General features: G+C 33.7%; 3 protein-coding genes and 1 pseudogene across 6 annotated transcripts; 2 read left to right on the top strand and 2 right to left on the bottom strand.

Moving 5' to 3' along the window:
* Nucleotides 1–1,022: 1,022 nt before the first annotated feature.
* On the bottom strand, nt 1,023–2,742 carry LOC129889350 (protein STAY-GREEN homolog, chloroplastic-like). The gene is made up of 4 exons (XM_055964622.1): nt 2,531–2,742; nt 2,230–2,403; nt 1,646–1,813; nt 1,023–1,554 (listed from the first exon to the last, which is right to left on the bottom strand). The coding sequence occupies exons 1-4, from the start codon at nt 2,606–2,608 to the stop codon at nt 1,267–1,269; spliced, it is 708 nt and encodes a 235-aa protein (XP_055820597.1). The 5' UTR covers nt 2,609–2,742; the 3' UTR covers nt 1,023–1,266.
* A 12,781-nt stretch (nt 2,743–15,523) lies between these two features.
* Nucleotides 15,524–18,333, top strand: LOC129894649 (L10-interacting MYB domain-containing protein-like; annotated as a pseudogene).
* A 1,559-nt stretch (nt 18,334–19,892) lies between these two features.
* LOC129894641 (uncharacterized) lies at nt 19,893–20,336 on the top strand. The gene has a single exon (XM_055970318.1). It carries the CDS (start codon nt 19,893–19,895, stop codon nt 20,334–20,336), a length of 444 nt encoding a protein of 147 aa, XP_055826293.1.
* Nucleotides 20,337–21,269: 933 nt separating this feature from the next.
* Nucleotides 21,270–62,890, bottom strand: LOC129879847 (MADS-box protein SOC1-like). 4 transcript variants are annotated; one of them, XM_055953573.1, is made up of 8 exons: nt 62,084–62,890; nt 52,806–52,884; nt 44,933–44,994; nt 44,406–44,505; nt 25,688–25,729; nt 25,512–25,553; nt 21,880–22,010; nt 21,270–21,666 (listed from the first exon to the last, which is right to left on the bottom strand). In XM_055953573.1, exons 1-7 carry the CDS (start codon nt 62,263–62,265, stop codon nt 21,903–21,905), a joined length of 615 nt encoding a protein of 204 aa, XP_055809548.1. In that variant the 5' UTR covers nt 62,266–62,890; the 3' UTR covers nt 21,270–21,666; nt 21,880–21,902. The 4 variants fall into 4 exon arrangements, with proteins under 4 accessions (XP_055809548.1, XP_055809557.1, XP_055809564.1 ...); XM_055953582.1 differs by having other exon boundaries at nt 21,271–21,653; XM_055953589.1 differs by lacking the exons at nt 21,270–21,666; nt 21,880–22,010 and adding an exon at nt 24,637–24,916 and having other exon boundaries at nt 44,406–44,502; nt 62,084–62,881.
* Between the last annotated feature and the right edge of the window lie 9,199 nt (nt 62,891–72,089).

The following is a 72,089-nucleotide window of genomic DNA, read 5'->3' as shown; positions in this document are numbered from 1 at the left end:
ATTTTTGAAAATTTTTAATGGGTTAGGGCAGGGCAAGGTCTGAAAATGGGGATGAGATAGCTATATGAACAGAATTCTTGAAGAAAATTGAGAAATATGCTAATAATTATTACTGGTACTTGTCGATTCTAAGATAAAATTATCAACTTTAGTATTGTTGTGATTACCTGTGATTTAACTTTTTAAGGACTACTTTTTAATCGATTGTTGGTGTTATTTTCTGTTTAATCGATTAATTATGAAACTTTTGCTATGACTTTCACTTTGATTTTTGTTTTGTGATTTCATTATTATTTGAGTTAGTGGTAAAAAAACACGCATAAACTATCACCTTCAAATTAAATTATGGAAGTCGCAGATGATAACATCAAAGAAATTAAACAGTCAGGTGACATAAATATGGCGCGCTCTTTCACTCTTGAAGAATGTTACAGCAACAACACAATTTTCTCATTGTTGCAGTTAGCAACTATTTGCTTTCATCACTTCAAATATATTTGCTCTGATTCAAAAAAAATAAAATAATAAATTAACAGGAATAAGAAAAATCACTTTTGTGATGAGGATCGTTTTGAAATCAACCTAGCAATTACCAACCCATCAATATTTCCTAGATTTAGGAAGATTGAGTACAACTAAAAAATATTGTAACTTGACAGGTTTGGGTTTAGCTTGGTCTCACATTGTTGTTGTAATTGGGGCGGGGTGGGGTGGGGTAGGGCTTAATGGGGCGGGGCGGGGCGGAGCAGGATATTTTTTTTGAAAAATGCTAAACGGGGTAGGGTAGGGCAGGTCAAAATGCCAATAGGTCAAGACTTGCCCCGCCCCACTCCGCCCTAACCCACCCTATTTACATCCCTACCCGAGAGACCTGTCATGGACAAAGCTTAGTATTTAAGTTGGGAGGGTAAAGGAGAAAATCTATATACCCCGAGTCTCGAACTTGTATGCCAATTGTGTCAACTTGACTTGGGTCAGAAGCCCACATTGAATTTCTACGATATATTTATAAATAAAAAAAATTAAGAAAAAAAATGTATCCACTATCTTTATCCCCAAATGGCTATTTTTTGTTCTTAACCAAGGGACAATTGAATCATTTATATTTAGAATAAAGAATTAAGTCCTACATACAATGACAGTAAAATACATCAATTCTGTCAAGTTTGTAGACGAATACAGAATCATTTCAATCTATTCACTAAGCTCGTTAAAAGCGTTATTACTTAATTCCATCATTGTGTAACACATCCAACATTCTCAATACTAAACGCTCTTTAGATTTTTGTTTGAAGGGAAGCAACATTTGCAAGACCCTTGACATGGCTGTGGTAAATCCAAATTGCAATTTCTTGTATTATCCATTTGGGATTCACTAGATGAAGTAGTAGTAGTAGTAAAAGAAAGTGAAGATGCTTGTTTTAATGGACCCCAACAATCCACTTTGTTGAATTTTGGTATGGTTGAGTGAAAATAAACCCAAACCAAAGCTTCTTGCAACTCTGGATAATTCTTTAGTAAAATCCCATCTCCATGAACAAATGCCTTCAAAACCTAGTACATATTCAAAAAAGAATAATTTTAAGTTATAGTATGTATTTTATTTTATTAGTTTATCGTATCAGACTTGCTATAAAAAACTTACGACGGGGAGTTCCTTGCAGAAGATATAGTATCTGAGCCTAGCAATAAAGTCTAATAAGAAATGTTCTCCACTAATGTGACAATGAACATGAAGGGACATCTTCCCTTTAACTTTCTTCCATTCTGCAACCACTTCATCCCTTTGCAATCTATTATACCATCCTTCTAACTGCACACCACACATTCAAATTGAGTACTAACAAGAGAAAAAATAAAATTGACAAGGGTCACTATAGGTTACATATCAGTCCAATTTTAAAATGTGCTGAATTGGATGGGTTAAAGTGGACTGACCCAACAAGCGAGCGAATTATGTTTTCATATGCTAATTTTGTCACTTCTGAGTTTTGAATATGATATAAGAAGTCTATCTTGAAACAAATATCAGTGATTTATAGATAAACACAAAAATAATTTTACTATTACTTCAAGGTTCCGTTTACTGAATCTATTCCAATTTAAGAAAAAAACAATATTATAGAAACTAGTAAGAAGTAAATCTTGCCCTGCTTTCCTCTGTTCTGCTTAAAAGGGAATTTACTATATAGTATATATATTTATTCATCATGTTCATGGAATAATTACCTGAGAATTATTGATGGTTTGAGAGACAGCAAGAGTAAGTTTACATGTAATATCACTATGTGTAAGTGTATATATTCTTGGAAGCTTTCCTGGATGTTTTTTCTCATCTACACCTAAGAATAGCACCTTCAAATTTGATGCTTCAAATGTTGATGGTCCAAATAACCTTGCCACCTGAGAGATCATCAATCACATTAACAACGGACAACTTATGTAGCTAAACAACAAAATCTATCGCTAGTCCTATTTAACGAACAAACTAGATCATAAAAAAGAAATTCTGTTAGCTACGAGCGATTACCGGAAGTATGGATTGGCTCTTTTTGGAGTGTCCTCTTGTTGTTGTTGTGTAAACAAAAGAAGTTGCCAAAGTACTCATATTTGGAAATCAAGAAACAATGATGGACTAAAATTATACGATATTTCTTTAAGCTCCAAAGTTGTAGGGGAAATCTAAAAGTTGAGATGAAGTTATATATTATATAGTTTTATAGCAGTTAGGTGTATAGGAATTTTGGTTTCTCACTTACGTAGTCGCCTTTGCTTTTTAAGTTTTTATATTGACTTTCTAAAATCTAATTGCAAGATTAGTATTCATACGTGTATCGATGTAGAAAATGATTAAAAAGATAAAAAGATAAAAAGATAAATGGAGGGATACCTCATTACATGCTAACATCCTGCCTATGGCAAAGGCCCACGAGGGGCTAGGATGACCCGAGTCAGAATCATAATCAAACATGACACTTATGTGGTGGACTTAGTTAAGAAATAAAATTGTACATTTGCTATCAGTTATAGTTTTTTGCATAATGATAAGCGTTTGATCCTAACAAGTGGTATCAAAGCTAAGATCATAATTTCGATCCCCAAGAGCACCATGCTGCATGAGGCAGGTGATGGGAGGGGGATTGTTGGATAATGCCAACATCCTTCCTATGGCGAGGCCACAAGGGGCTAGGGTGGCACGGGTCGGAGTCATGATCGAACATGACACTTGCGTGGATTTAGTTAAAAAATAAAATTGCGTCTTTGCTATCAACTATAGTTTTTGGCATAATGGTAAGTGTTTGATCCTAACACATTATATTTAATCCAAAAAAATAGAATTATATCTCAAAAAGTCACTCAACTTTGAAAATTTATCTAACAAAGTCATTTTTATTTTGTATCAATAAAATCACTCCACTTAATAAGTTTTTGTATCGATAAAATCACTCAACTACATTTGTTTTTTAAAAAAAAAAAATTGACCTAGCGATTTTTTTTTTATGTCATGTAAATATAAACTCTACAAATAAATAAAGTTAAATTCATAATTTGAAAATTCAAATAAAAAATTCTCGATTTTGCCCGGATATATCAGCCCTATTTACAGAAGATAATGCTCTTATAAAGCCTCTATTAATTAATGTTAATTTGCCCAAATCCCCAAACTATGCCAGCCCTATTCACTGCAACTAACGCTCTATTAATTAATGTTGATGTGATGTTGGAATTCGATTTATCTACTTATTTTAGAAACTTTTTTTAAAAAAAATAATATTGAATGATATTTGACTAATTAATTCTTTTATAAAAAAAATAATCTTGCCGATGTTAATATGGCAAAAATTTATGCTTGGTCAAATCTCAAAAAAAAAAATCTTTCAAAAGAAAACTATTTTTTTATGCTTCTTGAAATAATATCTACTACTATTTGAAAATACTTATTTATTTTTAAAATGCTTGATCAAATATCTCAATATTTCTCTAAAATAAGTAATATTAAAAAAACTGTTTTGAAAATTGGCTAAGCAGAATATAAATCTACCAAACATTAATCTATACTCTGTACTGCCAAAAAAAAAAAAACCATAAGTTAAATGTGGATATTGATCAGACGACAAAGCTTGATGATTCAGTGGTATCCCATTCAAATGTGTCCTCTTTATCACATGCATAACAGGCACAAAAATCGTGAATTGTATTATTTGAAATTTGATTTTATTTGTTTGTGGGGACTATATTCACGTAGCATGAAAAACATTGTTTTGTCATGTCAAATTCTTTTTAATGATAAATTTAGTTAAATAATTTTAGGCAGAACGCATGCCTCCTTAAAGTTGGCATCAATTTTCACTTAGATATCTTAACTAAATTTTGTTTATTTTAGACACTTCAAGTAAGGTCTCGATATATTATTTTGACATTTTTTTGATAATCATCCAAATATATAAAGTGTGTGTAATGCACTCGTCGATGATGTGTTAAAGTGACAAATTAAATAAAGACATGAGGCATATATATATCAAAAATTATTCTCAAATAATAACTTTTAAGTAGAAAAAAAGGATAATAACTTTATGACATTTGACATTTTTTATCCAAATAATAATTTTAAAAAAAAATTAACAACTTCTATTAACCCCCCACCCTCCCAGTCGTCTCTCCAGCCCCACTCACCCCTCCCGTCGCCTTCTCCAACCCCATCCACCTCAATCCCACTCATACCATCTTCAAAAACACTTTAAAAAGAATTTAACTATTTTGAAAAAATTATTTTATAAAAGCACATTTTTTTCTTCTTTACTTCTAAAAATTAGTTATTAATAAACAGTGGAAGAAAAATAAATAAATTCTCATATGTGCAGAGGAATCAGAATACATGAAGAATGATTTGTGGATCTATAAGTTATTGAATCTTCTAAAAACTTGAATATATGAAGATGACTTTAAAATGATTTGGAGAATTTTAAAAATCTTTGTCGATGTTTTTCAAATTATTTTGAGGAGGAAGAACGCAACAAAACAAGAAAAGGTGTTTAAGCTTGAGAAATGGTAGCTAAAAATGGAGAAGAAGAAGAATAAGAAAAAAAATACAATAAAAATATTTTTTTTGAAAAAAACGCTCCTCACGCGCTCAAAATGTGCCAAGTCAGCATAAAGTATCAAAATGACACATCGAGATCTTATTTGAGCTGTCTAAAATAAACAAAGCCTAGTTAAGGTATCTAAATAAAAATTGGTGTCAACTTTAAGGGGTCATCGATGAGTTCCGCCATAATTTTACTAATACAAAAGTTTAAGTTGAGTGATTTTATTAATATAAAATAAAATTTAATAACTTTGCTAGATAAATTGTCACGATCCCGAACTTTCGTGACTGGCACCAACAATAACCCCACAACGGGAGAACCATTTCCTTCGGCCCAGCTTATCAAACTTACGAGATAAATAGTTAAAGACTTGCAGAAGCATGAACAAAAACCAGAATAAGACTGAATTCTCATAAACTCAGCTAGCAAATTAAATATCATAAGAAATGGGGAAACATCCTACGAACTGAAAGTCATTCGTACTAAAGCTCTAATAAAATATCTAAATAAAAAAAGGGAAACACTCCCAAAAGAAGTCATAATATTAAAACAGTATCTGAACATCTGAGTCCCGAAAGAAGGACTGAGAATAATGAGAAAGTCTACGGCAGCACGACAGAATAGATCACTCTTAGACTTTGAACAAGCTTTCAATCTTCCAACCGAGGTCTCTCTGCAGCTGGCTGAACATGTCTTGTACTCAACACAATGACAGAGCAAGAGTAGTATCAGTACACAAAAACAACGATGTACTAGTAGGATCACGCGGTTAGCCAGTAAGCGGATCATAGACAAGTAAATTACACACAATAGGCATATACATATACAAAATAAGTCAACTAATCTCAAGTTCAACTATATTCAGCAATATCACAACTCAATATCTTCCATATGCTATAATTTCACACAAGGGTCCTCTCAAGGGACCTACAAACGATTAACTTTGTGTCGAAATGTGATACCCAATCTAAATACGTGTCGAAACGTGACACTTGATCCAAGCATATCACAATCACAAATATATTCAGTATTTACAGTATTTATATCACAAAGAAAAGGTTCATCACAAAAACAGGCCAGGAAGTGATCATTTCACACATAATCTAGCATGTTTCCTTATTCATATACACACATGCATATCATGAAACAATTTAACAAGTATATGAGACACATATGGAAAACTAGGTCATCACCTACCTCAAATTCACACTTTAACAACCTTATAATGCAAGAGTCTTTCCTTTCCGAGTTCGTTCTTCTCACTCTTGGTCTAGAAAACAGTAAATACATATAAAAGATCAACATAATGGCCTAACTATCATTAAATATAGAAAAATTCACACCCTAGGCCAAACCCCTGATCTTAACCCCACCCTAGGCTATTTCTCACCATTAGTTTTTAGTTCAAACCCTTCCCCAATGATTACCAACCACACTTTCTAGGTTCTAGGAATCAAAGTATGAATTTAGGGAGTAAAATCCTTACAGAGTGGAAATCCGTGGGAAATTGATAGAATTCTCCCTAGGTCGTCTTTCAAAGTCCTAGAAACTGATTTTGCAGAAAAAGATCATTTTTGAAGTTTTTCACGACTTAAGTTGTGACTGCCCCACTCTGGCAAAATTAATCCCGCTCTTGCAAGATATGCGAAAATAGTGAGCTCAGAGTTTGTGCTCCAAGCCCCCATTTCACAATAAACTCCCTTCCAAAGATGTATTAAAATATACTCTTCACACCAATTTCAATTCCGGGAGTTTTACTCACATGAATGCAATTTCGCGAAGCCGTAAATGCTCTGTATCGTCATGGCTATCAGACTATCTAATCAAATTAGGCATTTGACCTCTCATCATTCACATGATCACCCTAAACTTCATATGACTCAAAAATCGTCCAAGTCTGGCCTATGCTAAATTTTTTCGAAATTACGACCCGAAGTTTTCTAGCCCGAAATCTTTCCTCCTTGGCCTATTCCTAATGACGGGGACAGGTGGTTACATACATTTTCAAATTTGAGTGGCTTTTTGAGATATTAACTTAAAAAATAGAAAGAGTGTGTCCATATTTGTATTTGAAATATAATATGTGCATGACATGAATGAAGATTATCATAAATATTTTAATATTTTATTTTTATGCATATTATATTTCTTACAAAATATTATTACATAATATTTAATAATGATTATTTCTAGAGATAATTTTACAAAGTGTACTATTATAATAGTGTCATTACTGTTATAAAAAAGTAAAATATACATAAAAAAGTAATTGTAGAGAAAATGAAATTATTATAGGAAAATGTTATTACAAATAAAAGATGTTATCACAAGATGTAACTGTATTCCATTCATTTCTACCTCATTTTCAGCGATGAGTACATATAGTGTGAAGGATGGTCAATTCAATATGAAAAATTATATTATATGTATAGAAAATTATAATATTATTATTTATATTGATTAAAATTTACTTTTTATAGATACATAACATTTTTTTTGGAAAATACATTGTGAAATGATTATAACTGATAATAAAGGTAAATTATGTATTACGAAATAAATTATCTTTTAATTTTTTTAAATTAGATAGGTAAAAATAAATATTTATTTTTAATATAATGCACGAGTAAAAGTGGATTGAGGAAGAAATTCAGTTCAATTTGTTTGTCTTACTTTTATTTTTAGTTTGTTTAAAAAAGAACGTTTCTTTCTTTTTGGGGGGCAACTTTATAATTCTAATTTTTCACATGAAATTAACTTTTCTTTTTTGGCAACTCTTTAATTACTCCCTCGATTATTATTTACATATCGTTTTTATTAAAAATAGATGTTCCTTAATATTTGTTATTTCACAAAATCAATGCATAAATGAAACTATTCTTTTTATTTTACACTTGAGAGTTATTAACCTTGAAAGTATGCATTTGATCAGCATAAAAAAACTAAGTAATCATTTCATATTCATTGATCAAATTAATTAATTAATTCATGTTCATTTATTGAAAATTTGACTTTAAAAAAATATTAAATAAGGGTACAATGTAAGCTTACCTAATTTTTTTAGGGACGTAAAACCTAAAATGATGACAAATAAATAGGAACAGAGAGAATATAACTTTTCATAGGACATATTTCATTCTTACTCTTTACATGACCTGTTTAATTCTAACTTTTCACATCACATACATCTATTTTAATATATTCTATATATTTTTAATTTAAGATCACCAAATTAAAATGTTATTTTATTAAATTTTATTTCAAATTAAAACAACACAAATAAATTAAATTAAAACGATGAGCGTGTGATTTAGTAAAAAAAATAAAATAAAAAAGTACACAATAATGTCTAAATTATTAGGAGTACCTGTTGCTTGTAAGCTTGTGGTCAGGGTTGGGTACACGGCTAATTATAAACACGTGGCGGTTTACTAGTCGACAACACTAGTTTCCTTATTTGACCTTACCACTTACGCATCAAGAAGGATTTTTTAAAATATTAATAGTTTAATTTAATTAAAATAATAAATTAATTTAAATTTAGAATAAACTTATAAAAATTTCACTAGTTTAGAAGTTAATTATTTAGATATACTCTAGTTTATAATACATTGCATTCAAGTAGATTCACATAAATCTGAGATATATAACAAATCTCGCTCGTCACTCTCCTATGTATCTGAAATATATGACTATTTCGCTCGCTTTCTTTCCCATCTCGCTCGTTTTTCTTCCTATTTTAGTGTATTTGGTATTAAAAATACATATAGTTAGGTGTATTTTTCTCAATACTATATGATAGAAAATTCTTAATTAATGATAGCATATATAATTCTTTTAAAATATAGTTAAAATTAATATTATGGTGTGATTGTATGTCTAATAAGATAGTTTTCCCTTAAATTTATCACTCATTCAACCGCCTAAATTTAAAATAGCCAATAAATATGTAATTTATGTATAAGTATATATTGTAAGTATATAATAATTTATGTACATCGGTTAAAAACAAGTGAACAGTAATTTGACTGACCATTTGGTAAAGGTTCCTTAACAAAAACTAGATATAATTCATGGTTTAAATATTAGATATTTCTTATTCAATTTTCTCTAGTCCTTTCCTTTTAAATGGGATGGAGATTCATATTGACCTTAAACCCAATTGCAAAAAAGGGCTAGTTATAATTGCTAGAGTTAATATATTAAAAGGTAGTTAAATTATGAGAATTTATCTAAAATCAGTAAATTTTATTTCATAAATCAATAAAATTAAGACTTAAAGATATCACTCAACTATATTTATTATTATAATAGATCTATATATAAATATAAGGCTGAATATAGAAAAAGTGATGTGGCACTTCTCTATGACTAGCATTTGCATTTATTTTTTTTAATTATTTTTTTGATATATATATATATATATTAGTTTTTGTTGCATTTTTTGATTCATTCTGCTACTAATTAAAGAATTATTGTAATAAAAAGGAAAAATTACTTGATTGTGTGCTTTTTAAAAATTAATTACTGATTTTAACTATATTTTTTATTTATTACCATTTGTAGCAATATTATGATAAATCTATACTTATATTAAAAGTGAATTATGTATACAATAACAACAACAACAACAACCCAGTGAAATCCCACAACGTGGGGTCTGGGGAGGGTAGAGTGTACGCAAACCTTACTCCTACCAAGGTAGGACGGTTGTTTCCGAGAAACCCTCGGCTCAAAAAAGGCATAAAAAAGGGGTCAGATAAGGTTAAGAAATTCAAAGCGCTATAGGAAAATAAATAACGAAGGCATCACAGATAAAATAGAGTAATCAAAAGTACAGAAAATAATAAATAGTAACAAAAATAGCAGAAATGAGAGCACAAGGAATTGTAATGTGCTAATGCGCCTACGAATAGGGAAGAATAACGAGACTATATACTAGCCTTCTACCCTAATGTGAGTCCTCCACACCCTCCTATCTAAGGTCATGTCTTCGGTAAGCTGTAACTGAGTCATGTCCTGTCTAATCACCTCTCCCCAATACTTCTTCGGCCTACCCCTACCTCTTCTGTAACCATCCATGGCCAACCTCTCACACCTCCTCACTGGGTCATCTGTATCTCTCCTCTTCACATGCCCAAACCATCTCAGTCGCATTTCTCGCATCTTGTCTTCCACCGAGGTCACTCCTACCTTGTCTCGAATAGCCTCATTTCTAATTCTGTCGCTCCTGGTGTGACCACACATCCATCTCAACATTCTCATCTCGGCAATTTTCATCTTTTGAATGTGAGAGATCTTAACTGGCCAACACTCTGCCCCATACAACATAGCCGGTCTAACCACCACTTTGTAGAACTTGTCCTTAAGTTGTGGTGGCACCTTCTTGTCGCATAGCACTCCGGAAGCGAGCCTCCATTTCATCCACCCTGCCCCAATACGATGTGTGACATCATCGTCAATCTCCCCGCTGCCTTGCATGATAGACCTAAGATACTTGAAACTACTTCTCTTTTGAATGGCTTGGGCACCAAGCTTAACTTCCACGCCAACCTCCTGAGGTGTCACACTGAACTTGCACTCTAAGTACTATGTCTTGGTCCTACTCAGCTTAAACCCTTTAGACTCCAAGGTATGTCTCCAATCCTCCAGCTTAGCATTAACTCCACTACGAGTCTCATCAATCAGGACTATGTATGCATATAATATAAATGTATTATAAGTGTTTTAAAATATATATTATGTTTGTGTAGTAAGAAACTAACATAATGTATTATAAGTCTATTAAAATATGTGATAAATGTATTATCCATCTATAAAACTTGTATTATATATGTTTTATAAATAGTTCTCTGCAATATGTATTAAAACTGTATTATAAATGTATTATAAGTGTTCAGTGAAATTATTTTTTTATTGCTATAAATGGTAAATATTTTCTTAATATTGTATATTTACGTAAGTTTCCCTAATAAAAAACTCATAAAGCCCAATTAAACATAGCAATTAAATGTAGAAAAAGCCCAATTAAATCTTAAACCCCACATTGCAATACCCCTTTGGGAGAAAGACAATTCTTAAAACTTAATTATATAAATAATTGTACTTTTTAAATATTACAGATATAAAAGTTTTTATTACATATGTTGCAGTTTTAAAGAAATAAAAAAGATAATTATAATCCTGTAATATTTTTTTTAAAAGTAGGCTAGTTATGATTTTTTCCCCAGTATCATTTATTACTAATTTAAGTTTATTTACTATAAAAACACTATTAGGCATGATTAAGGCACTTAATACTCATTTATTTATAAAACTCAACTCCATTAGTTTAGTTCATGTTATGTTACTATAAATACTAAAGAAAGTCATTTTCACTGCATAACATTCTTCCTTTTTTATTCCATAGCTTTCTTCTCAATTGTCACGATCCAAATTCACAAGTCGTGATGACACATATGTTCCCAATCAATAGGTAAGTCAATCTAAATATTTTATCAATTTAATAAAATAAATAAAGTAAGAAGACAAGCGATAAATAAAATATCCCACATATTAAATCTATCATAAGTATGAAATGCGGAAAGCCAAAATACCACTCAAGATTTGATGTCATAAGTACAAAAACTTCTAAATAAGATGCAACTATGAAACTAAAATGACAAGTCTAGACGTAATAAATATCCTGTCTGAATATTAAAACAACAGAATAAATAAAATATAGAGGGAGGTGTGGGCCGCAGAACAACCAAGCAGCTCACCACAACTCCAAGATAACCCAAGGTCGGACTCAAAAAGCTCAATGAGACGCGCTCAAATTTGGAACCGGATCTACACCACAAAAGAGTACAACAAATGTAGTATGAGTACGAAACCACGTGTACCCAGTATGTCTCATTGATCGACAACAAAGAAGTAGTGATAGGAGTATATATAAGCAACCATTCTCAAATTTTATAATTCTACATTATACTTATCAGTCAAGTCTCAACAAAATAGGGATAATCAAATGTCACAAAATATTCAACCATCAATTTAACACATACCAATTAAAAAGAATGAGATAATGAGATGCAATGCAACACCATGAGATGATATACCTCAATACTAAATAACCTCACAATCGTATATACACAATACTTCTCAAGAATTCTTCAAGACTTTGTGACCCATGAGGGACTCGCGAGGTCCATATACCGACACAGACGATCTCCACATGTCTGTGCAGACGATCTCAACGCACTATCATAAAATCAAACCATTCCTAGCACGGACGATCTCCACGTGCCCAATTTATAACCATAAAATGATTTCTCACAGACGGTCTCCACTTGTTAGACATTTACTCATGCTCAATCTCATGTCAATGCATGCGCACAATATAATATGAACAACATAACGGATGATGATGCATCTCAATAAATTAAACATCAGTATGACATGTACTCACCTCAAATATTATAAATATGCGGGTTCAAATAAGAAGCACAATCATACAAAATAAACCAAATCAATAATACATCAATTAATGCCATATGCTTTGGCATTCTCGAATTATAATCCTTCATTCTATAGTAATTAACTTTTCCTTTATAATACCGGTACTCATACCAATGCCTGTCACACCACTGGTACCAAACCCCCATCTCTTGCCCTTACTCGTTATCTATTTCAATTTTTGTCTTTAATTAGAGAAAGTGTCCCTCAATGGAGTCTATGAAGTCTTAACATACCTCGAATGTCGAACACGTGTCACGAATCCTCAAGATTTTGCCTTCCTTTCGTAAGGCTTCAGAAGTTTTTAAATCTATCAAAAATACATTATTCATGAGTAAATGAATTCGTAGACACTCATATTACTATATGTCTAACTTAGAACTAAAAGTTCACCTCCAAATCTATAATCAATTACCTAAATCTCAAGTCTAGGGTTAAGTCTCAATTTCTCCAAATAATCTAATGATATTCATATAATATAATACCTTAAATATTTAATATATACCAATATATCAAAACCAACCTAACTTTGAAATACTCACGAATTTTCAAAGAAGTTAACCAACAACATATAGAAAACTTTATATATTGTCAACCTACTATTTTGGATTATTATATAATTTTTTAAAACTCAAATTATAGTCTTCAAATTAATGATTATCCGTAAAAAAAATATTTTTTTTAAAAAAGGAACATAGAACTTGAATCACTAATCTTTGCAGATATGCAAAGCAATGAAAAGTCGACATAAATGGAACAAAATAATGTCACTTTTATTTTCTTGCCGATTATTGATCCTTATTTTGTCATTATTAGATTGCTCTTTTCAGCAACAAATATTTTTTCAATAATATGAAGGAAATTTTCTATTCTTAAAATATCCAATATATCATCAAGTTCAATGCTTACCTGAAGCACTGTTTGATCCACGCTGCAGCTGCAGGTAGTTCTCGTTTACTTTCCTACTTCTTTTATTTTCCCCTCAAAAATACAGATTATAAAATAACTATTCTCATTTTATTTAGAAAAAATTACCTATATACACTACTTTATTTATCATATTTTAAAATATTCCCTAACAATTTTAAAATATTTCAAAAATTCCTTCTTTTATACCTAAAATTTATTTTTTCGGATACATAATTGCTACTCTCTTTATCCAAATTAATGTATGCGGATACCATAGGATGTATCCGGATGGACTATTTTTTTGAATTAATGTATCCGAATTAATTTTTCCAGATACGTAATTGCTACTCTTTTTATCCAAATTAATATATCTGGATACCATAGAATGTATCCAGATGGACTATTTTTCGAATTAATGTATCTGAATTAATGCATTCGGATAATTGCTACTCTCTTTTTTCTTTTTAGCTCACTGATTTATTAATTAATGTATCCGAATGTATCATAATTTATGTATCCAGGTGACTATTATGTATCCGGATGTGATAAATTTTAAGATATTTTTGTAAATTGGTAAAGGGTAAGGATAAAATGCAATTTGCTCCTTACTCTATGTGATTTCTGTAAGTTATACTTTTATTTAACCTCGTTACATGGACTTTTAAGGGAGTAGTGGATATGACCCACTTCTAATTTAAAAGAATTATTGTCTTCCATTAATAATTAATTATAAAAAAAATACATTACCACATAAATTAATTATTTAAAAGAATATCCTTCAACTAAATAACCATAGTTAAATGGATAGTTCAAAATTCATATTTAAAATTTTATAGGAAGAGTCAAAATAGTTCTACTACTCAAAATGACCTAACGGGTCGTTACATCATCTACCACTTAAATAAACGTTCGTCCTCGAATGGTTAAGAATTAGAAAGTACCAGAATGCTCACAAAGCTGAGAATATCTAATCCTCATGTCTGACTCGGTCTCCCATGTAGCCTCCTCCACTGGATGATGCTTCCTTTGAACCTTTACTGAAGCAATCTCTTTCGACCTCAATTTCGAATTTGCCTATCTAATATTGTTACTGGCTCTTTCTCAAAGGTCAAATTTTGATCAAGTAACATCGAGTCCCGTTGAATCACATGAGCACCATCCTGATGATATATACTTCTTTAGCATCAAAATATGACATACAGAGTGTACACCGAACAATCCAAGTGATAAGGTTAACTGATAAGCAACCTCACCAACACACTCAACTATCTCGAAAGGACCAATATATCTCGAGCTCAACTTGCCCTTCCTTCCGATATATTTAATTGAATGTAATTATATATATGTATGATGGTTACTAATAGCTATAAGATGAAAATTATGAGATTTTAGTTGTTTTAACTTTTAACTTTACCCTTATTTTTAATATTCCTACAAAACATTCATAAACAAAAGTTCAAAATATAATAATATCTAATTCATCATTGAAAACTAGCAATCATTTCATAATTTCACTATTATGCTACTTTTTCAGTCTACGTGTTAATTGGTAACTTGGGAAAATTTAGATTTTCAATATTCTTTTTTTTTTGGATACATCTTAAAATCTAAGGGTGTTCATGATTATGGTTAAAAAATTAAACTGAATCGCAATATGAATTAAATCGATTAAAAAAATTGACTTTTTGGTTTGGTTTGAAAAAAATGAAGCCACATTGAGCCCGTTTGGATTGACTTTAAGTTGGTTTTGACCAACTTAAAGCCCCTTTTTAATTTTTAGACGTGTTTGCCTAATGCTAACTTTAAGCCATAAAGTTCTTAAAGTCAGCCAAAAATAAAAAGTTAGAATTCCTAACTTTTTTTTCTAAAGTGCTTAAAGCCATTTTCTTTGACCATGTAAATTACTTTTATATCCCATATATTTTAATTAAATTCCAAAACTATCCTTTTAATTATTTTAACCCTAACATTCAATCACTTTCCTCATTTTTTCTTCTGCTGAAGTCCACTAAGAACAGAGACGCATAGCTATGGCGATTCCGACAACGGAGACGAGTTTGATGCTCCCACAACTGCCATTGTTGAAGCTGCTGACATATTGTGAAATCTGATTTTACTTTAGTTTCTAACAATTTTCTCTTTTGTCGATCTTGAGATTTCTGCTTCTTCCTCTGTCACTCCACAGTCTCCATTGTAGATCTCAGAAATCCCCTTCTGAGGTAAGTTAAATCTCTGCATATCTTTATATTTGAGCTTCTTGTTCCCCTTTTTTTTTGTTGAATGGAATGAAAAAAAAATTTGGATGTAAAGAAATTATGTTAAAGTTTCTTCAATTTTTTGGTAATGGTAGCAGGAGGTGATCGGTGTAAGAACACCCCCCCCCAGCGCCAAAACCTCCCACATACCCACCTCAATAAACTACCATTTATCTATCAAATTTTTTCTCTGTATAATTTCCAAGATTCAATTTTTGTCAGATACAATTGTTATTATGTAAAGATACAATTTTTGTTATATAAAGAATGTTAAGGTTGTTTCATAAAATCTGTGTAAAAGGGTTCCTATTTATTTGAGTTGCTGGTGTGAAGATTGTATATTACACATATATATACACAATCTATGTACATGTAATTTTCTTAAGAGGTCTATAAAGTCCATGTTTTTCTATAGTTTTTAAAGTTGTTGAATGAAAGTGGTAATGGAATGTGCTTGCTTTGTTCCCCCTCTTGATAATTAAGCACTTGATTGAACTAAGTTAATATCCAACTAGTAAAAATAGTGTTCTGATCAAACATTGGAGGATCTGGATTACTATATGTAGTCTCTATTAATGATAACATTTCCCTTTTCTGGATCAATATCTAGATTAGGGACTTGAAAGTTTAAATTTTCATTAATATGCTTGATTTGACTTCTGATAGATTAGTTGTAGTTACAGTGGTGCAAAATATCATTTTTGATATCTTGTATGCTTGAAGAATTTTCTGTTTGGATGCTTATGGCGTGATATTGACTTGTACATCCTTACCCCCTTTTGATAAATACCTCTTTTGGCATCCTGCTAATTTTTTTCTCAATATTTTTTATTACTGAGTTTCATATTGTGATGTTCTTAGCAGTTGCTTCTAATGTGATGTTCTTAACAGTACTAGTAGCAGTTGCTTTTAATGGAGTGGTAATTCGTGCCAAATGTCTATCCAATTATTTAATGGCAATGATTTATTTAATGCCGAATCTCCTTTCTTCAGATTGTTTACATTCAATCATGCTGGAAACTAGTAAAGCACGAAGTAATTCTAAGTGGGATGATGATGCCAACATTAAATTTATAGATTTGTGTGAAAATGAGATTAGACAAGGATGTAGACCACACACTTATTTAAATAGAGATGGATGGAATAATGTTGTCGAAGGATTCAATAGAGCCACAGAAAAAAACTACGATAAAAAACAAATGAAAAATCATTGGGATAACATGAAAAAAGATTGAATTCTTTTTAAGAAATTGATTAGAGGGGAGACAGGTTTAGGATGGGATGCCACGAAAAATATAATTATGACAGATGATAATTGGTGGGAGCGAAAAATTAAGGTACATCTCTTATATTTTTCTATATGTCTTTCTTTTTGTTTGTTTGTTTGTATACATTAATGTTTGGTCTGATTTAGCTTTATATTAGGTCAAAGTCAATATATAATAGGAAACATTAAGCAAATGATTTGGCTTATATGTACATGAAAAATTGTCCAAATTTTCCTCCACTTTCTCAGCCTCATATCCCCTTATAAAAGGAAAGAGAACAAAACAACACTATAATTTCAGAGAACTACTATAATCAATCAATGGTCATTGGTGTAATCCTCTTTCTAGTGGCCTTTTTAGAAATTTGAGGGGTTGATATTGTTGATTCTTGTTTCACTTCTGTTTTCTCTTCTTCTTTTGCACTATCTATATCCATGCATTTATTACTGTCAATAATTTCTGAAACATTTTCCTCCTGTTTTTGCACATTTATTTTATCATCAATATTTTATTTTATCATCAACATTTATTTTGCACTATCTTTCTTTTTTCTTTCATTGTTAAATTGCTTGGTTAGTTTAAAGTGGTTTTTGATTTTTTTGTTACAGGAGGATGATCGATACAATAAGTTCAGAAAAGTAGATCTTTCACTTATATGGTATTGCTATGATAAGTTGTTTTCTGATATTGTTGCTACTGGAGAAAGAGCACGTGCAACGAATCAAGAACAAATGTCTGGCATCGGAGTAGATCTTGATGAAGAAGGAATAAATAATATTGGTGGCTATGACAAGAAACACTTGGTCAATCCTAGTGATGAAGGAAATGATGAAAGTGATGATATACAGAATGTGGAATCTATTATATTTCCTAAGCCGTCACTTAAAAGACGAGGTTCAATTGATGATACTGGCACTGGCAATCAAGTCAAACAAATAAAGCAAAATATGGTGCGGCATCATTCAGAGAGGATATACACTCTTTAGTGGAGTTTATGTCTAGTAAAAGCACTACTACATCCCCTTCGGTAGATGATCCCATCATCGATAAGTATATGAATATGTTGGCAAATTTTTCTGATATTCCTCTTGGGAGTGGAAAGTACAACTATGTTTGCAACATGTTTCTTAAGAAGGATGTACGTCAACTGTTTTTTAAGATGGAAATTGATGAAGCTCAGAAATCTTGGTTGGCGTATAACTATCAGTTACACCTTGAGAAAATGGGATGATTGCATTGCTATGGTTAAATATTTTTATTGTTTAATGTTCGAACATTATAGTTGTGCGTGTAAACTTTATGTATTGTTAATGTTGTGTTGACGTTATGGTTGTGTGTATAAATTTTATGTATTGTTAATGTTGTGTTAACGTTGTGGTTGTATCCTTAGACCTTATCATTATTGTTGTTGTGTTGGCTTTAATGATTGTGGGAACTTTATGTATTCTTGTGATTGTTTTTCTTTGATGGAATAGTAATTTGAGATTTACAATGTGATTTTTCAAAGATAGAAATGAGTGCATTGAAACGATGGAGTTTCTAAAAAATCTTGAAATTGGGTTGTTGGAAAAACTTTCATTCTTTACTAATTTGAGGCATTTCCATTTTCAGTTAAATGGAGAGTTGGGATATTAGCAATGTGGTATCTCCTCATTTAAGTGATTTGTTAGATGATGAAGATCAAGAACTAGAAGAAATTCCGAGAGAGCAGAATGAGTGGATGGCTTTATGTCATATAACAGGTAAATACATTTTGATGTATTATGAAAGATACCTATGCAAAGAACCTTGTCGTACATCAATGCGCTCTGGAAATGAGTTTATCCAAGAGATATTACGAGGAAATGAGATTCGTTGTTATGAAAATTTCCGACTGAAGAAGGCGGTGTTCATTGATCTATCCAATGACCTAACTGATAAATATGGGCTTAAACCCACTCGTAGAATGTCTATACATGAAATGTTAGGCATATTCTTGATGACGTGTGCACATGAAGTTGGAAATCGAATGATACAAGATATCTTTCAACATTCTGGAGAGACAATTCATAGACACTTTCATAGTGTTTTAAAGGCCGTTTGCAAGCTTGCAAGAGATATCATTCAACCACATCCAAATTATAATGATGGTTGCGATGCTCACAAGCCATGTAAACAAAGATATCTCCCTTTCTTTAAAGTAAGTAACCCGTTTATGATAGTTTGTTATTCTGCATTATAGCTAATTTTAATTTTTTTATAGTGCATACCCCTACTCCCCGACCAAATTCCTCTCCTCAACCAACCTGACGTATATACACCCTTACTAGTATTGAATATATATAAACTTTTTTTTTCTACCGTCAAATTGTCAATATATAAAATTAAATTCATTTAACTAAGATGCTTTACTAGTTATAGCTACTGGCCAATTGTATTAAATTTCATTTAACTAAAAATTTTATGACATACTAACTAATTAACATAGAACAAAATGCACCATGCCGTACTTTGACTCAATCAATTCAATTAATACCCTACCTTCTTAATATATTTGCATCCCAAAATATGGCATAATATTAAAAATATCTCTTTTAATTTACATTCACTTCTTGTAGGACTGTATTGAAGCAATTGATGGCACACATGTTAAAGCTAGATTACCGCAAGGTCAAGAGATACCATATATTGGACGTAAAAGTTATCCGTCTCAGAATATTCTTGTTGTTGTTGATTTTAATATGTGTTTTACATTTGCATGGGTTGGGTAGGAAGGAGCAGCTCACAATAGTCGTATATTTGCTGAGGCCCTTCGTAGAGAAGAGCTCAACTTTCCCCATCCACGCGGAAACAAATATTATCTAGTTGATTCAGGATATTCACACATGAAAGGATACATGGCTCCATACAAAGGAAATAATGTAAGATATCACCTAGCTGAATTTCGCCGCGGTGCAACTCGACAATTGCGAGAGCCAAGAGGATGCATTGAGAAATTTAACTATTTACACTCTTCTTGTAGAAATGTAGTAGAGCGCACATTTGGCGTTTGGAAAGTAAGATGGTCTATTTTGAGAGACATGCCATACTATCACATTGACACACAAAGGGACATCGTACTTGCTACTATGGTCATTCACAATTATATTAGAAAGAAATGCAATGTGGATGATGCATTCCAAACAGCCGAGAATGAGAGCTATATTCCATCGGTTGATTCTAATGATATTGACACAACTTCAAGAGCTAACAATGTAGGTGTCAAAGATGTAGGAGAACAAAATGATGTCTATTGGATGGGGTTTCGTGATATGATTGCTAGTGACATTTCTAATGCTTGATGCTTGTATTATATGAATATTTTCCACTTCTTGTATTTATAGTGGAGTGGTTTCGGTTGGAAACAAAGGATACTAAAGCAACCACATTACTCCAACAAACTTCATTAGAAAGCGTAAATGAGACATGTATTTATAAAAAAAATAACTTAAATAAACATTTTATTTAGAAATATTTTATAAATTACTTAAATAAACATTTTATAAAAAAATAACTTAAATAACTTAAATAAACATTTTATTTAGAAACATTTTATAAATTACTTTTGATTAAAATCAACTTTAGAGTTTAAAAATCTTTTAAATCAACTTATTATGTCCTTAACAGCTTTAAGGGTATTTCAGTCATTTTGACAAAAAATAAGTGCTTAACAACACTTATTTGTCAAACACATCAACTTATTTTCAGCATAAACACTTTTATCTAAACACTCAACTGCTTATTTATAAAAATAACTTTCAGCATATAAAAGTTCTAAAAGCACTTCATACATAAAAACTACGTTTTTTAAGTCCATCCAAACGGGCTCATTATATAGAGGAATCGCTATTGTCATAGTTTTATTCCCATTACAGCAGCCAACAAAAGCAACGGCCAGCTCAAGTTCATTCTTGAGCATTTTTAGTTTTTTTTGGTTTCCACATGATGAAAGATTGTAAACCTCCTACTTGACTAAGCTGATAATATATATTTAACAGTGTAAAATATCAAATTTACCATTGAAGTTCTATAATAAGTACAATTGCTATGCTTCTTTGAACTAATGCCCACTAACTAAGCATAAAAATGCTAAGTTTTTCACTTAAGAAATAAAATCTAGATACCATATCAAAAATAGATTAAAAAAAAAAGGAAAATAAAGGTTTCATTTTTTGTAAAAGCTAAAAGATACTAAGGACAACTACACCAAAGATTTTGTTTGTTTTTTTGTTAACTTCATTAAACCAAAGAGCTAGCAATCAAACTTGTTTATCTTTTTTAAACAATTTTTGGCGGAAATGCCCTTGGGCTAAGTTCAGTAGTGACCAGATCCAAAAGGATTGGCTGAAAAATAATCAAAAGAAAATCTATTTTTGAAATGAAAAAGAGGAAAGCGAAGTGAAGCTATGTACTCTCAAGAATAGCAAAAGCAGCAGTCTCCGTTATGAAGATCGCCGGAACTTCTTTCTGATTTGTGCCAATTTTTTCTTTGTTGAGGTGCTATTATATCTGAGTGTGTACTTTTTCTTCCTATCTTTTAAAATTTCCAAACTTTAGCAAGTCTCCGGACAACGTTTTTGTTTCTTGTCTTGTTCCTTTTATCTTCTGTATCATTCTTTCTGCACAAAGTAACTACATCAATAATACCATATTCAGTTATAATGATCAATAAGTTATAGCTACAACAAAAATGCATTTATCAATAGAGAAATTGCTAAATTCAATAGCTCTAGTTTTCACAGAATCATAAAGTTTCTCTGCAGAGAGGGGGAGGGAGAGTGAGAGAGTGTGTTCTGAACAATGCTAACTGAAACAAGGATGGTCCAAAGGACAAAATTAGTGTACCTTAGAAAGTAATTCACTTGCAACTAAATCGAGAGCTTCACCGACATTGTGCAATGGCCAGACTTCACAGATATAATAGTTTGCTTTGAAATGAGTTTGAAATTAACCCATTTCAACTCTAACGTTGGAACCTACAAGACGAAATTGGAAGCTGAAAATTTGATTTGGTACGACAAAATACAATGATGTAAATTTGTTTTGGTAAGACAAAATTGAAAGCCGTAAATTTAATTTGGTGTGGTATTTTGAGGCCCAAATTGAAATTTAAATACTGAATGGGAAGATTTTTTGGTGGAAAATATTGATATACACCATTGTTGAAGCTTGGGCTTGAGACCATTGAATTTTTTTGAGTGAATGGTAGCTAAATCTGATTTGGTGATAACCTCTTAAATTAAACTTTTCAATACGCAGATGAAGCCGGTGATAACAGTTTGCGTCTCCATTAATAAGATTTTCGAAGCTATTAATTTGTTTCAGATCTAACAATAATTGAAGATAAACTGTTGGGTGTCAATGTTTATAGCTGAAATCAATGATATTGATTGATTTGGCGTCTGCATTTGAAGAATGGTGAAGAAAACTTTAATCTTAGTGTGCTATTTGAGAAACTGCTCCTGAATTTGAAAGCTAATGAACTGATTTCGTTTGGAGAAAACAAAGGACGGAGAGAGAGAAATTCAAGAATGATCGAGAAGCACAATGGCCGAAGAAAGAACATACAGAAAAAGTAGTAAACTCATGAACTCATTTCATTATAATTACTGTTTCTGTTATAAAATTATAATACAAGAGACAACCTTCCCTAATTATTAATTTGATATAGTGGTTTTCACACTTACAATTGAGTTAATAGTTAAAAGCTACTTTAAATTTGATATATTTTATTAAATACACACTTAAGTTATGAGAAATTTTAACTATCTCTTCAAATATGAATTTTTGAAATTATTTAGCCTCCTATACTATGAGAAATTTTAATTACCCCCCTCATATATAAATTTTTGAAACTATTTATCTCCTAATATATCATATGATACAAAAATTATTTCGTCCAATTTATATGACTCACTTTCTGTTATAGTTATAGTCGACCCAAAAAAAATGACACATTCCGTAGTGACAAATGGTATCAGGTGGGTCAGCCACTAGTAGATCCCACGGTTGGGGGTGACCTTGCACCAGGAGTTGGGGGTCAAAGTGCAGCGCAGGTATGAGAGATTCTGAAAGATGGACCCACCCCAGTTTCATCGTGGGAAGAATGAGGACGCTCATGAGTTTCTCATTGTAATGGTATTATAAAAACGAATTGAGTCTAGGCTAGAAAAGGGGGCACTCAAGATAATTATTTTGGGTCGACGTGACATAATCAAAGTTAATTAAGTGCGGGGTATGTACAGGTAATTATTTTGTTTTTTGTGTTCATAAATGTACTTCTCCCTTTAAAGTTATAGGAAAATAAAATTATTTAGAGTTTGATATTTTGAAAGTTTCTTTAATTCATGTTTAAATTGGCTTGTAATCAAAATTATAGAAGGAATTTATTTTTCAATTTCTAATCATAGTAAGTTTCGTACTATTGTATTACAGATGCTGCTAATTTTTTCTCTATAGTAGAGAATTATGGAAAACATTAACAAATTTATGAGATTATGAGTAAAATTTTGTCTCTTCATTTTTTTCTAAAAATAATTAAGCACCTGCAAATACAATTTAAAATTAAAATATTAAGCTAGTAAACGAGTCTTTCTTCATCTAGCTAGTTGATTATATAAATATGGAAACTGATAAAACAACCAATATAGTGTAATTGCTGCCTCATTATTGGCAAAAACAAAATAATATATGCCAATTATTTATTACTATAATGTTTTGTTCATTAAGTGAATAAAATTGCAATTACAAAAGCTTGTAATTAATTGGAGCAGAGCTAGTATATAAATTACAAAGTCAACTAAACTCAATAATTTTGATTAAAATTACAGTAAAATCTCTATAAATATATATACTTGGGACCCAAAAAAAATATTTATTTATCGATAAATAAATATTTATTATTTTAGAGAATATTTTGCGGTATGTGCCATAAGAAAGAAAAAAATATTTTTATTAAGAATTTTAAAAGTTTAAATCTAAAAAACTAAAAGGTGTAGTCTTTGCATATATATTATTTAAATATAGAAAAGCTAAATGAATATAGTAAAGTTTAATGTTTCTAATTGTATTCATGTATATAGAATATGAAGTGATTTTATGTTAACTATAAAAGAAAAAAGCTAGATATTTAAAAATCATAATCCAAATATAATGTCTTCTCATCATTTGAAAGATGTACAAAAATCATCTTTAACCAATAAAATAAGAAACGCAAAATGTGGTCATAAGAAAGAGAATCCAACTATTAAGCAAAAAGATTTGCAAGCATGAGTGAAACAAAAGTTTGATTTGACTATTAGTCAATCAACAATATTACACACTCTCAAAAGGTCGGCAGAGTATTTGTCAAATGAGATGAAAAATAGTTAAGGATGAGATTAATTTTGATTTTGGTGGTAAGAAAAAACAATCAACTATAGAATCATATTTTTTTTAAAAATAGTTATTGGTCTATTATTGATTGATTAAATATATATAAATTCTTGATGTATTCTAGTAATTATTAATTTATATTTTTTTCTGGACCGTTAATACTTTATTTTTAATTATTATCTAATGCATTTAGAGAGAATATTACTTTAATATAACCAGCCCAAGTCGGGACCAGAGAAAAATATTCATTTAGCAAGATTATTACTTTATCGAGATTTTACTGTATATATATGTCTCAAAAAATCTATTGAATATATACAAATTATTAATTTAAAATTAAGTAATTCAAACAAACTAAATTTTTGATTTTATAAACTTTAAATCTTGATTTCGCCTCTACTCATTTTGGAGGTCCAATAAGCAACCGTGTCTCTACCTCCATTTTTCGTGTTTGAGGATTTTCCTCTTCTTGTCGATCAATAAATAAAGGCAGCGGTCGGACCACATACTGAACAACAAATTAAAAAATATTTAGCTTATATATATACTATGAAAATATGACTCGTTAAATTCATTTAAATCAATTTATTTTGATTTATTTAATTCAGTACTTTAAAATTTTGAATTGATTTGTAGATCAAATTGACAAGGAAAATCTTAACAGTTATATGCACTCATATAGAGTTTGAATGAGTGTTATTAAGTCAATTTTTTTAAAAAATACAGGTTAAAACCTATAACAAGTGAATTTAAGGAATTTGAAAAATTATTTAGATATTTTACGGTAACAAGTTACAGATAAAGTGGGAAAAAAAACTATACCGTCAATATATATAAATTAACTCAATTTGGCAATAATATGGTAGGGGCAACAAATTAAGGTAAAAGAAGGTAAAGTTATCTAAACTTGAGGTTTTGTTGGCTCCATAGCTTATAGCTATGTTCGAGAACCAAAACCAAAAGATATTAAAATATCATTTTATTCATCTTAATTTATGTGTCTTTATAGTTTGATCAATCCTTTTAACCTTTGACTCTTAAACGTGTCATGTATAATTTAAAAGTTACTAAATATAAAAATAGATTATAAAGTAATATCTCACCTTTTCGTGCAATTCTGCATTTTCCTTCATTAAGACTTTTTCCTGAGATAAAAGAACAAAGAAAACTTATAATAAAGCAATTATTACGCGATTTTCTCAACTTTTTTTGAAATGAAATGCAAATAAAATAGCTACTGATTTTATGGATATAGTAACATGTTCTAATACATTTTTACCTCGTCTTTTAGAAGAGAAATCTGCTCCCTGAATAGCTGGTTCTGGAATTATAAAACACACCAATATTAACTCCACTGTAAAAGCTTCACATTACGTTATTACTCCGTTCATTTCAATTTATATGAATCTATTTTTTTTAGCCTGTTTATAAAAGAATGATTTATTTTCAAATTTGAAAGCAATTTAGTTTAAACTTTTTGATTTTATCTGAAATTTTTTTATAGCTACACATAAATATTATGACAAGCTTGACATCATAAGTTTTAAAAATCTTATAACCACATAATATTAAGATTATAAATTTCAAAAGTTTTTCTTTATTTTCTGAATTTCATCACAACACAAATAAATTATGATTTGATAGCTACGAATCTAGAATACATGTAACGATCTGTTCTCGTCGCTATGGATAAATCAATGTGGGAGGAAATTTAGGTCAGAAAATTTTTGAGTAATGACCTAAAAATTTTGAGCCTAGGCAAAACTTGAATGAAATCTGAGTCAGGTGAGGTCTAAGATTATCTGCTAATGGATGGGGGAATTACTTCTGAGTTTAATCATTTGAGTTGATATCAAGACGATAAGGGGCTTGTACGTCTCTACGAAATTGAATTCGGAGAAGTAAAACTCCCGAAATTGATCTTGGTGTGAAGGGTTGAATTTAGAACTTCGTGGTTGAAGGTGTGTTGCAAAATGGGTGCTTGGGACTCAAATTCCGACTCTCTATCTCCATGCAATCGGCGGCGGGCCAGTCGCGAGTAAAAACGAGAATAGTCCCCCAAAAATGTTATTTTCTACAAACTTTGTTCTGGGAGAGAAAAAGAGCGACCTAGGGCTATTTCTTTGATTTTTCCATGAATTCTTGTGATAGAGGTAAGTCAATTACTTTCCTAATCCGTATTTTGATTCTTAGAACCTAGAATCATGGTTTATTATCCTTGAGGGAAGGTTTTAGCTTGAAATTAATGGTGAAAAAAACCCTAGTTGGGCATTAGGATCATGAATTTGGCTAAGGGTTAGTATTATGATATAATCCAGATAAATTAGATCATTTTATTGATCTTTTGAATATTTATAATTGTTTTAGACCAAGAATAAGCTAAAAGACTCCGAAAAGAGAAGGCTTAAGTCTTGTAAGAGCATTTAGGCTTGATTTTGAGGTAGGTGGTGGTTTGTTTTTTCGTCTGTCATATATGATGTTAACTGCTTCATTGTATGCATGTATGTATGTGAATAGAGGAAAGATGAAATGAACCAAATGAAATGATTATTTAGATTAATTGCATGTAGGGGTGTACATAGACCGGGTTGGTTCAGATTTTTTACAAACCAAACCAAACCATTTGTGTCGGGTTATTAAATCTATAAACCAAACCAAACCAATAAAAGTCGGGTTTTTCGATATCAATTTTTCTCAGTTTTTTCGGATTTTCGGGTTTTTTCGGGTTTCTCGGATTTTTCATAGTATCTAATAAAAAGCACAGAGCAGTGCTTCTTAAAAAGAGTTCTAGTACAAAATATCAACATATAAGATGGAGGCAGAATATTGTTTAAAGTTTTAACTTTATAATATAACTTTATAAGATGTTTTTTTTTTGTATATTATTTAGATAACCTTCTCAAGTCCAAATCTAAATGTAAGAAAGAAAACAAAAATTATGAAAAATTTTAAAAAAATATTTATAAATTACATTTTAATAAATATTTTTATGTATAACATAATTTAAAAGTAGTATATCTATAATCGGTTCGGTTTGGGTTCGGTTTGACTTTTTTTAGTTAAAACCAAACCAACCCTATAATGGTCGGGTTTTTTTTCCAAACACCAAACCAAGTCAAACCAAACCACTAGTCGGGTTTTTTTCCGGTTTGGTTCGGTTTATCGGTTTGGTGCGGTTTATCGGTTTGCCCTGTACAGCCATAATTGCATGTAATGAACCTGTTACTTGATGGTTGTAACTTGTAACTGTGTGAGACTATTCATTATGATTGTGGTTGACTGGATCAGGTGTCACGTTCCGATCCATAATTGGATCGGGTGTCACGTTCTAACACAATATTGGATTGGGTGTCACGTTCTGATACACTAACAGTTTGAGTGTGGATTTCATGAGAGAAACATTCTTTGACCGTGGCATTGTAATTGAGATTGTTAACCTGTGTACACGTATATGTACTATTTATGAGATGATAAGTGGTAAAGTCTTCTGTATATATATGTTTACTGTGTTGTGGTTAGTTGCTTGTGTTTCACCTACTAGAATAGTCGCATGATCCTACCAGTGTGTACTGATACTGCACTTCCTTTTTTTTGTTGAGTACGGAGCATCTTCGGGCTGCTGTTGAGAGACCTCAAATAGAATATCGTTGATTTCAGAGTTCTAAGGTGAGCCAGTTCTTTTAGGCTTACATGAATTCTTCTCGATTTTGGCCTCTCCTTTCAGGACTTAGACCTCTCATACTCTTGTTTAATTTTATGGTTTACAGGGTTGCATCCCCTTATCTTTAGACTTGTTGATTAGTAAAGTTTTGGTGCAATGACTTTCAGGTTATATGTGTTGAAATTCCGCATATTTGTGTTTTTTGTTAACTTACTGAGTTTATGAATCTTTACTCCGAATTGGAACACTCTTGGACCCCTAGCCTTTTTTATCGCCGGAGTATTTTGTGTACTACCCAGAGTATAAGAATCACCGAAATAGTATTTTTATACTACTAAAACTAAAACTATATTTGAGAATGAGTAAACAAGTGTATAGAGAGAAGAATTGCTTAAGAAAGCTTGATGAATAAAATGAGGAAATAAGGTGGGTATTTATAGATGTGGAGGAGAGACCTAACAATAAATAAAAATAATTACAAAGGATGATCATGAAAATTTAATGGAGGATTTTGATGTCAAATGGTTCTAGATCTTTCCATGGTAGGTGAGATGAGCTCTCTTCTAACGGAATACCCTTTTTTCGAAGCTGCGTTTGAATAAGATAAATTTCCTATTAAGATTTTGTGTCTTCATAAGAATTGTAGATATAGAAGTCTAATTTCATGTCGTTCAAGAATCAGCTAATTTGGAGCATCCTACAGTGAGATATGATTTTTGTTCTACAAATACTCTATTTCATCACAACACTATGTCTTGCAAAGATTAATTTATATGATCTACTTAGCCTCTGAATCTTAAGATATGGTCTTCATAAAAGTCGTAGGTAATGATGTTGGGGTTATTTAAAATTTTGAATCACCTAATTTTGACTATACTATGAAAAGTTATGTCCAAAATACAGAAGCAGTATCATTTTCATCGAGAATTAAAATACCACATACAACAGTTTAGGGGGTGTTACAATATCTCCCCCTTAGGATTATTCGTCCTCGAATGAAGATGAAACTAGGAGACATCAAGACATCAATTTCTCAAAAACTACATAACTAAAATTCAAGAATACACATCGACTCAAAGGTAGGAGTAAGGAATATTACTCTGAACATCATCATCGGAAGGAACAAATGGATGAGGATATTTAGCCTTCAAATCTTCTTCAGCTTCTCATGTAGCCTTCAACAAATTAATTTCGCCATAGGACTTTGACAGATGCCACTTCCTTAGTTCTTAATTTGTGAACCTAACGATCAAGAATCTGAACTGAAATCTCTTCATAACTCAAACTCTTTTTCACACCAATGCTATCAGTTGGGACAACAAGTGAAGGATCTCCCAAACACTTCTTAAGCATAGAGATGTGAAAAACGAGATGAATAACAGCTAATTCTAGGGGCAACTCCAATTCATAGGCTACGTTACCTACCCTCCTCATAATATGATAAGGACTAATGTAGCGGGGACTAAGCTTCCCTTTCTTTTCAAATCTCATCACACCCTTCATGGGAGAAACTTTCAAGTATACCCAATCGTACACTTCGAACTCCAAATCTCTCCTCCTAACATCAGTGTAGGATTTCTGGCGACTTTGAGCAGTCCTCAACCTCTCTTGGATGGTTTTGACCTTCTCCAGAGATTAGTGAACCAAGTATGGTCTAATCAACTCAGCTTCACCATCTTTGAATCAACCAATTGGTGGTCTACATCTCCTCCCATACAGAGCTTCATAAGGAGTCATTTGAATACTCGAATGGAAGCTATTATTGTATGAAAATTCAATAAGAGGTAAATAATCATCCAATTACCTTTGAAGTCAATAACACAAGCTCTTAACATATCCTCCAAAGTCTGTATCGTACGCTCTGCCTGGCCATCTGTTTGTGGATGAAAAACAGTACAAATGTTCACTCTTGAACCCAAACCCTTCTGAAATGACTTCCAAAACCGAGCAGTGAATTGAGCTCCCCTATCTGAGATGATAGACAAAAGAACTCCATGCAGTCTAACAATCTCTCTAAGATACAGTTTGGCATAATCCTCTGCAGTGTCCGTAGTCTTAACTGGCAAGAAATGAGCTGATTTGGTCATCTTATCCACAATCACCCAAATAGAGTCATGTTGTTTGCGGGTTCGTGGTAAACCGGTAATGAAGTCCATATTGATCATTTCCCACTTTTATTCCGGGATCTCTATATTCTGAGCAACTCCACAAGTCCTTTGGTGCTCAACTTTAACTTGTTGGCAGTTCGGGCACTTGGACACAAGCTCTGCTATATCTCTCTTCATTCCACTCCACCAGTATACTTCTCTCAAGTCGTGGTACATCTTTGTTGAACCTGGGTGGATGGAATACCTGGAATTATGGGCTTCTGCCATGATTCTCTCTCGAATACCATCAACACTTGGAACACATAATCTCCCTTGATATCTCAACACTCCATCTCCACCTTTGGTAAAAGACATTACCTTCTGCTTGTAAACCTCATCCTTCAGTTGAAGAAGAATGAAATCCTGATCTTGCTTTTCTTTCACCTCTGCAACTAGAGATGATTCAGCTCCATTTTGGACTATTGTACCACCCTCACTAGAGTCAATAAGTTGAACTCCCAAACGCGCAAGTTTATACACTTCCTTTGCCAACTCCTTTTTTCCTCTTCCACATGAGCCGTACTTAACATGGATAACCTGATAAGAGCATCGGCAACTATGATTGCTTTACCTAGGTGGTAGAGAATGCTCATGTCATAATTCTTAAGCAACTCTAACCATCTCCTCTGCCTCAAGTTCAACTCCTTCTGGCTGAACACATACTGCAAGCTCTTATAGTCTGTGAATACATCTACATGTACACCATAAAGATAGTGACGCCAGATCTTAAGAGCAAATACCACAGCTGTCAACTCATGGTCATGAGTATGGTAGTTTCTCTCATGAGTCTTAAGTTGTCTGGAGGCATAGGCAATGATCTTACCTTTCTACATCAACACACATCCCAACCCGATACTGGAAGCATCACAATAGATTACAAAACCATCCGTTCCCTCGGATAGGGACAGTACTGGAGTAGTAGTCAATCTAGCTTTCAACTCTTGAAAGCTTTTCTCACAAGCTTCAGACCATTGAAACTTAGCCTTCTTCTGAGTCAATAGTGAGGATATGGATGAAAATCCCTCAACAAACCTTCTGTAGTAACCAACCAAACCTAAGAAACTCCTAATGTCGATTGGAGAGGTGGGTCTGGGCCAGTTCTTAACTGCCTCAATCTTTTGAGTATCAACTCGAATTCCATCACCAGATATAATATGGCCTAGGAATGCTATAGACTTAAGCCAGAACTCACACTTCAAAAACTTAGCATACAACTCCCTCTCCTTAAGAGTTTGAAGTACAATCCTAAGGTGATTAGCATGTTCACTCTTACTTTTAGAGTAGACTAAAATATCATCGATGAAGACAATCACAAATGTATTTAGGTATGGCTTGAATACCCGATTTATGAGGTCCATAAAAGCTACAAGAGCATTTGTCAATCCAAAGGACATAACAAGAAACTCAAAATGACCATAGCGGGTTTGAAAAGCCATCTTCTGGATGTCACATTTTCTCACTTTCAACTTATGATAGACTGATATAAGGTCTATCTTAGAGAAGCATATGGCACCCTGAAGTTGGTCAAATAAATCATTTATTCTGGGAAGGGGATACTTGTTTTTTATGGTGACCTTATTCAGTTATCGGTAATCAATGCACATTCTAAGGGACCCATCTTTCTTTCGCACGAATAGGAAAGGAGCGCCCCAAGGTGAGACACTTGGTCTAATAAATCCCTTATCTAGGAGGTCTTTCAACTCAGCGGGAGTCATCCTATAAGGAGGAATGGAGATAGGTTGTGTATCAGGAAAGACATCAATACCAAAGACTATCAGGAGGGATTCCGGATAGATCCTCAAGAAAGACTTCAGGAAACTCATTAACAATGGAAACTGACTCAAGAGATGGAGCTTGATCATTAGTATTTTTGACTCGGACTATATGATATATGCATCCCTTAAAGATTAACTTTCTGGCTTTAAGGTAGGAAATAAATTTACCCTTGGGTACTACAGAACTCCCCTTCCACTCTAAGATAGGTTCATTTGGAAATTGAAACTTGACAATTCGAGTCCTACAATCAACTGAGGCATAACAAGTATAAAGCCAGTCCATGCCAAGAATCACATCAAAATCAACCATGTCCAACTCAACTAAGTCAGCCATGGTATCTTTGTGATAGATTGACACAGTACAATCTCAATAGACCCTCTCAGCTAAGATAGACACATTAAAAGGCTCAAGAAGACACTTAAGAAGGATCTCAAATTTACTAGCTAAGTAAGGAGTCACAAAAGATAACGTAGCACCCGGATCAAGTAATGCATACATATCAAAAGAAAGGACTCAGAGCATACCAGTAACAACATCAGGTGCATTCTCTTGGTCTTGGAGACTACCCATAGCATAGAGATGGTTTGTTCCCCCACCTACACTTGAAGCTGCACCTCTCTGATTACCTCTATTATATGGAGTTGCAGAAGAAAATTGAGCTCTACTACTTCCATCTCCCTGTCTCTTTGAAGGACACTCATTCTGGAAGTGACCTGTCTTTCCACATCCGTGGCAAGCATTGATGCCCACACGACACTCTCCCAAATGGAGCCTCCCACATCTAGCAAATGGTGGCTTTCCTCTAGAACCTTGAGCCACACTTACTTGGGACTGAGAACCTTGAGCTCGAAAGTTTCGGTGACTTAACGACCTCTGATCATACCTGGTATTAGGTGTAAAAGCATTTGGTGAGGAAGATTCATAATTAGAAGACCTCTTCTGAAAGAAGGACTTGTTACCCTTCCCTTGGTTCTGCTCGTTCTCATGCCCAACAGACTTAGCCTTCTTGCTTAGGTGTTCCTCTAGGTCGGTTTTCCTATCATCCTCAACCTACTGAGCATACACCATCAATCTAGAAAAATTCATGTCAGAAATCATTAGCATTGCCTTACATTCTTTCTTTACATGTTTGCCCAGGTCAGAGATAAACTTCCTCATCTTGGCCCTCATATGAGGGATCATTTCTGGGGCATACTTGGACAACTGAATAAATTTCAAACTGTACTCTTTCACAGTCATACTCTCCTGCTTGAGGTTCACAAACTCCTCAATTTTTGCTTCACGTAGCTCTTGGGGAAAGAAGTGATCAAGGAATGCTCTTTCAAACTCATCCCAAAGAGCAGGCTCCGCATCCTCACCTCTACTTTCTTCCCACTGGTTATACCAGATATTTGCCACATTCTTGAGCTGATAAGATATCAACTCAACCCCCTCGATCTCCGTAGCATGCATCACTTTTAGTATTTTCCACATCTCATCAATGAAATTTTAGGGGTCCTTATCAACTTTGGAACCCGTGAAGACCAGTGGATTCATTATCAGAAAATCTCTAATCCTCGTGGCAGCAGACGGCTCTTGATAACTAGAGCTAGGAGTTGGTGAACTCTGGCTACTATTTCGGGCAGCCATCAACTGGGTGAACATAACAATCGCTCCTCAAAAATCTTCCTCTGAAGTAGGAGTGGTCTGAACAGTAGGTATTTGAGGTACCTTAGTAGACTTTGCAGTTCGGCCCCTAGTTCTCCGTGGAGGCATTTCTGACTATGGAACCTCAGTGCTGGAAGCATTTCTCTGACTGGTTGAATGTTTAGGAGGCATATTTGAAATATGTAACCGCATGAATTAGAAAGGAAGTTTTTATAGAGTTAAACTCTATCGCACGAACTCAGATTATGAAAGAAGTGAAATAATTCCTAATGTCCTATAACATTTTGATTATAAGTATGGTGCACTACACACCCATAAGTAAAACTCTACTATACGTTTAAGACATGCCTCCTAAACATTCAACCAATCAAAGGAATGCTGCCAGCACTGAGGTTCCACAGTTAGAGATGCTTCCACGGAGAACTAAGGGCCGACCTGCAAGGTCTACCGAGGTACCTCAAATACCTACTGTTCAGACCACTCCTACTTCAGAGGAAGATTTTTGAGGAGCGATTGTTATGCTCACCCAGTTGATGGTTGCCCGAAATAGTAGCCAGAGTTCACCGACTCCTAGCTCTAGTTATCAAGAGCCGTCTGCTGCCACGAGGATTAGAAATTTTCTGATAATGAATCCACTGGTCTTCACGGGTTCCAAAGTTAATGAGGACCCCTAAAATTTCATTGATGAGATGTGGAAAATACTAAAAGTGATGCATGCTACAGAGATCGAGGGGGTTGAGTTGATATCTTATCAGCTCAAGAATGTGGTAAATATCTGATATAACCAGTGGGAAGAAAGTAGAGGTGAGGATGCGGAGCCTGCTCTTTGGGATGAGTTTGAAAGAGCATTTCTTGATCACTTCTTTCCCCAAGAGCTACGTGAAGCAAAAATTGAGGAGTTTGTGAACCTCAAGCAGGAGAGTATGACTGTGAAAGAGTATAGTTTAAAATTTATTCAGTTGTCCAAGTATGCCCCAGAAATGATCCCTCATATGAGGGCCAAGATGAGGAAGTTTATCTCTGACATGGGCAAACATGTAAAGAAAGAATGTAAGGCAATGCTAATGATTTCTGACATGCATTTCTCTAGATTGATGGTATATGCTCAGCAGGTTGAGGATGATAGGAAAACCGACCTAGAGGAACACCTAAGCAAGAAGGCTAAGTCTATTGGGCATGAGAACGAGCAGAACCAAGGGAAGGGTAACAAGTCCTTCTTTCAGAAGAGGTCTTCTAATTATGAACCTTCCTCACTAAATGCTTTTACACCTAATACCAGGTATGATCAGAGGTCGTTAAGTCACCAAAACTTCCGAGCTCAAGGTTCTCAGTCCCAAGTAAGTGTGGCTCAAGGTTGTAGAGGAAAGCCACCATTTGCTAGATGTGGGAGGCTCCTTGGGAGAGTGTCGTGTGGGCACCAATGCTTGCCACGGATGTGGAAAGATAGGTCACTTCCAGAATTAGTGTCCTTCAAAGAGACAGGGAGATGGAAGTACTAGAGCTCAATTTTCTTCTGCAGCTCCACAGAATAGAGGTAATTAAAGAGGTACAGCTTCAAGTGTAGGCGGGAGAACAAACTGTCTGTATGCTATGGATAGTCGCCAAGACCAAGAGAATACACCTGATGTTGTTACTGGTATGCTCCGAGTCCTTTCTTTTGATATGTATGCATTACTTGATCCGGGTGCTACGTTATCTTTTGTGACTCCTTACTTAGCTAGTAAATTTGAGATCCTTCTTAAATGTCTTCTTGAGCCTTTTAATGTGTCTATCTTAGCTGAGAGGGTCTATTGAGATTGTACTGTGTCAATCTATCACAAAGATACCATGGCTGACTTAGTTGAGTTGGACATGGTTGATTTTGATGTGATTCTTGGCATGGACTGGCTTTATACTTGTTATGCCTCAGTTGATTGTAGGACCCGAATTGTCAAGTTTCAATTTCCAAATGAACCTATCTTAGAGTGGAAGGGGAGTTCTGTAGTACCCAAGGGTAAATTTATTTCCTACCTTAAAGCCAGAAAGTTAATCTCTAAGGGATGCATATATCATATAGTCCGAGTCAAAAATACTAATGATCAAGCTCCATCTCTTGAGTCAGTTTCCATTGTTAATGAGTTTCCTGAAGTCTTTCTTGAGGATCTATCCGGAATCCCTCCTGATAGTCTTTGGTATTGATGTCTTTCCTGATACACAACCTATCTCCATTCCTCCTTATAGGATGACTCCCGCTGAGTTGAAAGACCTCCTAGATAAGGGATTTATTAGACCAAGTGTCTCACCTTGGGGCGCTCCTTTCCTATTCGTGCGAAAGAAAGATGGGTCCCTTAGAATGTGCATTGATTACCGATAACTGAATAAGGTCACCATAAAAAACAAGTATCCCCTTCCCAGAATAAATGATTTATTTGACCAACTTCAGGGTGCCATATGCTTCTCTAAGATAGACCTTATATCAGTCTATCATAAGTTGAAAGTGAGAAAATGTGACATCCCGAAGATGGCTTTTCAAACCCGCTATGGTCATTTTGAGTTTCTTGTTATGTCCTTTGGATTGACAAATGCTCTTGTAGCTTTTATGGACCTCATAAATCGGGTATTCAAGCCATACCTAAATACATTTGTGATTGTCTTCATCGATGATATTTTAGTCTACTCTAAAAGTAAGAGTGAACATGCTAATCACCTTAGGATTGTACTTCAAACTCTTAAGGAGAGGGAGTTGTATGCTAAGTTTTTGAAGTGTGAGTTCTGGCTTAAGTCTATAGCATTCCTAGGCCATATTATATCTGGTGATGGAATTCGAGTTGATACTCAAAAGATTGAGGCAGTTAAGAACTGGCCCAAACCCACCTCTCCAACCGACATAAGGAGTTTCTTAGGTTTGGCTGGTTACTATAGGAGGTTTGTTGAGGGATTTTCATCCATATCCTCACCATTGACTAAGCTGACTCAGAAGAAGGCTAAGTTTCAATGGTCTGAAGCTTGTGAGGAAAACTTTTAAGAGTTGAAAGCTAGATTGACTACTACTCCAGTACCATCCCTACCCGAGGGAACGGATGGTTTTGTAATCTATTATGATGCTTCTAGTGTCAGGTTGGGATGTGTGTTGATGCAGAAAGGTAAGATCATTGCTTATGCCCCCAGACTGCTTAAGACTCATGAGAGAAACTACCATACTCATGACCATGAGTTGGCAGCTGTGGTATTTGCTCTTAAGATCTGGCGTCACTATCTTTATGGTGTACATGTAGATGTATTCACAGACTATAAGAGCTTGCAGTATGTGTTCAGCCAGAAGGAGTTGAACTTGAGGCAGAGGAGATGGTTAGAGTTGCTTAAGAATTATGACATGAGCATTCTCTACCACCTAGGTAAAGCAATCATAGTTGCCGATGCTCTTATTAGGTTATTCATGTGGAGTACGACCCATGTGGAAGAGGAAAAAAGGAGTTGGCAAAGGAAGTGTATAAACTTGCGCGTTTGGGAGTTCAACTTATTGAATCTAGTAATGGTGGTACAATAGTCCAAAATGGAGCTGAATCATCTCTAGTTGCAGAGTTGAAAGGAAAGCAAGATCAGGATCTCATTCTTCTTCAACTGAAGGATGAGGTTCACAAACAGAAGGTAATGGCTTTTAACAAAGGGGGAGATGGAGTGTTGAGATATCCAGGGAGATTATGTGTTCCAAGTGTTGATGGTATTCGAGAGAGAATCATGGCAGAAGCCCATAATTCCAGGTATTCCATCCACCCAGGTTCAACAAAGATGTACCACGACTTGAGAGAAGTATACTGGTGGAGTGGAATGAAGAGAGATATAGCAGAGCTTGTGTCCAAGTGCCCGAACTGCCAACAAGTTAAAGTTGAGCACCAAAGGACTTGTGGAGTTGCTCAGAATATAGAGATCCCGGAATAAAAGTGGGAAATGATCAATATGGACTTCATTACCGGTTTACCACGAACCCGCAAACAACATGACTCTATTTGGGTGATTGTGGATAAGATGACCAAATCAGCTCATTTCTTGCCAGTTAAGACTACGGACACTGCAGAGGATTATGCCAAACTGTATCTTAGAGAGATTGTTAGACTGCATGGAGTTCTTTTGTCTATCATCTCAGATAGGGGAGCTCAATTCACTGCTCGGTTTTGGAAGTCATTTCAGAAGGGTTTGGGTTCAAGAGTGAACATTTGTACTGCTTTTCATCCACAAACAGATGGCCAGGCAGAGCGTACGATACAGACTTTGGAGGATATGTTAAGAGCCTGTGTCATTGACTTCAAAGGTAATTGGGATGATTATTTACTTCTTATTGAATTTTCATACAATAATAGCTTCCATTCGAGTATTCAAATGGCTCCTTATGAAGCTCTGTATGGGAGGAGATGTAGATCATCAATTGGTTGGTTCAAAGATGGTGAAGCTGAGTTGATTGGACCATACTTGGTTCACTAATCTATGGAGAAGGTCAAAACCATCCAAGAGAGGTTGAGGACTGCTCAAAGTCGCCAGAAATCCTACACTGATGTTAGGAGGAGAGATTTAGAGTTCGAAGTGTATGATTGGGTATACTTGAATGTTTCACCCATGAAGGGTGTGATGAGATTTGAAAAGAAAGGAAAGCTTAGTCCCCGCTATATTGGTCCTTATCATATTATGAGGAGGGTAGGTAACGTAGCCTATAAATTGGAGTTGTCCCTAAAATTAGTTGTTATTTATCTCGTGTTTCACATCTCTATGCTTAAGAAGTATTTGGGAGATCCTTCACTTGTTGTCCCGACTGAGAGCATTGGTGTGAAAAAGAGTTTGAGTTATGAAGAGAGTTCAGTTCAGATTCTTGATCGTCAGGTTCGCAAATTAAGAACTAAGGAAGTGGCATCTGTCAAAGTCCTTTGGCGAAATCAATTTGTTGAAGAGGCTTCATGGGAAGCTGAAGAAGATATGAAGGCTAAATATCCTCATCTATTTGTGCCTTCCGATGCTGATGTTCAGGGTAATATTTCTTACTCCTACCTTTGAGTCGATGTGTATTCTTGAATTTTAGTCATGGAGTTTTTGAGAAATTGATGTCTTGATGATATTCTTTCTTGATGTCTCCTAGTTTCATCTTCATTCGAGGAAGAATGATCCCAAGGGGGAGATATTGTAACACCCCCTAAAATGTTGTATGTGGTATTTTAATTCTCGATGAAAATGATACTGCTTCTGTATTTTGGACATAAATTTTCATAGTATATTCAAAATTAGGTGATTCAAAATTCCAAATAACCCCAGCATCATTACCTACAACTTTCATGACCATATCTTAATATTCGGAGGCTAAGTAGATCATATAAATTAATCTTTGCAAGACATAGTATTGTGACGAAATAGAGTATTTGTAGAACAAAAATTATATCTCACTGTAGGATGCTCCAAATTGGCTGATTCTTGAACGAAATGAAATTAGACTTCTATATCTACAATTCTTATGAAGACACTAAATCCTAATAGGGAATTTATCTTGTTCAAACGCAGCTTCGAAAAAGGGTATTCCGTTAGAAGAGATCTCATCTCACCTACCATGGAAATATCTAGACCATTTGACATCATCCATGACATCAAAATCCTCCATTGAATTTTCAAGATCATCCTTTGTAATTATTTTTATTTATTGTTAGGTCCCTCCTCCACACCTATAAATACCCACCTTATTTCCTCATTTTATTCATCAAGCTTTCTTAAGCAATTCTTCTCTCTATATACTTCTTTACTCATTCTTAAATATAGTTTTAGTTTTAGTAATATAAAAATACTATTTCGGTAATTCTTATACTCTAAATAGTACACAAAATGCTCCGGCGAGAAGAAAAGGCTAGGGGTCCAAGAATGTTCCAATTCGGAGTAAAGCTTCGGATTTAGGGTATGTAAGGCTTTTATAGCATTGGATTGAGTTCGTCTATGCGCCCAATATTTAAATTCATTATAATTGAGTTATAGTTGAGGTTTATCCAAATCTTGAATTCTAAATGAATTAATTCTTCTTCTATTGAGTTAGATATATTTATGCATTGAGATTATTATTATTTTTATATCTCATATTATTAGAATTATTGTTCGTGGCTACTTTTCCATGAACCCTAATTGATTTGATGTTCATGAAAAATTTTACACATGTTTTGAGTAAGGGTGTTAGCTTTTAATAATCATTAACAAAAAGAGTGATTTAAATTAATATTCTATATGTATTTTATTGAGTTTTGAAAGAGCAAAAGAATTGAGTTTAAATGAATTTGATTTTTTGGATTAAATAATGTTTTGATGAGATGTAAATGATGTTTTTGAAGTATAATGATTGATGAAGAGGTAATGAGATGAGTTTGATGATTTAAATTAAAGTCTAATGAGACTAGATGATGAGGTTAATATGAGCACATATTTTGGGAGTAGTATTGAGCACCGAGTTGGGTAAGAGTTTAATTGACTCAAACTCCAGAACTACGTATCCAGCGTAGGATAGAGGCTATGCCTCTTAAGTCCCAAAAATAGGACTTTGATGATTGGATCCAAGATGGTGATGTCCTTTACCCTGAAAAGGTATTGGATGAATGTGGCAACGACATCGCTTCATTGTATCATCACTAGCTCATAAGTGATGGTTGTCGGTTAGAGAAACTTTCAATTGAGTAAGCATTGCTTATTATTATTTTTAGATTTGTATTATATATTAATATTGAGATGATGTTGAGTTCTGAGCCGATTCTTCCTGAGAGGAGTTTCTTGATATTTGTCCTTACTTTTCTGCCATTTTACATACTCGTACATTCCATGTACTGACGTCATTCGACTTGCATCATTTTATGATGCAGATACAGGTGTTAGAGATCCTCAATAGGCGCATCATTGAAGATCATTTCTTTCCAGTTATTTGGTGAGTCCTTTTTGTATTCGGAAGAACTCTTTATCCTTTTATTATTGTTGAGTGTGATGTTTTTTTTGAGGTAGCCATGGACATGTCATTGGCACCATCTGATAGCGTTAGAAGCTTCATAGACAGAGTTCAATGATGTAATTGGAGTAGTTCTCTTTTGAAACTACTTCTAATAATTTCTTTCTTTCATTTGATGTTGATGATGGAGATCCCACATAAGTATTCATATTAAGTCTTTCACTGATGAATGAATAAGTAATGAGACCAAGTGGTTCTCTCGAAGGCCAGAGATGGTTTCTGAATACCGGTCATGCCTAGGGTACCCTCTCGGAGCATGACAGTATGCCCCTCCCGCACACTAGCCAAAGGTAGAAGAAGATATGAAAGTGGAGGTTTAGGAGGATGTTGAGACAGAAGTTGGTAGGCTTCCCCTTCTGGACCCAGTTATAGCCCTATAGATCATGAATTTCTTAAGTGGGTTGGTTGGCACTGGAGCCATTCCCACAGTGCCCGTAGACCAAGCTTCAATTGCTCGTTCTGTTGAGGCTGCAGTTCCTCAAATGGATGGAGTATTGGGCACTCATGCCTTCTTTCATCCACTTATATGCCTAGTGATAACTGCACGGAGCACGAGATGTTGACTAAGTTCTTGAAGTTGAAGCCTCTAGAGTTTTAAGGATCTGCGAGTAAGGATGCTTATGAGTTCATTCTGGACAGTTATGAGAGACTGAATAAGTTGGGCATAGTCCATTAGCATGGAGTTGAGTTCGTGATTTTTTAGCTTCAAGGTGAAGCCAAGTAGTGGTGAAGGGCCTTTGTGGAATGTCGATCGCCAGTCTTGCCTCCTCTCACTTGGTTTTAGTTTAATATTTTATTCTTGGAGAAGTATGTACCCCGGACCTTGATGAATTTATGGCTTTGGAGCAGAGTGGTATGACAATAGCCGCTTAAGAAGCTAAGTTTCATGATTTGTCCAAATGTGATGCGCAGTTGGTGACTACAAAGGAGGAGAGAATCCATCTGTTAGTGAATAGATTGAATCCCAAATTGCAGGTATTGTCCGTCCATATGACCTCTGCAGGTAAAAGTTTTAATAAAGTGATAGACTTTCTGAAGAAGATAGAAGGAGTTCAATGGGATGGGCAGGTCGAGACTTTAGCTAAGAAACCCAAGAATATAGATAACTTTAATAGCTCTTACTCTAGAGGTTCAGGTAGGCCAAAAATTGCAGTCCGGCCAATTTAGTCAGTTATGCCTACTTCTACAGGTGGCTACTTAGGTATTCCACTGAATAATCCTACCCAGAATGGTTAGGGAGCTTCGTTCATGCCAGACAGTAGGACGTCCCTTGACAGCAACTGTTTTTATTGTGGATAGCCAGGACATATAAGAAAAGAATGTCCCCAACCTCTCATGACTGATCTCGTACAGTAACAGACCAAAGCAGTGGTACCGATGGATGCAGGTAGTAAAGGCAGAAGACATCCACAAAGTGGGCAATGAGGAAACAGAGAGGCTGTAGGGGCCGGAAAAATGATAATGCAGGTAGAAAAGCAGTGCAACCAGGCAGAGAAGTTGCCTTTTGGGGAAACACAGAGGTTGAGGATTCTAATGCAGTGATCACATGTACTATATTTGTCTGTGACCGAATGACTATTGTCTTATTTGATTCAGGTTTCACTTACTCTTGTGTATTAGTACTACTTACCTTGGATTTTGATGCATTTTGTGATATGCTTGATGCCCCCATCTATATTTCTACCCCAGTTGGAGAGTCTGTTATAGTCACACATGTCTATCGTATTTGCCCTGTTCTGTTTATGGGTTTTCAAACTTAGGCTGACCTGGTAATTTTGGATATGACTAATTTTCATGTGATCTTAGGCATGACTTAGTTGTCCTCCTATTATGTTGTGCTTAACTGTAATGCTAAAACTGTGACTCTAGAGATTCCGAATAGAAAAAGGATAGAGTGAAAAGGGGTGTACAAGTCTAAACCAACTAAGATCATATCTTTCATCTAGACTAAAAAAATGATGTGGCAGGGTTGTTAGACCAAGAACAAACTGAAAAACTCCGAAAAGGGAATGGTCAAGTCTTGTAAGAGTATTCAAGCTAGGTTTTGAGATAGGTGATGATTAGTTTTTGGGTCTGTGTCATATATGATGTTAACTGCTCTATTGTATGCATGTATGTATGTGAATAGGGAAAAGATGAAATGAACCAAATGAAATAACTGTTTAAGATCAATTGCATGCAATGAACCTGTTACTTGATGGTTGTAACTTGTAACTGTGTGAGACTATTCATTGTGATTGTCGTTGTTTGGATCGGGTGTCACGTTCCAACACATTATTGGATTGGGTGTTACGTTCTGACATAGTAACAGTTTGAGTGTGGGTTCCATAAGAGAATCATTCTCTGACTGTGGCATTGAAATTTAGATTGTTAACCTGTGTATACGTACTATTTATGAGGTGATAAGTGGTAAAATCTTCTGTATATATGTGTTTACTATATTGTGGTTACTTGCTTATATTTTACTTACTGGAATAGTCGTGTGATCCTACCAGTACATCATTATTTTGTGTACTAATACTGCACTTACCTTTTCTTTATTGAGTACAGGACATCTTCATGCGTCTGTTAAGAGACCTCAAATAGTAAATCGTTAATTTCAGGGTCAAGAGTGAGCTAGTTCTATTAGACTTACATGAATTCTTCTCGGTCTTGGTCCCTCCTTTTTAGGAGTTAGACCTCTTAGACTCTTGTTTTATTTTATCGTTTTCGGGTTGCATCCTATTTTCTTTAGACTTTTTAGTTAGTATTATTTTGGTATAATGACTTTCATGTTCTAAGGGTTGAAATTCTGCATGTTTATGTTTGTTTTGTTAACTTACTGAGTTTATGGGAACTCAACTTTTAAACTAATATTTAAACCTATTTCCACTCTTTAAAATGCATGTCTCTTATTAATATTGCTTAGTTGGATTGTAGTAATAATTCTTCCACCAGAGGGTTAGGTCTATACCAATTACAGCGGGTCAGGATCGTGACAATACAAGTTACCATCTAAATAGCTACACAAAAAGGGGGGGGGGAAGTTAATTATACGCTTTCTTTTTCAACTTAAGTGTCTTATTTAGCTTTTTAAAAAGAAAAGAATTCACTGGGGGAAAATATCTTTTGTTATATATTTGATAACTCTCTAATTTAAAGTTACTAAATCCAAAAACTATACTTAAAAACCTATGCATGAAGACACTTATATATTATGTGTTGTTCATAATCTTGAAAATATAGACAAGTGCGTGTTAGATATTTATTTCTGCTAAGTGCTAAATTTGAATTCAACATATGAAATAGTAAATAATATTAAAGAAATAATATTACAAGATGAAAGAAAGGAAATCAAACCCACTGAATTTAAATTTTCTGTTGAACTTCAAACTTCACTCAACGACTATAATTCATACTTGAGTTTTTTTTAAAAGGAGTACAAAACATAAGAAAAAATTGTACTTAATATCTAAGAAAAAATCCGATATTTATAGCCAAGAACTGCTTCACAAAAGAAGCAAAGGTTCAAAAAAATTGTATTGATTAAGAAGTGGGCACGAGACTTGTCTTCTTGTTAACCATTTAACAACATAAATGAATGTTTCTATATTTAATCACTTGAAAGTTTTTTAAGGGAATTACTTCTTTCAAAAAGTAAAATAACTTTTTCACTTTCCCTCCAATTTCCATTTATTCCAACACTAGAACCCAATAATACATTTTAAAAAAAAAAATCAACACGAATACACCAATATTTTTAACAAGTCCAAGCACCATGTACATGCATACGTACCTTTCTTTCCCTAATATTTCTTAGACTTCGATCTAACTGTTCTTCAAGCTTTCCAAGTTCATCAATGGAGCAAGAATCTAAATCTTCTCCTAAAAGCCTTCTGCAATGAACAACATATAAGAACACATAATTTTTTTTTAGAACCATCTTCCAATTAATTTGTTACTCCCTCTATCTCAAAATAAGTGAATTGTTGAGGTAATGTACATTCATTAAGAAAAACAGTTTAGGACATAAATTAAACGCCACTTTTTGTTTTTACCCTTTTAGCTATTCTCAAGCTATTCTTGAAAATATAAATAATTTAAATTAAATAATAAATATGAACGATTAACTCTCTTGAAATTATTACCTGAACATGCGAATGAAGGGCAAAAAAGGAAAAATTTTCAACAATTCTCTTGAACTTTGAACGATTCACTTATTTAAACTATAAAAAAAAATTCCAATAATTCAGTTATTTTAAACAAAGGAAGTAACAAATTAGCTTATTATTGCAGCATTAGGAAGATGTCGAGATTAATTACCTTTTAGAGTTTTCAAGAACCTCCAGATTCCTACTCATACTAATAACCTCCTCCTTCAAATGCTACACAACAATTTAACAAACAAAATTTTGATGAACAATATTTAAAAAGTTCTCGAAAGATTCGAAATGAAGAACTGTTCATCCATAGCAACACTCGTTATAATAGGTAAGAATAATTATTTTAAAACGCAAAATATATTAGAACAAAAGTAAATGAAAATGCATTTACTATACTAATTCTAATATTGTGTTTACAGTAGAAATATTTGGCAAATATTAAAGTAATCAACTTTGATCGTTAAAAGCTGGTAAAAGGATTTTAAGATATTTGTAAGGAATAAAAAAAAATTAAGCTTTACATACAACTATGGTTGGATATTCCGGTGGAGAAGTTAAAAACTTCAATAAGGGTGTTCAAGAATACTTTCAAAATTTTATACTATATGATGAAAAATACATATATAATTTTTCAAGAAATGGTGTTTAATTGACCACAAAAAATTGGCTTCTTTTTCTTTTTTCTACAATCCCTTATAGTTTTCGTTATTGAGATATCTTTTTTTTCCCATTGTTCTTAGGGATTTTTCGGGGAATTTGCTTCGGCATACATAGGCACATAGCTACACCCCTACGATATTCAATCCCAAATATAAAGAAACTGGTAAACCTACTTTGGGTTACATTTTTTCTCATTATTACAATATATTCATAAATAAGGCTAGGTCTATGATTAAAGTTGCCCTAATTAATCCCATAGTACTTCAAAAAAATTGTTTAAATCAGAAATAATAGCAATTAAAGAGCACTATTTTTGGGGTTATCTGTCACTGAAGAGGCGTTGGTTCCTTCTTTTTTTTAAAAACAAAAAAATATGATGTCTGACATGTTCATTTTTGGGTTGATAACAGCCTTTGCCATGTTGATTTATTTAGCCACATGAATGTGGTAATATGTTGAACCAATTTGTTGGTATAGTACTTGGGGGCTGTTTGGCACGTGAGATGAAATCATGATTTAAAAATTATATGAAATGAAATTGAAGTTTTATATGGATATTTAATTTGAATTTTTCGTTAATTTACTTTGACTTCTCTCCGTACAGTTTCAATAACTTAAATATAAAGGTCGGAAATTTCTACCTATTTTGGGCCATTGGTGCCCACGCACCAGCTCCTCCACGGCGCGTCCGATGGGGAACCCACCTGCTAAGGTTCCTGTGAACCACCCCGAGGAAGGAATTGGATCAAAACTGGACTTTGCTTCTGCAATCACTGCTCCATCGAAGCCAGATCCTAGGGCATCAAAATTTGGAGACCCAAATGTCAGAGCCCGAATCACGACTCACAATGGTATGCCTGCTGTAATCTTCAAATCGAGCGACTACCACGGGGTGATGGCTGAGGAGTGCCGATACACCATTATTGGCAAGTTTGTTCGAACAAGGCCAAACATAGAACGCATTATATGGTTCAAAAGGTCAATTGAAATAGACGGTATGGTCACGTGGCTTCAAAAATGGACACCTGATTTTAGACCCGAGGAAGATTCTCCTATTGTTCCGGTGTGGGTATTACTACCAGGATTACCATACCATTGTCATACATGGTATTATGTGACACAAATTGTATCCCCTGTAGGCAACCCCTTATCTCTTGATACTGCAACTGATTTTCGCAATAGACCTGGAATGGCAAAAGTGAGGATTGAAGTCGACCTCACTAAGCCGCAACTTAAATCTGTTTGGGTTGGGCAAGGGGATACCGACAACCCGCTAAAAGGTTTCTCTCAAAAGTTGGAATACGAGGGTGTCCCTCCAAGTATGGTAAAACATTGTAAACTTTTGGGGCATTCAATCCTCCAATGTAGAGCTCTTGAGAGGGAAAAAGAGTTGAAGAACAAGGAAAATGCTAGTAAGAAGAATGCTACTGTTTCTACAGTTAATGAGACCAAGATGACTAATGGGACTAATGTTGCTGATTTTAATGATTCTTTAGCCAACAATACTGACACCACTATTGCTACTACTTCAAAAGTTGACACAAAAATTCTACTACTTCCACTACTGCCAATGTGATAAGTTCAGAGGCTAATACTATCAATGTTAATGTGACAAAGGTTGTTGATATTCCTACTTCTCCTACTCAAGCCAACAGGACAAGTTAGAGGTTGAGAATTCTAAGTCTAGAGGGGATAAGACAAATCAACACCAAAAGCACAAAGCCAAACAAAGAGAACCTCAGAAGCACAATACTGATAACAAAAGACATTCAAGCTGGAGGACAAACAGATTCTCAGGATAACAAGAATAATTGTACTAACGAACAAATTACCAGGAACAACAAAGAGAAAGGAAAAGTGCATGAAGAGGAGAATACTAGAATATCTGAGGATCAACTAGTCGAAGAATCACACGAGGAATTTAGGCAAGATCAGGAGCAAGGGGCCATTTCTATTCTCAAGGATCCTGAGAATCCATTAGCAAAGGATATTCAAGATATCACTGACAAAAATGGTCTTTCTCCAAGAGGCCCAAAACAGAGGAAACAAAGACAAAAAGGAAGTCAAGCAGGACGTACTAGTCAGGCAGGACTTTTACATGACAAAATCAGAGACAAAAGCTCTGATATCCCCATCTGTTTAAATGATTAAAAGCAATCATAAGGAATATTAGGGGTATGAGGTCAAAAGCAGCTTTTGACAGACTCATGAGACTGGTCAATCTTCACAAAGTTAATTTTATTGCTTTACAAGAATCCTTCCTCATTCCCAATCAGATTGAGGAATTCAGGACTCTTTTGGGATTTGGTCATGCTATATCCAATATAAACAGTAAGATCTGGTGTTTTTGGAATGACTCCATAAATTGCAGCCTCATCTTCCATCACAAACAACAACTCACCTTCAAGGTTAACAAGATCGGTGACTCGGACGATATTTGGGTCACGATTGTATATGCTAAAAGCAACTCTAGCAGAGAATGAGATTATGGAGAAGTCTTCGGACAGGCTATGGTATGGTTAATGGTCCTTGGGCTGTGTTCAGAGATTTCAATACTATTTTGAATGCTGATGAGAAGAAAGGTGGAGTGCCTCATACTTTATCCAAGAGCTTGGATTTCATAAGTTGTACGGCTGATTGTGGTCTTATGGATACTCAATTCACTGGCAGTGCTTACACTTGGTTTATGGTAGGAGAATGAGGATGAAAATCAGTAAGAGACTTGATAGAGTTATTATTAATGATGCCTGGGCCTCCAAATTTCCCCTTACCAGAATTCATCATCTACCTAAGACCGGATCTGATCATAATATTTTATTGCTTCAAGGTTCACAAGATGAGGCCATCCACGTTAAGTATTTCAAGTTTTTGAATTTTTGGACAGAACAAGACGGTTTTATAGATGTGGTCAAGCAAGTTTGGGACAAAGAGATTCCAGGCAACCCAATGTGGAGATTACAAAATCAACTCAAAAACCCTTCTAAAGCTCTTAGCAAATGGTCCAAAGAATGCATTGGAGACGTTTTCGATACTGTCAAACAAAAGGAGGAACATAACAGGTTAATGGAGGAGCAATATGAAATGAATAACTCCGATCACAACAGAATCCTCCTTCACAAATCTCAGGCTGATTACATTAAATGGATGAAGCTTCAAGATTCCATTCTGAGGCAAAAAGCTAGAGTCAAATGAGCGGAGGAAGGTGACACTAACTCTAAATATTTCTATAGTGTCATCAGAGGGAGAAGAAGACATGCTCAAATCCTTAGGATTAAGGACTCTTCTGGCAGATGGTTAGACAGTACTGACCAAATAGCCCAAGCAGCAATTGATCACTTCAGTAATATCTTCACTCACTCAGAAGATGTCGGGGATTCCAGTGATTCTTTCTTAAGATATTTAGATACTTTGGTTACTGATATTGACAATGACTCTCTGGGAGCAGGAGGAAATTAAGGCTGCTATTTTCTCCATGGATCCTAACAGTTGTGCAGGTCCAGACGGGTATAATGGTATGTTTTTCCACTTTGCTTGGAACACTGTAAAGCATGACATTATTGACTATGTGAGAGCTTTTTTCACAGGAGCTAATTTAACCAGGTTCTTTTCTCACTCATGTTTGGTTTTAGTTCCAAAAGTAAAGGCTCCTGATCATTTTTCACAACTCAGGCCTATTAGCTTGAGTAATTTTACTAACAAAATCCTCTCCAAAATTATTTCCATGAGACTTGGCCATATCCTTCCTAAACTAAAACCAATCAGGTTTTATCAAAGGAAGGCTAAATACTGAAAACATTCTCTTGGCACAAGAAATTGTTCATGACATCAGAAGGGGTAATGTTGGCGGGAACTTGGTTATGAAATTAGATATGTCTAAGGCTTACGATAAAGTTTCTTGGGTTTTTCTTACGTCCGTCCTTAGAAAGCTTGGCTTCAGAGAATATTTTATAGAACTCATCTATAGAATCATTTCAAACAACTGGTATTCTGTAATTGTTAATGGGTCTAGACATGGTTTCTTTAGTTCTTCCAGAGGTCTCAAACGGGGAAATCATTTGTCCCCTGCTTTATTTATTATTGGTTCTGAGGCCCTCTCCAAAGCTCTCAATCATCTGAATAACAGAGTGCATTTCAAAGGTTTTACCATGAGCAAAAATGGCCCTCAAGTGAATCACCTATGTTATGCTAATGATATAGTGCTTTTTTCTGCTATCGACAAGCATTCTATTAAACTGATCATAAGGCAATTGAAGATGTATCAGGAGGCATCAGGTCAAGAGATTAACAATGACAAGAGTTGCTTCATTACTCATAAGGATGTGAACTTCAGAATCAATAGGAAGATCAAAAGATGGACAGGCTATAATCAGACTAAGTTTTCTTTTCAATACTTGGGGTATCCTATTTATACTGGAAGGAAAAGTATTAACCTATTCACTGATTTGGGCACTAAGGTAATTAATAAGTCTAGTGGTTGGCAAAATAATCTCCTTTCGTCTGGCGGCAAGGCTCTTATCATCAAACACATTCTGCAATCCCAAACTCTACATATTTTTGCTGCTCTTGAACCCCCCATGACTATACTTTATCAAATTGAAGATTATTTCTCCAACTTCTTCTGGGGTCAACGAGAAGGAAAGAACAAATTTCACTGGTGCTCTTGGAAGAATGTGTGTTATCCTACTGAAGAAGGTGGTTTGGGTTTCAAAAGGTTGTTTGATATATGTAAAGCTTTCACAGCTAAAAGGTGGTGGAGGCTTAAAACCATGAATAATTTATGGTCCAACTTTATGAAAGCCAAGCATTGCCCTAGAACAAACATGGTGGCCCAAGTTATCTACTCAAAAAACTCCAATGCTTGGAGAAATCTTCTTCATATCAGGCCTATTGTGGAACAAAAGATTAACTGGGAGATCAATGAAGGCAAGATGTATTTTTGGTGGGATAATTGGCCTCCTCAAGGTCCATTAATCAATAGAGTACAACTCCAAAGAAAATCCGATAGCATCACTGTGAGACAGTTCATTATTGACAATCATTGGGATCAAGACTCTCTCAGACACATTCTTTTTGATTAACTAGTTCAACAAGTGATCCAAGTGGACATTGGCAACATGGAGGAGAAAGATCATTGTATTTGGACTCCTACTACTAATGGAAATTTTTCATGCTCTTCTGCTTGGGATTTCCTTAGACAGAGACAACAACAAAATCCCACTTTTAATCAAATTTGGGGCAAAGAAATTCCTTTTAAAATCTCTTTCTTCATGTGGAGAGTCATTAGAAGGAAACTTCCCATTGATAGTATCATTATGAGATTCGGTATTCATGTGGATACTAGATGTACTTGTTGTACGATCTCTCAACTGGAGACACTGGACCATTTGTTCATTACTAGTGATTTGGCCAGGAAAGTTTGGAATCATATGGCTAGCCCTCTTAGAATAGTTCATCACTCCAACACTGTCCAAGGCACTTTGGACTATTGGTGGCAGTCAACTGCCAAAATGAAGTGCACAAGCTGCTACTTCATCTCACTCCTTGTTTCACCTTCTGGGAAATTTGGAAACCAAGAAATGCAAAAAGGTATGATAATAAAAATACCTCTCTTTTTCGAATTACTAATCAAATTTTGTTTAATGTGCAGGTAGCTATATCCAAGAAATTCAGCAAAATGGATGCTAATTGGTAATGGACTACTACATGCTCCATAGCTGAGAACTACAAACCGAAGATCAATAGCATATTGGTCAATTGGACAAAACCTCAAGGAAATACTTGGAAGATCAATACAGATGGTAGCTTCATGTCAAGACAAGGTTTGGCTGGAATTGGCGGAATTGTTAGGAAAGAAAATGGGGAGATGATTATGGCATTTGTCAAATTGATTAAGTTTTCTACGAACAATTCATGTGAATTGCAAGCAGCTTTACATGGGATTGAATGGTGTCATGCTAACTCCAATTCTCACATCATATTAGAAATGGATAGTCTGTTGGTGATGAACATGATTCACGATTTAATACAACCCCCTTGGACTCTGAAGAAGACTCTGACCAAGTTACAACAGAAGATTAGAGATATGAATTGTGAGGTTATGCATTGCTTTAGGGAGGCTAATGCAGTAGCTGACTCTCTCGCTAGATATGCGACAACAAGAGACATAAATGAAATTATTACCAGAGAAGAACAGATGTCTGTTACTACTAGAGGACCTTTGAGGATGGATAAACTTAACCTTGCATCCTTTAGGTTCAAAAAAGAAAAGCATTCTGGCATTATGAGCCACTATGAAGAAGAAGCCTTCCCGGATGGAAACTCCTAGTTATAGAGCTTAGCCTAGCCTAGTTGTTTCCTTTTGATGTTATGTGTGAAGAATTGTTTGGCCTTATGTCCCCCTCTCTTGTAGTTCTTATTAATTATTAATAAACAAGAGAGTTTTGGAAAAAAAAAATTGTTCATAAATATAAAAACCTTATACGTTGTGAAAACTATTAAAATTGCCTCAATTTTTTTAATACAATCTTACCAAATAAAGAAAAGTTCATATCAAAAGTATAAGACACCGTCACAAAGTTATTCTAAGAAAAATACAACATTTATTGATCAAACTGTAGTTCAATAAAAGGTAAAATTAAACATGAATTGTAGTGAACTACTCTTTGATATAATTGAATATGATCAATATTATTGGTAACTATATATTTGTGCTCCTATTCCGTGAATTTTTCATCACTCCTTTGGTATTTTCGCAAAAAATTATATAGATATTAAATGCCTTTTTTTTAAGATAAAATTAAACATGAATTGTAGTGAACTATTCTTTGATATAATTGAATATGATCAATATCATTAGTAACTATATCTTTATGTTCCTATTCTGTGAATTTTTCATCACTTTTTTGATATTCTTGCAAAAAATTATGTAGATATAAAATGCCCTTTTTTTACAAAATATAAACTTGTGGATCAATTTTGTATTTTAAAAATATAAAATTCTCAAATCAAGCTTCCTGGAGAATTCGCGATTTCATCTCATCAGTTAAAATTATGAGATAAAATCACATGTCCAAACACTTATTTTATCTCATGATTTTGAATTATGAAATGAAATCACATATCTGAACGCCTACTAAGAAAACAAGAAAGGGGGAAATAGGCAAGTTGAGTATATAAATTGATATTTTAAAGATTTTTTTACACAATCAATATAATGTTAATCTATTATATAAAAGCATATTGGTTACTTGATTATACTTTTATAAAAGTTACCAATAAAGTTTATTCTAAGAATTTGAAATATTTATACCACGTAATCCAATATAAAATATTATACAACATGTAAACAGGACATAATTGAAAAGAATGCTAACCTCTGTAGTCTGTTCAAGTATAATTTTGTCATTTGAATTCTTGTCATTCTTCTGATAACGTTCTATTATCTTGTTAGTACTGTAAAAAGGAAAAAAGAAATTGAAGAAAATCTCACCACTATCAGTTCTCCAACATGTTACTGAACAATAATGGAACGACAAATAATGTGAAAGATGATCAGTTGAACACCTTTTATTCATTAAAAAGTTATATTATGTATACAGATTAAAAATTATTTTTTATATGTATATATTAAATTTTAAACATCCTTAATAAAATTTCTAGCATCACCACTGACTTTGTACTAGGTTGAATCCATTGATCATGAGAAGTTTTAATATGTTCACCAATTACAAAGAAGGTGATGTTATCTTTCTGTATTTTAATCAGATTTAATAAAAGAGCAAAAAAATTAAATTTTCAAATTGAGTAATAGATCAAAGTAGAAACAGAATCACGCTGTTTGTCCTTAAGAAATCTTATCTCATCACTGCTAAGGTTTCCAATTAATTCCTCCAAAAAAACCAAATAAACTATTTTATAATTGTGGGAACTCAAAATGCAGCATTTCAACAAAAGTAACTCAACAATAGAGCAAATCATACTTGACACTTACTTTTATTTCGAAGGTAATGCAAGAGAATAGGGAAGAAGAATATTTTCAGTATTTCAATATCTAAAATCTGAGGCAAGACTTGAATTTATAAGCAATGAAAAAGTGAGACATCACCAGGTGATTTGTATTTTTTTTGGTAATTTCATAAGATGAATGTTTTGAATGGACTGAAGATAATAATGTTGTCTCACATTCATCTAATCCACCAATTCAATGTCTAGGTTCATGTTTACCTTCAAAAGAATTTAAGTATTTGTACTTATATAAATTAGATGGTAGGGGTCTAGTCGAACTCTTACACCATAGACTCGTAACCTTGTGATGATTGCTTAACTAAAACAAATGTCAAGTGTACAATAAGGTTGGCCATTCTACAATATTGTCGATGAATATGGGGTATAACTCAACCCTAGAGATTAGTTTATGAGGTGATCAAAATTATTTAAGATTATATAAAGAGATAATATCTCATTTCCTCATCAATATGGGATACTTAACAGTCCTCCATGCCAGTCTAAAATTGGACATGTGAGAGTGGATAACATAACATAGAGATCCAACATTGAATAAACCAAGAATATAAATATATTTGACTCTGATACTATTATAAAAAGAGGGCATTAACTCTAGTTCAATCTCAAAAGCTAACTCAAGAGGTGAGTATTGTCCAAAATCTCTTCATTATTACTTCATCTCATGATCATCAACACAATTGTTTTGAGTTATCTTGGGGTTAAGATTATCCTTAATTGTATCATTAGGATGTTTAACATTGCTAATGAAGAATGTTTCTTGTTTGTAAAAAATTTCACGAACCTCTTGATTATCACTTCTTAAAAGTGTTTGACCGTGCTTGTTATCTGTATTATCATATAAATCAACTGAACTCTCTTTTCTTAAAAATAAATTTGTGGTTCGAGACCATTTTAACAAACCAATAATCCAAAAAATAACAAGTCTGATCGGACGCTCAAAACAAAACAAAAGAAAAAAATAGCAAAGAAAAACAAAATGACCTTTTCCAAAAAAGATCCGACCCAAATAATCCTATATCTATACGTAAGTTGTTGTGTGTGATAAGCTTGTCCATCGACTTCTCCAAGGTGCTATGCATGAAGTTATCGCTGAAATCACCACCTCTTCTTCCTATTCCTTTGGGTTATTTCTCTCTTGAGCCCCATGGATCTTCCTCGCTTAAGCTCTATATCAAGCCTTCATTATTTCAAGGCACGTGATTGTTGTTGTTCTTCTCTTGATAGCTCTCTTTGGTTTGTCGATTTTCGAGAATATTATTCTCTTCTTCTTTTGTGCTTCTAAGCAGTTGGGGTACGTTCATTGCTCCATGGATCTGTGTAAGGTTGCCGTCAGGAGTTAGCAACTCTCCCCTTACAAGTCCCCTTCCCTTCTTTCTTCTTGGTCTCTACATAGGTCTTTACCTAATATTTTTATGTTGTTTTGGCGTTTGACTACCTGAGTTTGATGATGAAACTAATTCTTCACTGCTTTATTAGGATTTTCAGCTAACCTCTGTGCTTCAAGTTCTAACTGCAATCCACAACCCCTTTTTTTTGGTGAAATCGATTTTTGATAGATAACATAGCTTAGCCAAACTAATATGTACACAATTGTAATGCCCAAGTGTATGAGATATATTGTCCTGGAAATATTTTTGTTTTGTGTTCTCTTATTTGCTTTTTCTATTGATATTCATCCTTGCAGCTTTTTTATGTTGCTTAATCTTGCGTATCCTTATCCTGATAGTTGAAATTTGAGTTTTGTATGTATTTATGATTTTCCTTTCTATGGAAGATAAGGGTGTGTTTGGTATGATAAAAAATATTTTCTTAGTTTTCCATATTTGATAGAACAATTTTTTTGAAAAATATTTTTCTTAGGAAAACAACTTTCTTTTTGTCCTGAATTATCATTGCTCGCTCTATCTGTGTTACACTTAATTTTTCCAATTTCTAACATCTTCCAATTTAATATACAATAGTGTAACTTGGGCCTGTAGCAACTCAAAAATCGTATTACATTAGGCCACTCACTTGGTACCCCTATAATTACATTAATCAGTTGTTGGATAGTTAACTGTATTTGGTAAATCATCCTTTTGAGAGTTGTGTCTCCTCTCTTCTTAAATTTCTCATTTCCCAGAGTTCCCACATTATGATTGCAAGCATTGCTTTGTAGACAGACTACATTATGAGGATTACAGATATGGAGTTGTTGTAAATACAACCCATTTATGTTTATACCTACACATGAGGCAAACTGCTTTCATAATTTAGTAGCTTATATATATGGGAGGTGTAGAAAAAGATAGGATAGTGTCTCCTGATTGTGTGTTTCACAACATCAACGTCTAGAAATAATATTAATTTTCTTTCTTATGCTATTGTTCTCTTCCAAGGCCTCCAAAACAAGAATTTTTTTTATTTGGTTTATTCAAGTCCCTGGTAATTCAAAGTTTAATTTTATCCATTAGGTGGAGGATTAATTCCACCCCTCCCTTTTCCTGGACTTGTTCCTCTTTTGCTATTTTTGAACTTGTGGTGGCCACATTTGGTATTAATTTTGGCCCTTTGTTAGTGCTATGTTATTCACTCGGGAAAAAATATTACCTTTTGGAATGGTGAGTTGTTGTTGTTGTAGATTGATATTGGATTTTTCCACTGCCTTGTTCTCTTTTCTCTTCTCTTTAGCTTGTAGAGTAACTTTGTCTTTTCCTGATTTGGCTTTCCCATTTATTTAGCATGGTTCTCCTTTAGCCTATTTGATATCTAAACCCCAACCAACTTTCTACGCTCTTTTGTATCATGCTTAAATACCTTGCAATATTACATAGTACAGACTATCACTCATAATAAATCTTTTGCTCTATGATTCTCCCCACCTTATTTTCGAACAGTATAAATATTGGATAACTTTGGTTCAAAGGTACCTACCTCCACATGTACCCTGACACACATTAGTCTTTCCTTTATAGTGTTTGTACTATCAACCTTCATTTTGGTTTCCCCACTAGACTTGTAATTTAATTAGAGTTGTCTGACCCCAATACTTGAGACTACCAAACAATGAATCAATATGGGAACCTTTTCTTTCATTATTTTGCTCATCTCCACATCTGATTACCATGGCTTTATTATCACCAGTTTCCTATCAAAAGTTTATGCTCCCACTTCAATTGGCTTATCTTTGCTCTCTATGCCATTGAATCGCAAAGGAAGACTCTTTTATTAACTTGCGTAATCTTATTAATACCCAACGGACCCCAAATTCTTTTGAAATATCTTTCGATGACTGTTAGAGGAGGGTTATATTTCAACACTCAACAAAACACAACCGAGTGCTAGTATGCTACTTTTGTTGGAAAAATGATAATCTCACTCATGATAATATTCACGCTAAATAGAAATAACAAAAGAGTAACAACGACACCAAATATTATAAAAGGCAAGACTTGTGCCTAAAGTAGAAAAATTCTCGATTGACTGGATTTCTTCCTCCATGGCTTGTCTCCACCTTTTGTCTGTAATAGCTTCATCAAAATTCATTGATTCACTATCATCAAAGAGACAACACAAAAAATCAAAATTAATAACTTCTTCTGTGCTATCATAGAGTTCTTGGATGCTCCGCATTCTATGCGGCCTTTCACTTGAACTCTCTTGAGTAGATGGAGATGCAATATTTGCTGGTGAAGCAGGTGGGGTAACATCCTGTGTAGGTGTCATGGTCTCCTGTTCTTCTTCATCTCCAAAGTATGGAAGAAAATCATATGTTCTTTCTTCCTGAGTCTCCCAATTCCATGACGCTTCTTCATCAAATTCAACATCATGACTCACCACCACCTTATTATTATTTGGGTTGTATAACTTGTAGCATTTTGAACTCACGTCATATCCAATAAACAAATACTTGACACTTTGATCGTCAAGTTTAGCTCTCCCTTGATGTGGAACATGAGCATAGGCTATGCTTCAAAAGATTTTCAAGTGCTTGACACTTGGATTTCTTCCGTTCCATGCCTCTTGAGGTGTTTGATCTCGCAGATTTTTTGTTGGAGACCTGTTGCTCAAATAAACTGCACAAGAAACAGCATCGGCCCAAAAGTCTTTTGGCATATTTTTAGTTTTCAACATACATCTAGCCATATTAAGAATTGTCCTATTCTTTCTTTTTTGCAACTCCACTTTACTGGGGCAAGTAAAGTACCGTTAGAGGGCGACGAATTCCATGAGATTGACAAAAGTCATTAAATTCTTTTGAAGTGAATTCGCCTCCTCTATCAGACCTTAATGCTTTTATTTCATAGCCACTTTCTTTTTCTACAAGTGCTTTAAAAATTTTAAAAGCAATAAAAGTTTTTGATATTTGCTTCAAAAAATATACTCAAGTCTTTCTACTGAAATCATCAATAAAGAGCAAGAAGTATTTACTTTTACCAAAAAAAGGTGGATTAATTAGACCACACACATCGGTGTGTACAAGCTGGAGTGGCTTGGTTGCTCTTGACGTGGATTCTTTAGGAAAACTCCTCCATGCGTGTTTTTCAAGAAGACATGCTTCACACAACTAATTGGGATGGTTGATTGATGGAATTCCATCAACCATTTTCTTGTCGTCCATTGATCTGAGTGCTTCAAAATTCAAGTGCCCAAATCGCATGTGCCAACACCATGAGTCATCTTGCACATTAGCCTTCAAACACTTCGCATCAATGGTCTTAATATTCAAAGAAAACAACCTATTCTTTTCCATATTCACTTTAGCAATTCAGTTGTTACTTGAATCTCTAAGGCAGAGATGCATATTTTTCATATGAATATCATATCCTTTTTCAAGAAGTTGACCCAAACTCAAAATATTACTTTACAATTTTGGCACATAGTAAACCTCATTAATCAATTTATGGCCACCATCTTTACAAGATATCAAAATTGTACCTATCCCTTCAATTTGGACCTTTGAGGTATCTCTAAAAAACACATTACATTTCACCATCTTCTTTATCACCACAAATTTGTCTTTGTGTCCACACATGTGATTACTTGCTCCATTGTCAAGATACCATGAACTACAATCATTTGTATTTCTTCTTTAAGTGTCATTAACAGTGTTAACTCATCTTCGTCTTTGTTGTTGTCAACAAGGTTAGCTTTCTCTTCAACATTGCTATGACATTCCAAGAGTAATGTCCAAGTTTATGACGACAGTTATAGCACTCAATTTTAGATTTATCATACCTCATTTCATAGGTACCTTGATAAGCTCCACGTCCTCTACCTCCTGGTTGTCCACGACCACGACCTCTGAATGATTGGTGGCTTTTATCTTCATTGTTGAATTTGTTAATATAGCTTCTTTCTCTTCCATGGCCTCCACGGCCACCACAATCTCCACGGCCTTTCCATTGTCCATTTCATCTATAACTTTTTACACCTTCTAAATCTTTGAAGGATGTCTGAGTTTTAAGAAGTTGCTCTAGTGGCTCTTCTTTTCTCCTTTTCATCTTTTTTATGGGCTTGCAAAGAACCTTCCAATTGCTCTATTGTTATAGAGTCTAAATCTTTAGACTCTTTAATAGCACACACCACATAATCAAATTTAGGTGTTAAAAGAGCGAAGGATCTTTTTCTACCACACGCACATCATCTACTTTTTCCCCGTACCTTCTTAGTTGATTCACAATGGCCATCAATCTTGAACAGAAATCCAAAATGGATTCGGATTTGAAGTTTTATCTTCTTCACTTTATCAACTCCTTGGAGAGAATTTTGTAAAATCTCACAAGCTTCTTTTGAGGTGATTGCATCAGCCACCTTCTCAAACATGCCATCATCTAAACATTGGTGGATGAAAGTGAGGACCTGTTGATCTTTCTTTTTTATCTTTAACAAGACCTCCTTTTCATTTTGGGACAAAGTTTCCTCATTAGCGGGTTTTGTATACCCTTTGTCAACAATGTCCCAAACATCTTGAGCCAAGAATGACTTTCATTCGTAGACACCATTTTTTATAATTTTCTTTTGTAAGACGGGGTATTGAAAAGACAGTGGACTATTATTTTTCATGTCTCTGATACCACGATGTTGAAAAAATGATAATCTCAATCATGATAATATTCACGCTAAATAGCAATAATAAAAGAGTAATGACGACACAAAATATTATAAAGAGGTAAATATGATACAATAATAGTGATGACAACTTGGTAGTATCAAAATATGACTACTCTTTTATAAAAACAACACTCTTTTATTTCACACAACTCACTAAAATATTGCTTCCATAATATTTTCTCACAAACTAAGAAATAGTTTGTGGATTACTCTCTATTCTCTCTATTGCTTTCTCTATTTTGGTATATTTTCAAATATTCAATTGTATAAAGTTTTTGAACCTCTTGATTGACATAAATGTGGCAATCAATTTCTACAAAGTTAGATTGTCAACTTTCATCAATATTTAACTAACAATTTGAACAACTGTGAAAGCCAATTTCTACAAAATTTGACTACCAACTTTCACCAAAATTTAACTATTAATTTCAACAAATATGGCTATCAATCCCACCAACATTTGATTTCCACAACTTTCTCTTTGACAACATCCATAATAATCTTCAATTAGTGTCACTAACCTCCTTTGCATTCAAATTTCTACCCACACTAGTTGGTGATTTACCCACCTTATTGCTCCACGATTATAATTTTAAATTCTATGGTTTGATATGTACTTGTCTGCTTTAATCTTCTCTTTCGTTTCAACTTGGTCTGCATAGGAATTCATCCCTAAGCATTTTTCCCTGTTATTTGCCATCAAGGTTATTATTTGTTTCATTAATGTCGATGTCATTATTTGTTTCAGATTTAAGGGTAATACTCCTTGAAGAACATTAGTGCTCTTCATCTTTTTTGCATCTTTGGACTGCGAAACTTCTTTTTGTCTAATTTTGGTACTTATGTGTGTTTGCATGTTCTCCCTCAACCCTTTGTCTTCCTCGCCAGCCATCCTTAGCTAGCTGAGAGAAAGCTCTGATTCTAGAGAGAAAAAGTATTTCTAACTTTATGAGGCGTTGTACAATGAAAGTTTTTATGTTAGAATTATGAGTTCATTTTTTATTTGTTTTTGTTATTGCAATTACTGCAAATGTAGATCCCAAATTGAGGATCGGAGAAGAGGAAATAGAAAAAGTAGAGATCAAATTGAATTCTCATCAATTCACCAAAATGGTGAAAGTAGTGAATCTCCCAGCTAGAATTCTCGACGAGTAATCTCCTTTTGGTGCAATTTAGTTCTATTAATGGAGGAATTATATAAAAAGTCAATCTATGAAGTTGCAACACTTTTAAGGAAGACATAAAGCTAAATATTACACTGTCTATTTCTATATATATATAAAAATTACCATGAGAATGTGAAAAAAGCTAAAGTTTATTTTTTTGGAACTACAAAAAATCTTAGATTTTTTAGGAAGCTTCTGGAATGATCTATTATAATATCTTAGATATTTATCGATCTAAAAGTTCTAGATTCTTCTTAATATGGTAAGAAGATAAAGTTATCTAGATATTTTCTTTTATAGATGCATGTAGAAATTTCTAGAAGCATCCCTAGACACGTATAAATAGGAGCATCATTAGGTTTTTGTAATCAATCCAAGAAAAACAACTAATTCTAGTTCTTTTCATTACAAAGTTTTTTTATTCTAAATCTTCGTTCTTTTTTCATAGTTTCATCTTTTTTTAATTAAATTTTTCAATCCTAGTTAACGATCTTGAGAAGAGGCTAGAAGCTATAAAAGAAGAAAGAGGGTTTAGGATAAGAGAAATTTATAATGAAAAGCCCAAGATTGTTAATTTGGAGAACAAGGAATTCTTGTGCACTATCCTTTTTTGTTTTTCAAAATATTAATCAGACTTTTTATAGGATGAGTAAGTATATAAAAGTTACTAATCCCTCTATCCCAATTTAGATTGCACACTTTTTTTTTATTATTATGTTCCAAAAGAATATTAGGTTTTTATAATTAGAAATAACTTATTTTTAAAATTGACCTTTTTACCACACAATTTGCCTTCAGGTATATTCATATTATTATATTCCAAAAAGAATTAAAGCCACAAGTAGCATCTTGTCACGTACTTCAAAAATTTTACTAGCTTGTTTGAAGTGTAGTTTACCACATATTTTACATAAAATAGTCTAGAAATTGTACAAGTTACAGCTTAATCAAGAATTTGTATAGATTATTTATGATGCACCTATATTATAAATACTTCATGTACCATCATCAATATACTTCTTGTTATATATAATGTTTTACTTGAATGATGATTTATCAAAAACAATCTCTTTAACTTTTTTCAATATAAAAATAAAATTGTGTACACACTAACCTTTCCTGATTTCATTTATGAAATTACACTAATTATGTTTTCACGGAGTCAAACAGATCAAATGCTAGGTAGAAACAAGAAAGGATCCCTTTTAGACAGTCATGAGCTGTTGTGATCATTGTACTTGGTACTTGTTGCATCAAATCCTAATGGCCAGTTATATAGGAATGCTAATATAATTAAAAAATAAAAGTTGAAAAAAGAGTAATATTATATATAGGAATTAAATTAAGAGATTAATATTGGAGTGTACCTTGAACTTGAGAACTCAAAAAGCTTTCCTGTTTGAGAAAAAATGATAAGACTAACTTCAGCATCACAAAGAACTGAGAGCTCAAATGCCTTCTTAAGAAGTCCACCTCTCCTTTTTGAGAAAGTCACTTGCTTTCTTGATATATTTTCAATCCTTTTTAATTCAGTTTTTCCCCTCACCATTTTCTTCTTCTTGAGAAATTAATAAAAACAAGCTTTGAGACTAATGAATAATCTCTTAAAAGGGTCAACACTTTTTAAATCAAGAAATCATAGCACTTCATGGAGAGTTTCCAAAAGTAGAAAGGTATCTAAATCAAGATTTGAGACAAGCAAATCATGGATATGAATAATCTCTTAAAAGGGTCAACTTTTAAATCAAGCAATTCATGAGAATGTTTCTAAAAATAGAAAGGTCTCTAACCAAGATTTGAGATAAGCAAATCATGGATTTGAATAAATCACTTTCAACTATTTTAAGACAAGATAATACATACAACCAAAAATCAAGAAATCCTAACAATTCATGAGAAGTTTTCCAAAAATAGAAAGATTCTAAATCTTGAAGTGGATATGACCCCTAACAAGAAAAAAGGTTTATGGGTTTCTCAGATCTGAAAGATAAAGAGAAAAGGAAATAGAAAAAATTGTAAGTAAATTATAGAGTGAAAACTCATTGTTATAGAAGCCCTAGCTAAGAAAATTAATGTTGACCAGAAAAAATAAAATGAGAGCATTGATTTCTCAAGAACTTTCTTCCAGTGTATTATCTTTCCTTTTTGAGTTACAACCAGTGGATATAAAAAGAAAAAAGGCATTAAATAATTAAGGAAAGAACTCCACTTATGTCTTTTTCTTCTTTTGGTAATTTTACTATAGAGGTACAAAAAACAGTTCCTAAGAAAGAGATAATAACAATAATAATACAATAAGTATATGGTTAGCAACGAGAGAGAATCATAGATTATTCGGAAAAAGACCTAAAATGTCCTTTAACTATTAAAAATGGTATAAAAATATCCCTCGTCCATCTGTTGGGCTTAAAATGCCCTTAATATTCATCTTTAGGTCCAAAAATGATTTTTTTCTTTAACGAAAAAGTGCAAGGGGGGCATTTTTGTACCATTTCCAATAGTTCGAACGCATTTTAGGCCCTTTTCCGTAATTAAAATTTTGTTAAATAAATTGTAATTCATAATTAATTTTAAATAATAAATTGTAACCAATAAATGGCCGCCACACGTTTAAAAAATTATTTAATTAAAATTCTATTAAATAAATTTTAATTTATAATTAATTTTAAATAATTAAATTGTAACCAATAAATGGCCGCCACACGTTTAAAAAATTATTTAATTAAAATTCTATTAAATAAATTTTAATTTATAATTAATTTTAAATAATTAAATTGTAACCAATAAATGGCCGCCACGTGTTTAAAAAAATTATTTAAATTATTTAATTATAATTCTGTTAAATAAATTTTGATTTATAATTAATTTTAAATAATTAAATTATTACCAATAGATAGCTGCTACGTGTTTAAAAAAATTATTTAAATTATTTAATTAAAATTATGTTAAAGAAAAGATTATTTTTGAACCTAAAGGTAGATGTCAAAGGCATTAATTTTTAAAATTTTATATAATAATCATCAACTTTTAGTTCCAAAAATGACCTTTTCTTTAACATAATTTTAATTAAATAATTTTTTGAAACATGTAGCGGTCATCTATTGGTTACAATTTAATTATTTAAAATTAATTATATATTAAAATTTCTTTAACATAATTTAAAATAAATAATTTGAATAATTTTTTAAACACGTGGCGGCCATCTATTGATTACAATTTAATTATAAATCAAAATTTATTTAATAAAATTTTAATTAAATAATTTAAATAATTTTTTAAAGCACGTAGCGGCCATTTGTTTGTTACAATTTAATTATTTAAAATTAATTTTAAATAAAAAATTATTTAACAAAATTTTAATTAAATAATTTGAATTATTTTTTTAAACACGTGGCGGCCATATATAGGTTACAATTTAATTATTTAAAATTAACTATAAATTAAAATTTATTTAACAGAATTTTAATTACAGAAAAGGGCCTAAAATACCTTCGAACTATTGAAAATGGTATAAAAATGTTCCTCATGCCCTTTTCTGTTAAAGAAAAGGTCATTTTTGGACGTAAATGTGGATGTCACCAGGATTTTAGGCCCAATAGATGGATGAGGGCATTTTTGTACCATTTTCAATAGTTCAAGGGCATTTTAGGTCCTTTTCTGTAGATTATTTCATTCTTCAAAACTCTCTTTGGGACCACCAATCGCGCTCAACAAAAAAAGATGTTTTATTCGAGGTTCCAAATTAAACCCTTAGGGCGCATTCGGTTTGAATATAAATTATGTTAGGATTAGTTATAATGAGATAAGTTGTACTGAGATTATTTCTTATTGGTTGTTTGGTTTCTTGTATTCAAAATAATATGCATTGCATAAAGTCTAAGAATGAGTTGTTTGTTTACAAAAATATATTTCACTTTATTTAGTTTTTTATATTTTCTTTTCAAACTTTAGTTGTTCATTCTTAAAAAAATAAAAGTTCCATCTTATTTAGCTTGAATATTTTATTTGTGCATTCTCATTATTGTACCGTAAATTGTAAAATATAAATAAACATAAGAATTAATCAAATAAATTCATAAATAAAAACTATATGTATATAGTGTAATTTTTTTATGAAGAATTATCCTAAAAATAAGGAGTGATGAAGGTTGTGAATGTTATTATACATGATATTAAAAATAATATAAATATATATATAAATGAAAAGGGTTTAAAGGGATACTTTTGTAATTTTAACTTTTTTATTTCGGGTTAAGTTATCCTGATATTACTATTCCACCCAAAGATAGAGATAAGTTATCCCATTACTAATTATTAATCATGAGATGAGTTATCCCATATTTTGTAACCAAACAATGAATTAGAGGGTACTCAAAATTTATTCTGAAATTAACTCTTTTATCCATCACATCAAACGCCCCTTAGGGGTTGTTTGGTAGTTGGTTAGAGCTATGCATGTATTAATAATATAAGGATGTTATGAATAAATTTATGTATTATTGTATGCATGTATTCGTTATGCAGAGATTAATTATACATATATTAGTTATTCCACCTTCAATCCTGTATAACATAATATATATATTTTCTCATACCTTATACATGCATGCATGAGATATGCAAGTTTCTAAATTGTCAAACAAACATCGTATTAATTTTTATACATGAATAATTTATTTCATATCTACCTATTACCAAACGTCATATAAGTAATACGAAAATTAATACATAGATAATTTATTTCTTATCCAGCTACCAAACGACGACTCAAGAGATCGTTCCCACCTTTTTAGAATTATTCAGGTATATTAGTTATGCAGATATTATTTATTTCATCCTTTACTCTGCATAAAATAATACATTGATTCCCTTATAACTTATACATGTATTAATTATGCGGGTTTCTAAGCTGCAAATCAAATGTTGTATAAATTTTATACATGAATAACCTATTTTCTAAATAACTATTAAATATTGTATAACTTATATAAAAGTTAATATATGAATAATTTTCTTCTTTACCAGCTATTAAACGATCCCTTATTTTTTTTGTTAACCGATATAGAGAATCTATTGACTCACTAATATAGATTCGCATCGTGTAGAATTCATTTACGAAGACGAAGTTAACACTTTTGAGTTTATGATCAGTTTGAGGTTCTAAAAAGAGAGAGTTACTAAGACAAGTATAGAGTGGGATGAATGGATTGCTTAATGTCATTTTCCGAACGAACAAAATGCCAAAAGAATGATGTGGATATAATTTTCTTGAACTTTGAACAATTTTCTTATTTTAAATTATGAAAAAAGATTCAACAATCTATTTATTTTAAAATGGAGTGAGTACCAAATATGTTTCTCCAAATTAATTTGTTGAAAATAGTATTGTAGCCCCTTAATAAGCTCATAAATTCTCAACGAAGCCTAACATTAATTATAGATTAATTTCCTGGCTCTCTCAGAGTTTCAAATACAATGTCCGTAGGAGATGATAGTTCAACAGCCAATAGTAATTCGCCACCTCATCTCGATCACATTGCCTTGACGTGGATCCTTCGGGTGTCGCTTTTCACCATTTTTTTTTGAGTTTTGACTTCCATTTTCACAACTTCCACATATCTTTGAATGAACCAAATAGCACCACGTATATTCCTACCATCTAATATTAATTGACGAGATCGTTCGATAGAGTGTATAAATTAACAATGTAAGTATTTGTGCTAATAATTTTGATATTAGTTATATTGACATTGTTTGATTTGGTGTATTAGAAATAATGAGTTAGCGTTTGATCGTAAATTTTTTTAAGAATATTTAATTGTTTCAAAAAATATTATTTTGTACTTATAAATTTTAAAAATTATTAAAATATTCATAAATTTGTATTATGGTTTTATAATAAACATGTTCAGTTAAAAAAAATCTTATAATATTATTGATGGATGTTTTTATAAAATATAAGTTTGGGGTAAGTTTTAAATTTTTAAAAATTCTCAAATATTAAAACTTGGCTCAAATACTAATTTTTTGTAGAACTTGAAAACTTGGGATGTTTGTCAAATATATTTACCAAGTACTTGCAAATTATAATAATTATAAGTAGAGCCAATGGTGGATTTGTTGTGGAAAGAACCGTTTATTTAATTTAGTAATCAAAGTATCATGATGTTCGTAGACTCCTAATTAGCATATTCATGAAAGTCCTCCTAATTGCAGGAGTTACGTTTATAACTTTTCTGTTATGTTAATGAATATTCGTTACTTTTAAGAACGTTAAAAGGAACATTTTCATGAATAAAATGAAAAAATATATATTATTTTCTTTGTATTAATTTGTTTATCTTAATTTAACATGATACAAAGTTTAATAAAGTAAATAAAATTTTTGATCTTGTGATCTTAAGTTAAAGATGTCTATAATGCACTAAAATACACTTTAATTCTATAATATTAAACATGTCATGTGAAATATTGAAATTAAGGAATTGTTAAATTAAAAAAAAGGACATTTTCTTTGAAATAATGTCACGACCCAACCCACCGGGCCGTGCGGACACCCATTCTATGACCTAAGTAGGAGAACCCTTAACCCCTTATATGAAATAAGTATTGCGGAAGTTACAGAATAACTAAATACTAAATTAGGAAGTTTTATTAAGCCAGCAATAAGTCACATCTAACAGTTTTATACAAGATTTTGTTTAAAACCCCCAAGGATGCTTGTCTAAACAGATACAAAAGCTCTATAGAATAGGACATAAGACAAATGAAAAGACACAACTTCAACCACAAGGAAGGAAAAGTAGGAGCTGTCGGGTGATCATCTTCGCCTTCACCTAGGAAACTCCACTGACCCTGCAACCAGACTATGTCAAGTGACATAAAAGGAGTAGTATCAGCACAAACAACACGTACTAGTAGGTATCATCGATCAATCTGATACCCACCGCATAATATATATATATACAGAAAAATAAGAGAGATCATAAACAATTAAGCTTTATAAACATATACATCATAAACTCCTTACTCTTACCCTTATATCTTCACCCCTCAACTAATCATGGGTTCACTACGAACTCAGGTTTACGAACTTGAGATCTGTGAGTTATGGGCCCACCATGCCCTTAGAGATCACCCTAACATTTAGCCAGCCAACAACCTTAGCCACTCACGGGCAACACAACTACCATCACCTGACCGAAGCTCCAATGAGAACAACTCCCTGCCAACAAGCCACCTCCCTTCTTAAGCCCGAAGACATAGAATATCCCATGTATCACAACCTGGCCTCATAATTTTCTGCGTTCTTACTGACGAATGAGCCTATACTGACTCTCAGTCCTCAACTATTGACACTCACTACATCGACTGGGTTCTTTCATAAAGTCTTACTCTTTAGTTTATTAACAACTACACTCACTATTTCACAATCAACAGATATCATGGGGTCCTCTCATGGGACCATCCACACACACACTTGGCCCTCTCATGGGACCCAGACTCAGTCATATATGTGTTGGAATGTGAAACCAGATCCAAAAATATGTCGGAATGTGACATCTGATTCATTAATGTGTCGGAACGTGATACCTGATCCTCATAATCACAAAATTCACATTTATAATTTAATTAAGCAACAAAACAATGCACATAAAATCACTTTGGTCTTGCATTAACTCATCAAAGTCGTTAACCCCCTAAGGTTTATCACAATTATTCTCATATTTTCTACCAATGTACATATAATTATGGCATTTGCAAATACACAATTCTCAATGCGACAATACCACCGCCAATTTTCCCAAAATCATTACACAACTTTTTTACCCAGGTCACTTCAAGTTAGACAACTAATAACATATAAATTTCTACTTGTGACCCAGAGCCTAATTATGCAACCTCTCATTAAATTCCTTTTATACTACACAATGGGTATAGATTTAACTACTCAGATAAGAGAAGCTTAGCCTACTTGGGCGCCAAGCAACTATAGAGAGATAATGCGGCTCCAATTCTTGGTTCCAGATGTCTAACGGGCAAGATAGGCCTAAATTCTGCTAGTTGGAAACCTTTCAATGTTGAGATTCCTTCCTTTTCTCTTCCCAAGTCATGAGCAGTCTTTGGAGGATTTTTGCAGTAACCCTCGCCTCTAACTTACCCTTTGGAAGAAGTGGGAAAATATGAAAATTTCGACATAAGTTCTGTCCCATGTTCTCCTACCCCGGCGGTCAGAATCCCGCTGGAGTGGAGCCGCTGTGGCGGAACTATCCTGCTTTGGCGAGATTATGGGACCTAGTTGACTTCTCTTATGACAATTTCTCCCGTATTTAATTAACGATGGTTTGAATCATTACAATAGATACCAATTTACTACTTGTTCGTCCCTGAATGATACATAGAAGAAGAGCATGAAATAATTAGGTACATTTGAAACAACGACAGGCCCGCATACTTCGAAACCAGAGCATGGAAACACTTTGGGGTACACTCAACGAGGAATTCAAAAATTGACCCGGACCACTAACATTACTGTCCGCACTATCCCGCTCTAGCGGATTCTTTCCATTAGAGCGACACCGTAGGGGCGGGATACCTACCGCCCGGGTGGGATGTCGCGGACAGTAAAGGTGAGGAGAAAAATGGTTTTCCCCCATTCTTCTACACTCACCCTCAACTTCCAAAACTCTCTTAAACTCTTTTCTCTGAACGTCAATTCTACGGTAAGAATCTAACTCAATATTTAGATTACATCACTATTTATATTCTAACAATTGCATGTTGAGAATCAATAGAGTAGGAAGGGTCATGGGGTAGTTTTTCAACCTTTTTGAAATACATTGCTTATATTGGTAGATTAACGTAGCATGGACTCTCCCCTTATGTTCACAATGTCTTCACGACGTCTTGGGCATAAGGTTAACAATGGATTTTACCCTAACCGGTCTAGAACATAGGGGTGGAAGTTGAAAGGTTTTTTGGTCAAAGCTTCGATTCGGCCATTTATTAGAGTTTTCAAACAAAAATTCTTTGTAATAAAGGGTGTTTGGGTACTTAGGAGCACTGATCTATAATTTTTTTTAACAAAACACAAGATTTGGGTGGGGAGGTGCCATGAACACACTTAAGTGTTCAACCCAGATAAACTCCGCCAGAATGGCCTTCATCTCGCTCTGGCTGGGTCCTGCCGCTCTAAAGGGATTGTTTCCAGGTAGAACCTCACCTTCAAAGGTCTTCTTCCCCCCATTTCCATACGTACCCCACCGGATTCTAGCTATATCTTCTTGAAACCTGTAGGTATAATACTATGTCTCATAACGACGACGCTAACCTCCTATTCATTCACTTTTTGGACGCCACCAATCGGGAGAGGCATCATGAATATCTGAACACCAAGTTCCTACTTGAGAGAGGTTTCTCCATGCTGAAATTGGTTGATAGGGTACCCACCTTTCATGCTCTACTAGAGGAATTCGTGTGGGGCCCTCTGATTGAAACTCCTCCATCTGCATACACAGGCTGGGTAAGAGACTTGTACACCCTAATCCCTACGATACATTGGGATGACTCTCACTCCACTATTCGTATCTAAGGAGTGGACATCCTACTAAGTCCTCACTACATAAATGTCGTACTAGAGGTTCCCACAACCTCCAATGCTTACTACGAGGCCAAGTTGAGAAAGATAGACCTGGAGTGGTTACAGGACACTTTAGTGGCCCCCAAGTACCGGAACAGGGTTTATTGGCCCAATATAGAGGTCATCACTAGCACTTACTAGTCACACAATGCCAAGAGATGGCTACACCTGGTGGCTAGGAGGATCCACCCTTTCGATAACCGCACCGACGTAACCTTTCCACGGACTCTAGTAGTGACCTGCGCCATCCAAAGGATAGGCCTAAATGTGGGGGCCAGTTCGTATCAGAATAGAAGGTATTCTATTGGGGCAATAAAAAAGCGTTCTTCCTGCCAGGTCTGATATCTTCCATGTGCAAGATGGCTGGGGTGCCTTTTCTGGATTCTGATGAGGTATTCCCTATGGATCCCCCCTTTCACCCCTTACTCATCAGGAGGGATTCTTCCCAAGGGCAAAAGAAATGAAAGACGGACGGGGCTGAGAGTAGCCAGGTAACAGTAGCAGCGGAGGACGAGGATGTTGCTTCTCCCACTCAGTCGCAGCCACCACCCGACCCTCGCTTAAAGGAAGACCTAGCTGTGGTTCGAAGGTGGATAGGGGGCCAGACATCGCCATGGAGGTTGAGATGCTCCGCCGCCAGCTGCTGCGATAGGAGAAGAGGAAGATCATAGAGAGCGATCGCCTCATAATATGGATGTAGAAGACAATCTAGACTATTTTCTCCTGCTTCGCTCCCTAAATGGAGCTTCCCACATTGGATCCCGGCGACTTCTGTGAGTTCTCCTTCCTGAACGAGGCCTAGAAAGGAGAGTACCTTCCAGAGAACTTAGACTCGGATGTCGACACTCTCCCTCGCCCCAGCTAAGATTTGTTATTATTTGGTTTGCCCCATTTGGGCATGTAACAAACAATTTATCTTTTTTCCTACTGCTTTTCCTATTTTTGTAAGTACTTGGAAGCTATTTATTTCCTTTAACATCGCAGTCCATATATATAACTATCTGTTTATGGCCTACTTTGTCTTTTTTGAGCACTATGTTGACCTCAGAGTTAGTCAATTTTTGCCTCGGAGTTCATTGCCATAGCAGGGGAAGAATAGGGGATTTTAGTTGGGGTTCTGTCTTGCTCCATCCTATTCTAGTGGGAGAATTCCCGCTAGGCCAGTATTTGCCGAGATATAATTTCAGAGTAATTTTCTCCAGGTGTATTTCTTATCCGATATCCCCCTTAAAACTCTTAGAGTTAAAACTTAGCCCACTTGACTCCTTCTAACAAGAATTTGGCGTGGTCTATCCTAGAGTCAAACCCCATACTACACGTTAGGATATTTCTTCTCCCCTTTCCCCCTCAACTATATGCACAACAACTGGTGCACACCACATCCAAAGAGGTCCATGTTTACTGGGGAGTAACAAGTCACAATTATGTCTAAGGAACTCTCCTATCATAACTGATTAGTAGGTACAATTTCACCCTACTGATCCTGACTATTCCAAATCTAGAGTTGCTCTACAACTACTCATCGTTTCCTTCCTTACCATATTCGCGATAGGTAATCTATAACAATGGAAATAACCTTCCCTCAAACAAGTGCATCACTTAATCAAGTCAAGAATTTACATCAGTAATCATACGACTGTTTATCATTAGGTTATGGCATACCACCCAGTCCTGAGTTTTCCCCTTTTTCTGACCATAAATTATAGAAGTCCACGCAATTATGTCCCACATAA

Source organism: Solanum dulcamara, chromosome 1 (genome assembly GCF_947179165.1).
Source record: "Solanum dulcamara chromosome 1, daSolDulc1.2, whole genome shotgun sequence".
In the NCBI taxonomy this organism is placed as follows: domain Eukaryota; kingdom Viridiplantae; phylum Streptophyta; class Magnoliopsida; order Solanales; family Solanaceae; genus Solanum; species Solanum dulcamara.
Note: the sequence above shows the minus strand (reverse complement) of the source record. Positions and strands in the feature narration are given on the sequence as shown.

Coding starts and splice junctions, on each gene's coding strand:
- LOC129889350 (XM_055964622.1), bottom strand. CDS start 2,608: ATGAGTACTTTGGCAACTTCTTTTGTTTACACAACAACAACAAGAGGA. Junction 2,404..2,530: donor AGAGCCAATCCATACTTCCG/GTAATCGCTCGT, acceptor ATGATCTCTCAG/GTGGCAAGGTTATTTGGACC. Junction 1,555..1,645: donor TCTGCAAGGAACTCCCCGTC/GTAAGTTTTTTA, acceptor AATATGTACTAG/GTTTTGAAGGCATTTGTTCA.
- LOC129894641 (XM_055970318.1), top strand. CDS start 19,893: ATGGCTCCATACAAAGGAAATAATGTAAGATATCACCTAGCTGAATTT.
- LOC129879847 (XM_055953573.1), bottom strand. CDS start 62,265: ATGGTGAGGGGAAAAACTGAATTAAAAAGGATTGAAAATATATCAAGA. Junction 25,730..44,405: donor GAAATATTAGGGAAAGAAAG/GTACGTATGCAT, acceptor TTATAATTCCAG/AACCAGCTATTCAGGGAGCA. Junction 25,554..25,687: donor TTTCTCTTCTAAAAGACGAG/GTAAAAATGTAT, acceptor CTTTTATCTCAG/GAAAAAGTCTTAATGAAGGA.